This window comes from Pristiophorus japonicus, chromosome 19 (genome assembly GCF_044704955.1).
Source record: "Pristiophorus japonicus isolate sPriJap1 chromosome 19, sPriJap1.hap1, whole genome shotgun sequence".
In the NCBI taxonomy this organism is placed as follows: Eukaryota; Metazoa; Chordata; class Chondrichthyes; family Pristiophoridae; genus Pristiophorus; species Pristiophorus japonicus.
Window position 1 is genome coordinate 19,410,052 of NC_091995.1, and position 71,538 is coordinate 19,481,589.

Consider the following 71,538-nt stretch of genomic DNA (forward strand, 5'->3'; position numbering starts at 1 on the left):
TTCTGACGTCACCCGCCGTTACGTGACAAGCCGAGAGAGAAATGTCTTTAATCACAAGCGCTCATTTTTTCCCCAGTCGTCTCCGACGGTTCGTTTGGGACAATTGCGCCGGGAAAAAAAATAAAGCAACAGAAGTCGGCGTCGAAAAAGAAAATGAGGGAAAATAGTTGGCCAGGGGGGGTTGCTAAGTAGCCAATCGGGTTCAAACCCTTAACGGCCTGGGCCCCCACGTGACGCCCCGCCCCTCTGTGACGTCCGCATCCTGAGTATAAAAGCCAAGACGCAGGCAATCGTGTCATTCCAGCGTTTGGTTTGAGGTATGTGCGGGTAGCAGTGCCGGTTGGTGAAAGATCCGGACTTTTCGGGAAAAAATTATTAAAAAGAGGTTTTTTTTAAAAAAAATTGCTGTACAGTTTATAATTACTTTCATCCATGTTTGTTTTCTTAAACGTGTCTCTCTTGTTCTTTTCCTCCAGGTATTTTTTTTCGGTGAAGACGACGGGGAAGAAAGCCTCGTTTTTGTGTGTGTGAGGATAACAAAAAACCAGCCGCACCTCCAACAAAAAAAAAATCTTCCTTTTTTCATGTGGTTTTGATCAACTTTGGGACACTTGATTTTTTTTCTGTTTCTCATAATTTTTTTTCCAAAAAGAATTTTTTGCGAAAAGGAGAAAAAAAAATCAGCAAAAAAAAATGCTTTTTAAAAAAACTACTTGCCCATATCAGCTCCTAATTTTTTTTTAAAAAGCGAGTTCTTTACTACAACAAAAAAAGTCATGCAAGTCTCTTTAACAAAAAAATTGTCAACATTGTGTTGTGTTTGCACATAAGCTCGAGGCGCTGAAGGAGAGTTTGATAGTAAGTTTCGCTTTTTGGCACAAAAAAAAGGAAAATTACTTGGTGCGGGAGGGCAATGGGAAATTATTTTTAAATTATATAACCTCTTTTTATAGGGGGGGGTGGAGAGAAAAAATGTTTTTTTTCTATTTCTGTTAGCGAGAGAAGGTGGGCAAAAGTAGAATTGCAAACCATGAGCTCACACACACGTATGCAAGTTTTTTTAAAGCAAGTGGTAATAAAAGCTTTTATTCGTGCTATATATTTATATAATTAATGTGTGTGAGACCAGACAAATTGTGTTTTTTAAAAAAAGCGAATAAAAGGAGGACGTGCAATCTGTAAATAAAGATTGCTGGAAATAATTCTCCTAGGAAAGAAACTGAGGGAGAGGGGAAAAAAGGGCGAGTTGCAGCAGGCTGTTTGGTTTTTTAAGGATATCTTTTTGGGTGCGCCTCCTTTAAAATGGCGGCCGTTCGTCGTCCTGTTTGGTTGTAAAATGGCGGCGGCGGCTGTTGCTGATCGTCTGCGCTTGTTTTTTAAAAAACGCTGTTTCCTCCTTCATTCGAAACGGCACAAGGACCGAGCCAGAGCGAGGCTGGATGACATCAGCGCTGATTCCACCGAGGTGACGTAACCTTCAGCACCCAGCCCACCCCCCTCCCATCCTCTTCTCTCTCTCTCTCTCTCCAGCCACTTTTTAAAATGGACTCTCAATGGCGGAGAGATGGGGGTGCAAAGCTTACCCCGCTCCAATCCAAAATAACTGCTCTCCCCATCTGGATGGGGTGAAGTAGGGTTTTATTTTAATAGTTTGGGAAGAATATTTATTTCATCCCAAAAGACTGAAAACATTTTTTTGTTGGAAGAATATTTATCTTCTCTTCCCTCCCCAACAAATAACTGGAAACTGCTTGCCCCATCTGAAGATAAGATGTGTAGATTTACTTTTTCAATATTGGAAGAATATCTTAATTTCCCCCCCCCCCCCCCCCAAAGTTATTTGTATCCTCTTTCCCTTCCCCGCCTCTTAACTGGAAACTGCTTGCCCCATCTGGAGATCGGATGTGTAGACTTATATTTTCAATATTGGAAAAAAAAGCTTTTTGTCCCAACGTTGAAAGAATATTTTTATCTCTTCACTCTCCCGCCCCTTAAGTGGAAAATGCCTGCCCCATCTGGAGATCGGATTCTGCAGGCTTTTAATGTGTTGGAAGAATCTTTTTTCTCCTCCCACCGCCAAACGACGTTTATTTTGTTGGGAGAATATTCTTTTCATCTCCCCGCTCCCCCCTCTTCCCAAGAATAACCTTTCCTACCCCCAAAAGACACATGCTGTTTTTTTTTTGATGCAAGAATATTCTCTTATCTCTCCCACCCCCAAGGATAACTGGAAACTGCTTGCCCCATGTGGAGATCAGATGCTGTCAAGTGTGTTGGAGAAATAATTATTTTTTCTTTCCCTCCCCAATGCTCAAGGAATCCTGGACGACTTTGTATTGTCCAGTTCATTATATGTGCTTTAAGGGCTTGATTGATACCTGTTTGGGGGGAGGGACGAGGGAATGTCTCCTTTTTTTATGGGGTTAATTTTAAAGATACCCGATTGAATTAAAACGGGTTTATTCGCATTAAGGGAGTAATTTTAAGAGGTATCAATCAACTTCTTAGTTGTAATCAACTTGATTTATGAATTTGTCATGGAAAAATTACCTGTAACCATGTTACCACTGGGCCGTAGGTAAATGGATTGCAGGCCATAACTTAATGATCTCTTCCGTAATAGGTGCATAATTCTTTGCAGACAGCATCTTCATATGGAAAGCGATTAACTTTTCATATAGGAGTTCAGTGCCATGCCCTGCACGGTTTTGTACTGTTTAGTTCCCAGCACAATAGGGCTGATGAATAGGGGGAGGTGAAGCTAAAACATCCTGCACTTTAAAAAAAACTCATCACAGGGACAGCCACATGCAAACTGGTAAGCAAACCTTTCTGACCTTAATTACATTTCACGACTTCATTGCTGTCTTGAACGAGTATAATGTTTGCCATTCTGCAAAAAAAATCCATAGTGGAGTATTCGATACATGCATGCAAAAAGGCTTGTCGACATTGTTCCAGTGAGATACACTTGTTTCACGGTCAATTTTCATGCCTAAATTAATCCATTGGTCGCCACATTTCCATATGGCGGTATAATAATTTAGGACGTAGAATTACGGATTAACTTTTTAAAAAATTGCATTTTATTAATTTAACCCGGCGATTTTTCTCCACCTTGAATAGCGGCTGAATTTTGTAGCAATTGTAAATTACTTTTGGGGTGGCGGAATTCTAACTTGAAATTGATCTGAAATGCCGTAAGAGCCCTGCGGTCGCCGCCAACGTGCTGCGCTACACTTGCCTGACGTTTGCAATGTAAACTCTACACGGTTAGTCGACGTTCAGTTCAATTTTTAACTCGGACTTGTTTTTTTCTCTTCCCCCTTAGCGTATTAAGGAATGACGCCAGTGTCCCTTGGCCGTGGGGCAAATTCCCTCCGCTCCCTTTTCCCCCTTTTCCCACTGATTTCTGAAAGCGGTCAGGGGTACAGCAGATTCAGTTGGAAGGGCAGTGTAAACAGTTTTGATTTCTAAGGCGAAGATGGTATTCGTAGCCGGGATTAGCTCTGGGTAGAGTAGCAATCAAGTGCTATTGCTTTATATAAAGGGAAGTAGGTCGAGCACACAGAATTTAATGCGTTTTTGGAGGTAAGAATTTGAGACTAAAATCCCAACAGCTCAGACAACTTCTGTAAGTATCTTACTGACATCTTGAGCTCTGCACATACAACCATCCGTATTTAGTTGAATTAACCTCTACCTTGTTCTCCGTCTGGCCCAGTGGTAACATGTTCAGTGATTCTTGCACATAATACATTTAAGTGAGAATTTATCGAGTTAATCTCAATGTTAAATTAGACCTTTTGTGTACATAGGATTCCACTGTACTGATGTACTATAATGCATTATACTGGGGGAAAATGGGATGGAAATGTTTGTACCAATATATAAACTGGTTTCTTGCACCACTGGCCATGTACAGAGCCATTTTCAGGGTCCCTCTCTGCCCACTGGCTGCTTTACTTGATCTGTCTGTGCAGTATGTTACAGGAAACCAGTGTTTGATCTTCACAATGAATGTGATGTTGAAATCATAAACTGGTCCCTGCACAGTGTTTCTGCATTTGGGTGGTGTGCTCATTTTGAAGGATTTGGGGTTGTGCTCTGTAGGAGCTAGAGTTTAGTACTGCTAGGGTAATGGAATCCAATGTAATTCAGCACTAAAACACATCCTATAATAAAACCAACAGTAGGTGGCATGTGACCCATGTAGCCATTTGAGCACAAGCATTTGTCCATGTATGAACAGTAACTCCCTTGTGAATTAGCCACTCGACCTGCAACTCACCATCTTGTCTGAACAAATCGATGAATTCAGTTTGCCAACACTGGCGCTAACCGCAGTAGCATGAGCGAGGATTGTATCTAGCTAGCCTGACTACGCTATCGATTTTGATGCTCCAAATAAATACTTCCTATTCAACTATTTGTAGTATGAAATATCCATGAAATGGTGTCTTGCTATTTGCCAGTTTCCCTGCAGGAACACTTATTCATACAATCTGCTGTGCACTGAAACAAGTGTTCTTGCCTGTGACTAGCCAAGCAGGTTACTGCAGGAACTGGCCAGCTTTTGGGGTAACCTAAATGCCAGGGAGCAGTGACTGACATAAGTATCAGGATCTTCTCTACCTTGGGTCTTTGTACTGTGGGCTCCAATAATCTGCTTTTAAACGTCAGCCTAAAATAACGTACTAATGTACTGGATTGTAAAGCTTATAGCCTTAATGCTGAGGCGCTTCACTGCTTTCCTTGTTCAAGGCAGTCTTAAAAGAAAGTCTGCTGCTTCAGGTTGCCAGGCTTTAGACAATTCAGGCTGAAAGCTTGAGGCAATTAACAGGAGGGCAAGTTTTCTGCCTTAGCAAGAATGGAGCAAAAAAATTAGGAATGGATTTTATAGATCTAGGCTTGTAACATTCATGTAAATTAATTTAATGAACAATTGTTAAAAATGTACCCTACGTTGTACAAAAATTAACAATTGCAGTTTGCTTTGTTTTAACTTGGGATAATTAACCTTGTCTTTTCTGGATTTAGCTATTCTGCCTAATTAAGATTTAGCAGCATGTTGCCATTCACCACCCCCCCATTCTCTGACAGATGTACTGTATCTTTCAATATAAGTATGCATTTCAATTTGTCTTTAAACTGCACCATCGAATAACTGCAGAGGAAGCTTTAACTCTTTCAGTACTGATGCTTGCAGCTTTAGAAACATTCATGTCTTTCATAACACTCAACCACCATATCCTTCTGCACACTTGCTGGATTAGTGGAACTAATTTATGGTGATGGGTTAAGTCAATGAATTCAGGATTATATAATAGCAAAGAAATTCTACACGCGAGTGGCCATAACACTTAAAGTAGACTTGTTTCTGACCAGCAAGTAAAAGTAATATGTAAAAGTTTTTGAATTAGTTGCCTAAAATGGCTTAATAGAGCTCAGTATAGTAGTTGGAGACCTGTTTAGTGTGCCAGGAGTGCCCAAAATAAACCTACAACTCTGCAGGTTATTTCTGGTCCTTTTGCTCCAATAATTTAGACAGGCCTCTGCTTTTTAACTCTCAATTTGAATTGAGTCTGTAGTTCTGGAAAAGTTCATCATGCCTTTTTCTGAGAACATGTCTCAATCTGTGTACAAATATTAATGACAACTTTGCCTACAAAGTTCCACGGTACCCATCAAGGCCCACAAAGATGAAGCTCAGATACTTGGGAGATTTAGATCAGTACCATACAAAACTCTGAACTGTTCTAAGTACTCCGGAGCTGACGATGGTACTAGCAGGCCAGTATTAGTGCCGGATGTTTCCACAATTCATTGGGGTTACTGGTATGTATACTCAAAACGGGCAACATTCATGCAAATAAATCTGCATTGTTACCACTTATGCATGTTGCCATTTCCAGTTATGCTAGCATATCACTAAACTTGGCATCCCCACACTCCTCTGTCTCAATTGGTGACTCTTAATACTATGCTATTCCCAGTGAAATTCATTCTATTCCCAGTGAGTTATCTTTGCTGCTTATTAGAATCATTGCTCTGGACTCTTGCAGATACAGAGCAGTATTATCTTTAAGTTGCACAATAAAATTGGGAGGCAGCAGCTGTCAATGCAGCAGAGTTTCAGAATCTCTGGCATCAAGGCTAAAAATGCATTTTGAACAAGGTTTCTTTGACAGGCACATTAAATGGAAAATATTAACCATTAGTTAATTTGAAACCAATTAATGTGGGTCATTAGGTGTTGTAGCAGTCAGGGTGTTCATTGCATTTTTTGAGTGCTCCCAATAGTATTTGGGCAGGGGCCAGTGGGATAGATGTCTAGAGCCTGTCTCTAAGGAGTATTTAATATCAACTCCAACTCCCATAGGACTGGCTTCAGATTTTCCTGTGCTAAATATAATTTTTCACAGCCGAAGGGTATTGCATTTGAAGCTCATTTTTGTACACCATGTTGTGGCTTCTCCATGCAAATCCAAAGTTGGTATAAGCTGCAGGTCTTAAATGTCTTGGATCGTCTGCCCACATTTGGGCAGGGTGGTTGAAAGGTAGTTGCGCTGCTTTGCTCTTGGCATATCAGCATATGGGTCTCCAAATGAATTAACATTGAAGCCAATCTCTGCCTGGTCCCAGGAGGGTTTGGGCTTCGCACTTGCACAGGATGATTTTATAAAATGATCAGCTGTTCTGTTTGACTCTCTGAGCACTTTATAAACTTACTGTGTGTTCTGAGAAAGCAAACTCTGCCAATGTGACTGGCTGAACATCAGATCTTTGTAAGCAAAAGTGCAGAGCTTTCCTTGGGTGGGGGTGTGGGAGGGAGAGGAGGTGGGTGCACAATGCAGTTTGTAGAATAGCAAAGCTCTTGTATGTGCTGAACACAAGTTGCAGCTCTGACCTGTGCTACAAGTGCTGTGCAACTTTTGGGGGCGCATGCAGTTTGTAGTATAGCAATAGCAGCTCTGACCTGTGCTACAATATTTTAGTGCTGCGTTACTTGCACGTGATGCTTTTCTAATCAAATTATCAATGCAGTGCCACAAAACAGAAGCTGCCTTATTAAGGAACTGCTTCATTCTTCCAACGATAAAGCACATTTCATGCCATGAGCAGATTTTTAAACTTGTAGATACATGTTGGTGTTTAATACATCGGTATAGACCAATATTCCGTAAAAACACCGAGCACAGGCTTCCCCTCAGACATGATTCAACCAAAAATTTCAAATCTTTCAAAAATTTAATTACCATCTTTTTTTCCCTCCTTTCCCCCCCCCCCCCTCCCCCTCCCCCCTTTTTGTAGTCTCCCAGACCATGGACCTTGGCTGAGCAGGCGGATAGAGATCTGCACAACTTGACTCCTGTATACTCAGCTGGTAGCAGATGCTGAATTGCGGACCGTCACTGCTTTGCCTCTTCCCATTCCCTTGCTCTCTGTTCTTGCTCGGGAGAGGGTCGAGGAGGCGCCAAGATCTGCAAAAGTCTGCAGGGAGCCAGGACACCTGCAGAGCCTGACATCACGGGGCGGTGGAGGGGGGCTGTGGCATAGTGCGGCGGCAGCAGGCCCGCCACCCCACTACATTTCCTTCAATAGCTTTTCACAGCTGCTTTTTAGTTGGGAAGATGACCAATATCTACTCAACCACTTGTTTAAAGTGTGCTCTAACCACCTGGCCATTGCACCACATAACATTGTCCATGGGTGATCACAGGAGAACATAAAACTTGTCATCCTCTTCCTCTGATAGAGCTACTGAATTTCAATAGTTTTCGCCCTCCATGGCACTGACTGAATTTTCTGTTCCATGTGAATAGACACACAAATTGCAGTGCACGTTACTGTAACTGGCCTATGATTATTGCCGCTGGGTTAAATGGCCCTCATTGTGGAAGTTTCTATGGCTAGTGTACACTACGGCTAGCTGTTGCCCTGATTCGGCTAAGTTGGGGTTTCCTTCGGGGTGGACAGGGAAGGTTAATGCATGCTCACGTCTCTTTCTAAGCTTGTCCCTTACTCAAATTAAAAATCAATTAAGGAGAAGTACTTTGAACACAATGCTCTAGCTGCCTAGTAAGCTCTTTCATGTTCACACACATATATAACTGACTACAGTGCAGGCTTATCAGCACTGTTGCAATTTTGCAGTTTTGAAACTGTTAATATCTTTGAAAAACGGTAGGGTTAGTGTTGTAAAGTTCTATTTCACTGACAATGCGCTACTTGCTGAAGTTTTATCAACACAGGAAAGGCTTGTGGTTTTTTTAAAATATTAAAACTGCCTTCTAATCCAAGAGCACTTCACTCCTAACTGGAAACTGCATTAATTGTAAGAGCAATGTTACGCAAGGCCTGCTTGAAGCCATCTTAACAATTTTACATAGTGGCAACATATGAGTGCCGACTGACACAAAACACATTCACATTTCTTTACTACTGTGACCATTTTTTAAATTATAACTGCTCCCGCCCTCTAGTCAAAGTCAAGATTTACATTTCTTGTTTTGCAGGACAGTTTTGTAGCAACATTAGTTATAATTTTTTATGTAGCCTATCTACCTGCTTTTTTAAAATTTCATTGAAACTAGTCCGTTGTTAGACACCAGGCATACATAATTGAATGAAGGCAGTAGCTTTCAAATGGAATCTTGGCCTAAACCGCTGAATATGCAATATCAAAGTAGTTGAGATGTGATGGGATGTGGCATAATATGTACACACCTATATCCTGGAAGTTGCTGTTCAATCTTCCATTTGTTCTTAAATGGAGTGTTGTACTTTTGAGTGGGGAAGGAAAGAGGAGGTGCTTCATGTGATAACAGCTGGATGGTGTGCCTCCAATATGCTATATGAGCAGTTTAACTCAACTAGCCAAATAGAAATAGTGAGAGTATTAGACCAGCTCAATGTACATGGCAGTATGATGTTGAACATGTCAAGTCAAGCTATAGAGCACTTGCAGAAAGATTGTGTTCCTTGTGGGTTTTTTTAATGCTTTTCTCAAGTCAGTTTGAGATGCAAGGACCCCACTTTATTCTAGTCACATTAGTTTTGGCCCAGTAAACCAAACTGGGTGACACCTGAACTCTGGAATTTGAAATGTGTAGACAAGTCTGCTCAAAACAGGGAAATACCTTTTATGTTGCAAAATTTTATGGCGTATACTGGACAAATGAATGCAAGTTTTAATTTTACACTGGGTCATGTAGGAGAACTGGTGACCTGGGCAGGAATTTTGAGTGTTAGTGACCTGACTTTTTAGTGCGTTTTATAAAGACAAATGGTACCAATCAATTTATCAACAATATAATTGTTGCATTTTCAGAACTAGTTCAGTGACATTATAACATTTGATTTTTTTTATGGTGGGGGGGGCGGTGGAGGGAGAGGAGGAGAGGGAGATGTAGGAACAGATCTGGCAAAACCAGCTCAGGAAGCTCCATTCTTTCCCTTGCCAATTTAAATGGCTACAAGTGAGTAATGCAGAAAGATCACTGTGCAGGAACACATTTATGAAACCTAACTCTAAATATAGACAAGAGCCAAATATTGCTCTATAACTGCATTTTTGGCCAGAGGGGGAATCAAAAAAACTGACATCTTTTCTATTTTTTGTTTTTTAAAGGTAATTGATACAATGGGTTCGGGGCCTGTAGATCCAAAAGAACTCCTAATAGGGTTGGACTGCCTCCTTGGTATGGATGGGGAAATTAAAAGTGGCGATGGTGTCGTTAGAATTTACAGGTAATCCTTCGCTCTGTTCCATGCAATTATACATACGCAAGCGACACGTACCTTCCCCACCCTCTTGAGAAGTTCATTAAGTTTGAAAAATGAGCAACATGTGCCATACGGTTTGCTGTGCACGATTTATTCATTAAGCAAATGTTCATTTAGCTGTGGCACTTGCCACTTTCAGCCTTTTGTGTGGTAACGTGTTCAGGTGCCCTACCTGCTCTCTACTCTTTCTGTGGAAGGTCATTGCCCTGCCAGCTTTTTATAATTTCATTAATGGTATTTCTGCACATGGGACACCCTTGCTGCAGTATGTGTTGCATAGGGGTGTGGGCTTGTTGCGTTCCACGGGCTATTCAGTTGGGGCTGATGCTGTTAGAGCTGGTTTTGTACATACCCAACATGCACACTGGGTACTATCCAGTGATTCTGGCTGGATAGCAGCCAAGAGCAGGGGCTCTAGCTGACTTACTTTAACCACCTTCAGCCTGAAGCTAATTGTAGGGCCTATACTACCATCTTGGCTATATGACGTAAACGTTTAGCCCAGGAATTGTAGCTAGCTTTACTTTATTTTAATCAAACATTGCATTTATATAGGGCATGTGAGTTTATTTTTCATGCAATTCTTTCGAAGCCCTCATCCCCTTACTCCTCCACCCCCCCCATTTGAAATATTCTTTCCATCCTGCATGTCATGAAATCACAAGAGCTCTACCCACCTACTATTCGCTATTACAATTTTCTTGGTCTGCATTGTTCAGCCATATCAAAGGGCATGGGAGTCATTTTAACCTAACTCGCCAAGTGGGAATCCCACGGGATCAAGTGGAATGCCGGTTTTTACAGCCCCGCCCGGTACTGGTCTAAGTCAACCTCAATAGAGAATAAAATTGGGCGGTGTGTAAAGCTGCCGTTCTGTCCAATCTCATCAGTTTCCCCACGGGCGGGTTGAGTTAAAATGGCCCCCATGTGTCCACGTTGATTCGCTAGCAGTCTAGCTGCTATATTTAATTCAAACTTGAGGCTCTATTTTGATTCCATTTGCCTGTACCAAAGATGTGCATTATGTTTGAGTTGTGTTTCACAGTAAACCTCTCCAGTCTGTCTTATCTCTTAAACAAACCTTCATGCTTGAACAGTGCTTTTCCAGAGTATATCTGGACACATGGCCTCCACTTCCAGTCCGAAGGGCACTGTTAATTCCCTTTACTGTTTTTTATTTTCAGGTTGATGAAGGATTCAAAAAAGCTAGTAAGCCGATGTATGTACTTGAACATCCTGCTGCAGACCAGATCGGAGGAAATCCTGAATCAGTAAGGCCGATAGTTTCTAACATACCATCAGTGTCCTTGATTTAACTTTCTGTCACTGGGCTTACTTTGTTTATGCCAAGAGCTGCACTCGTAATATTGTGCCCGTAAGCTTTTTGTGCAACTCTGTTCATTCTCTGACCAATCTGCCCTCCATTAGTACTTACCGTGCTGCCGTATGGCTCCAAATTGGCCCGTTGGCTTATTGTGCAAGTTATCATCCAAATCTTTTAGGAACCTGCACGTTCACCATTTTATTCAGAATTGTGGCTCAGTGGGTAGCACCCTCACCTCGGAGTCAAAAGGTTGTGGGTTCGATTCCCATTCCAAAGACTTGGAACACATTATCTAGGCTGCCACTCCAATGCAGGACTGAGGGATTGCTGCACTGTCGGTGGTGCCGTCTTTCGGATGAGACATTAAATCGAGGCCCCATCTGCCCTCGGGTGGAGGTAAAAGATCCCATGGCACTATTTCGAAAACGAGCAAGGGAGTTCTCCCCGGTGCCCTGAACCAATATTTATGCCTCAATCAACATCGCTAAAACAGATTATCTGGTCATTATCACATTGCTGTTTGTGGAAGCTTGCTGACTGCAAATTGGCTGCTGCGTTTCCCACATTACAACAGTGACTACACTCCAAAAGTACTTCATTGGCTGTAAAGCGCTTTAGGATGTCCTGAAGGTGCTATATAAATGCAGGTCTTTTGTAATACATGATGGGCAAATTGCACTTAAGTAAGTACAGAAAGTCATAGGATTTGTTCTGGGTTTCAGCTCTGCCAAATCCATTCTGCTTACTACAGGTGCGACCCCCCCAAGTTTGGATCCAGAGTTCCAATTGCTGTCTGTTCCCTGTTCATGCATAGTTGGACACGTCAGATCAGTCATGTGCTTCTGAAATCCCAGTGATTGCACTGAGATTTGAATAGATGGTGCCTGGTGTGTGTAGGTTGCTGATATTTCATAAAAGTAACCATGGCTTACTGCCCAAGAACTGATCTGACGTGTCCAACTATGCGGGCACAGTCGAAGAACATAAATAGGAGTAGGCCATACGGCCCCTCGAGTCTGCTCCACCATTCAATAACATCATGGCCGATCTTCGGCTATAACTCCACATTCCCGGCCTATCCCTTAGTGTCCAAAAATCTATTGCTCTTAGTCTTGAATATACTCAACGCATAAGCATCCTCAGCCCTATGAAAGTCACTATGAAATTCCTATGTAGGGCAAGCGGTCGGTCACTCGTGTACACATGGGTGGTCTCAAAATGGGTCTCGGTACTGGACTGTTGGGGAATAGCAGTTCCTGCCTGGATAAAACTTTTTACTCTGAATAGTTAAAAAGAAAATCAATAAATGAAAATATTTCAAGGATGGAAAATGCTGAAAATACATAGCCAGGTCAAATCAAAATAATTTTCTCTGTGTTTTCAGCTTTGCCTAGTTTCTGCCGCAGTCGCCTCTGGGTCAACAGGTTGTGGGTAGAGGACCCGAGTGTGTAGTCTAGACCAACACCACCCCAATGTATTACTGAGAAAAAGTGCTATATGATAGGAAGCGCTGTGTTTTGGGTGACATATTGAATGCGAGTCCCGTTGTCCAGTTCAAATGGTTGTTAAACCCTAATTAGAAAGTTACATAGGATATACAACACAGAAACAGGCCATTTGGCCCAACCAGTCCATGCCGGTGTTTATGCTCTACTCAAGCCTCCTCCAGTCATTCCTTATTTGAATCGATCAGCATAACCCTCTATTCCCTTCTCCCTCAGATGCTTGTCTAGCCTCCTCTTAAATGCATCTATATTATTCGCATCAACCGCTCCCTGTGGTAGCGAGTTCCACATTCTTACCACTCTGGGTATAGAAGTTTCTTCTGAATTCCCTATTGGATTTCTTGGTGACTATCTTATATTGATGGCCTCTAGTTATGCTCTTGCCCATAAGTGGAAACATCCTCTCTGTATCCCTTTTCCTCTACACGCTCCATGTAATAAGTTCTGCTCTGAAAGGATGAGATCAAATCGGGTGAAGGGCATTGTTCCCTTTAATCCTTTTGGCGCGCGTGGCTCGTTTAAGAGGCTGCGGGGCCCATTCAAAATACGGTGTGTACACTGTTTTTGTATTGAAAAGCCAGCCTTTTTCATCATGGCATTCCGATCTTGGAAAGGTACCACCTCAGCTGTTCTTTGACTTATTGTGTATTGCCATTACTTTTCCATTTCAGCTGCCATTCTGAATTTTAGGGCGTGGAATGTATTACGGGCATGTGCATTGTTCAGAGTTTGGCGCCTTATGTGTTTATTTCTCTCTCGAAGGTTCATCAAAGTTGGCGGTTACAAGCTGCTGAATAGCTGGCTGGCCTATTCTAAAACTACCAGCAACGTGCCATTGTTACAGCAGATTCTGCTGGCATTGCAGCTGCTGCCGCTCACTGTGGACCACCTGAAACAAGTAAGTAAAACGCTGAACAAATGAACCACTGTCTATCGTTAAGTGCTTGACAACTGTGTGGACAGAAGTTGTCTTCAGTGGTGGAGGACATTAGATTAAGATCTGTGCAACAACAAAGCTGGGGACCGATAGTGTGAAAAATATTCAAGCCATGTGTGAATATTGAGGGATTTTGATAGATTGGGAGAAATTCCACTGGCAGGAGGTGGTCAGTAACCAGAGGACACCAATTTAACGTGATTGGCAAAGGAACCAGATGGGAGGGAGAATTTTCTTTATGCTGAAAGGGCAGTTGCAAGCAGATTCAATAGTAACTTTCAACAGGAGAATTGGATATATACGTGAAATTGAAAAAAATTGCAAGGCTATAGAGAATGAGCAGTGGGGGCAGGGCGGGACGAATCAGATAGCTCTTTCAAAGAGCTGGCACAGACACGATGGGCCAAGTGACCACCTCCTGTGCTGTATCATTCTAAGCACGAGATTCGTGGCCATTTTATTGCCCACCTGCCCATACTTCGTCATAATTTGTGTCATGAGAGCCATGATTTGATGCTTTTGCTGCACTTGCTAGTGCTTGTAACGTTGTATTGTTAATAAGCTTGGGTATCTACTGGTACACAAGCTTATTTGCTAAATATTATTTCATTCAATATCTATCTTGGCCCCAGTGTATATAATTGACCTATTGTAAAATATATTTTGTTGGGGTGCAATGATTTTTATTTCCTGTCTCCCCCCACCCCCAAAAAACCCACTCTTTTTTCTTTTCTCTGTTGAGAGCCGTCACCCTTGCTTGGGGTTCTACCAATCTCCCTTGCGTTGTCGTCTGGTGTAAGTCTAGCAGACTATTTGGTCATAAAGGGCATCACGGCTGTGCCAGCTTTTGTCCTCACTTCAGATTCATGCTTATACTGAATCACTATCTATAGCAGCAGCTGTGGATGACTTTTTTTGTGGGGTGGGGAAGAAGGGTGCATTTTTTTTTTTACATAGATGTTTGTGGGAGAGAGGGTTCCAGAAAGCAGAGTGAATATTAAATCCGACTGGCAGGTTGGCCTGTTTAACTGTAATACAGAGCTCCGCCTAGTGGACTACTGTGGTAATGCAAATGTTGGTGTATAATAAACGGGTCATGTGACCAAATCAATGACAAGTTTTTCAGTGGAGCCATCTTGTGTGTTTATGATGTAAAGAATATATCGCATTAACTTGGCCTCTTTTCTATTCCAGAATAACACGGCCAAGATAGTGAAACAGCTAAGCAAGACCTTTGATGATGAAGGTAAGATATAATGCGTACTTACTATTGGCAGCAAGTTTAGACAGCCAATAATCCTGGCTTCTAATAACGAGAGCGCACACGGGGTTCGGCCAGTGTGAGGTTTCTTTAACACCGCTGCCAAAGAAATAGCTAATGGTTCTGCTATTTTATTTAGCTGCTGCCTTGAGTCATTTCAATGTGTCTTTTGCTGCCCAGTCCTTGTCTGAATTTTGAGTCAAAATAGTGTAATTTATATACTTCTGATTTTAATACGTCTCTTCATAATAAGTCACCGTTCCACAGGTGCCAAAAAAAACCTGGCATCTTCCACAAATGGCCATTTTCCACTTGTGATCTTTGAACAGCGGGTGTCTATGGACTGACCATCCAGGACATCACAGGCAAACTGATTCAGCGCTCAGCTGACCACTATACCTGCACTTTCCAAAGGGAGCAGTAGATAGTGGATGGAAGTGGAACCCTGACTAATTTTCCATTCTCCTGCTCAATTTTTAGTGTCCCAACCAGTTACTTTTGAAAGAAAACTTTTTATTTTTCTTTCAAGTGTACATTTGTAGCGGGATGGCTATTGGCTGCCATTAGATTTAAATAGTGTCGGTCAGTGTTGCTTGTCCTGGAAGTGACGGTGCGGTGTTCATTATGATATTTCATTATTCCTTATGATTTCCGTTTCAGAGCTCCGGAAGCTGGCGCAAGTGTTGGTCAACCACTGGATGACTGTAATTCGTTCTCAGAGTACAGGTCCTGGCATGCAAGGTACCATTCGACTATTTAGTTTGTTTGATCTGTATCAGTTGCTAGAAATCCAAAATCTGATGCATGCCTTCTTTGATAAAACTGGAGCAGTCACTGCAATGCTGATATCAATAGTCAAACTATCTTCACCGTTCGGAATCCCCCAATAATCACTTATCCCCAACCCTTAAAGGCATTGCCTTGTTTCTTGGTACAGTTCTGCAGGTTCAAGCTACCTTCCAGTGCCTTGTAACCCTGTTTTACTGTAGGGGTATCGCAGCCAGTCTTTGCCTCATCAGTTGTCCCCACGTCCATTGGTGACTATCAGGAGTAAGATTTTTTAATGTTGAATGGTAATAAAATGTGCTTCCTCAGCCCAGAAAAACAGAAGAAATAGGAGCAGGCGTAGGCCATTTAGCCCCTTGAGCCTGCTCCACCACTTAATAAGATCACAGGGAAGTGGAGCTGAGTCCATGATCAGATCAGCCATGATCTTATTAAATGGCGGAGCAGGCTCGAGGGGCCAAATGGCCGCCTTCTGCTCCTATTTCTTATGTTCTTATGCACTGCCTGAAAGGGTGGTGGATGCAGATTCAATCGTAGCCTTCTAAAGGGAATTGGATAAATATTAGGAGAAAAACATTGCAGGGATATGGAGAAAGAGCAGGGACTAACTGGATTGCTCTTTGAAAGAGCTGGTGCAGGCTCAATGAGCCGAATGACCACCTATGCTGTATATCCTATGAAGTGAACTTAAGTTCATAAATGCAAAACTGCTCCTTTTTCACACTGCAGTTACTTCTGTAAATTGCTATGGTTTCTTGTGACTAAAAGGGAAGATTGATTTGGGTAGTGGAAATATTTTTTCTAATGGTAAAATCCTCTGGCTCTTGCAAGTAAATAACTTGACAGATCAACTTTTTTTTTTTTGCCTTTTTTCTTTAAAACCTGAAGATAAACAGCCAGAGAAGAAGCGGAAAGACGAAAAGCGGGATGAAGGCAAGGTTCGAGCACCAGTCTCTGAACGGGTCCCAGAGCCCAAGTCGGACCTCCGAGCGGAGGCGAAGGAGGGGGAAACATTGGAGAAGAAACGAGAGAAGCCCAAATCTTTACGGACAACGGCTCCCAGTCACGCCAAGTTCAGGTCAACAGGTGAGTATCCCCGTGGTGGTGTTTGCACTTGCGATGAACGAATCTCCCCTAAAACAGTATCTCTGTCCTTGCCTGGAGAAACTTGCTGCAGATATGGATCTTCTACCTCCTTTGAGAATCTTGTTTTTTTTTTTGCCTCTTCTACTGTTTTGCTTGATTCTTCACTCTCTGGCTCAGTCCCATGCCAGCCGATCGGTGTACTTGGTTACTGAGCAGTTGGGGTGGCCGAAAAATCTCGAGAGTGATTGGTTCCAATACAAACGATTTATTTTAAAAAACCCAATGTTCCCTTTAATTTTGGGGGGGTGCATGGCCCCTTTAAGGAGCTGCGCGGCCCTTTCAAAATGCCGCACATGCACGTTTTTTCCCTGTTTTTTAAATCTGGTGAGCCAGCTGCACAGGAGCTGCAGAATGCTGTATGGCTGCGCAGCCTGAAGGGAACGTTGCTCAGAGCATCAACGTGCTTAATCTAATGAAAGAAATGCTGCTGGCTGTTCCCTGATGTATTGCCGATTCAGCCTTTCGTGAGTTGGCCTGCTTTATAGAGGGTTACTGCTGCCAGTTGGTAACTCCTCACTTCTGTCCACAGTAAGGTGACTTTGACGTTCTTTCTAACTCTTGTTTGCAGGCCTGGAGATGGAAATGTCAGTTCCCGTTCTACCAAAAAAGCTTACCCCTGCCCCGGTTATCTCCGACAAGTACAACATCAAGCCAGCGCCTCTGAAGAGACCGAGGTAAGATCACTACGTAATGAGTAGCCTCATCTCGCGTATCACTAGAGGCCGCAGAGTAATGGGATATAGTACAGTAACCGTAGTACCCTCTATACATAACAAATAGGAGCCAGAAGTAGGACATTTGGCCCCTCGAGCCTGCTCCACCATTCAATAAGATCATGGCCTCAACTCCATTTTCCTGCCCGCTCCCTTTACTTCCTTATCGTTCAAAAATCTGTCTTGCCTCTCTACCATAAATATATTCAATGACCCAGCCTCCGCAGTTCTCTGGGGCAGAGAATTCAAAGATTCATGACCCTCTGAGAGAAGAAATTACTCCTCTAATTTCCATTTTAAACGGGCGACCCCTTATTCTAAAATTATGCAATCAGATCCTGTTCAGGAAGGAAGATTTGCATTTATATAGCGCCTTTCATACCCACTGGACGTCCCAAAGATAACCACTCTGCTTGACTTCGAAATAGTGCCATTTGATCTTTTGCGTCCACCTGCGTGGGCAGCTCGATCGGGCCTCGGTTTAACATCTCATCCAAAAGACGACACCTCCAACAGTGCAGCTCTCCTTCAGTACTGCTTGGGAGTGTCAGCCTAGATTTCTGTGCTCAAATCTCTGAAATGGGACTTGAACCCACAACCTTCTGACTCCGAGGCGAGGGTGCTACCCACTGAGACACGGGCTAAAATAGTTGTACGTGCATGCGAGTGAAAGATGCAGCAACGACTGATGCTGAAGTGCTGTCTCTCGCCTACTGTTCTCCTTTTACTAGTAAACCACAACTCTCTCCGTGACTGACGATGAATTACTTGTTTTGTTTCCTAGCCCATCTCTACCAAGTAGCGCAGCACCACAACTGGAGAAGAAGTACAAACCGCTAAATGTGACTCCCAATACTGCCAAGGAAATCAAAGTCAAAATCATTCCTCCCCAGCGTGAGTACAATTAGATTGGAAGTCTTCACCTTCAATTGTTAAAAATTTGCATCTCATCTGAAAGATGTGAGCTGCTTGTTGATACAATTCCACGGGTGCTGAGCATCCGCTCCTAACTTGCCCGAGTGTTGATTTGGTCGGCAGGGCACCTTGCGATCTTATTCCCTCTCTGCTGCTTCATGTGCACATCTTTGCCAGCACAAGAACAGGAGCTTTGGTTAACTTCTCGTTCCCGTCTTCTCTTTTTCCCCTCCCCCCACCCTCCTCCAGTAGGTCGTGGGTGGGTGGGGGGCGGTGCTCGCGAAGCCTCGCCTGGGAATAGTAAACTGCACGGACAAGAGGCAGATCCTGGGGCCTGCTCCACACTGTTAATTTACCCAAGGAGGCATCCAGGGGAATCTCCCATGGTCCCTCTGCCAGGCTTTGATGGAACAAACCTGAAGGGGAGTGTTCCACTCCAAGCGGCACAGGCTCAAGGGGCTGAATGGCCGCCTCCTATTCCTATGTTCACTATTAAACGTGGCACCCACTAGTTTATTTAAGCAGCAATCTGGTCTCAACCCCGGGCAGCCTCACACTATTTAAGCCCATGGTACGTGTGTACATCGAGTAAACCGTGAAGACGGTTGTATTTGCCTGAAAGTGTTTGGTGAGAGTTGGCCGTCTTGTTGAGGAATTAATAACTTGTGTGGCTGCTGCCATTGGGGCCTCAGCTGGATCATGACCTCTCGCTCCTATTTCTGCAGCTATTGAAAGCACCGGCTTTCTGGAGGCGCTCAACTCTGCCCCGGTACATGGCCTAAAAATTAAGAAGAAGAAGAAGATCACGTCCCCGACCAGTAACAAGGTAATGAGTGACAGGAGGGCGGGCTCTGCCTATTAACCTGCTTTTTGAACTAATGAAGGGAGGAGGTTGTCTTTAAGGCCGCACAGGGGATCAGTAAAGAGCTCTTGGTTGTACTTGCAGAAATTATCTTTTTGAGGGATTGGGCGGTTTTTTAAAAAAAAAATTGGGGATGAGGGAGGTTATTTTTTTTAAAGGTCCAGCACTGATGTAGGATTTCTTTAATGGAGATTATCGTGCTTTGAAATTGCCTGGTAAATGGGAGAAATGCCAATAATGTTGAGCTTCTAAAATTGGCCTCGTGCTTTTTCTTAAAGGATGTCTTGTAATAAATTCAGCGTTTGTGTGCGTGGGTACAGCTAGATTGTAAGTTACCTTGGGGGCTGGGTTTTAGTCTTTTCAAATTAACTCTGCAAACCGTGGTTGTTAAGAACATAAGAAATCGGAGCGGGAGTTGGCCATTTGGCCCCTCGAGCCTGCTTAAGGAAGGTGGCCGTGTTCTCTTTTAGAAAAGAGGAGACTTTAAGGTGATCTAACTGAAGCTTCGGATTGTGAAAGTAAACTTGCACAGATATACTAGACAGCTTATTCACTGGTGAAGGATTAGAGTACTGGAGCTTGTTAGAAGTAAGAGAAGTCAGCAGCAATATTGCTACTCAAATGGGTTAAAAACAGAATAAGTTACCAGGAGCACAGTATAAATGGGTAATGCGGCATTTGGATGAGGGATATGTAGTGTGTCGGTCCGGTTGATTTGTCTTAAAAGGATGGGCTTGTTGGACTTGATCTTTTTCTGTTCCCCTTTTTTTTAAAAAAAAATCCAACCTGGGGGCTTTTAAAGTAGTAACTGGAAATAGCCAGTGAGTGCACAAAGCAGTGTTGGCAGAAAGATGTTGATTGAACAACTGCATCCCCAACTGGGATTGTGTGTTGATATGGGCAGGCGGCTGTGCATTACCAATCCCGGCTCTATGGTGTACCTGCAGCACTTGTGTCACCAATTGATGTGAATGTTATTACTATGCGCTCTGAAATCTTGTCTTTTCTTTTTAACATTCCCCTCTCCCTCAGTCCAATCCTTTCGATCCAAAAAGCAGCCCCGAGCAGAACAGCACCAAGCCGGCTTCTCCAGAGGTCGCTGTCGCTGAGCCCATGGAAGTGGAGAGACCCGGCACGCCTGTGCCACTGGAAGAAGTGTCCGAGCCCATGGAGATCAGTAAGTCCAGTTGCACAGTATTTGAAATATTTTCACCGCGTGATTTTGGATGTCGACGGTCCAGTTAGTGAACTGTGCAGTACTTTGGGTCAGCTCTGTGAGCTGTTCTGCCTTCCCGTGCACAGCTGCATTTTGCCATGGCCCTTGGCAGGAATGTGCTTCTGTTGACATTTTTCCCTTTGTATCGGTACCCTCGCTGCCATCCAGTGACGGCAGGAACAGCAGATCTATTTTCAGTGTGTCGGTTACCTCATAAGGACATCTTCACCACCAAGATATTATGTAGAATATACAGCACAGAAACCGAGCATTCGGCCCAACTGGTCCAAACACGAGCCACCTCCCCCACCCACTTCATCTCGTCCTATTAGCAAATCCTATTCATTTCTCCCTCCCGTACTTACCCAGCTTCCCCTTAAAGGCATCTGTGCTGTTCACCTCAACCGCTCCCTGTGGTAGCGAGCGCCACTCTCTGGATAAAGGAGTTCACCTGAATTCCTTACTGGATTTATTAGAGTCTTTCTTTTATATTGACGACTTCTAATTTTGAGCATGGTTTCAGATGCGAGGTGTGACTATCGATGCCATTCTCGCTGCACAAGCAGTTGGATTAGGAATAGTGGCACCTCGGGCTGTCTGTTCACTTTATTTCCCCCGAACCCCCCCTCCCCACCTGTCTGTACCAGAGTCTATCTGAGAACATGGCCTAGGGAAAGCTGACATCTCCCAACATGTAGAAGGGGCATTTTTGCTCTGTCTATATTCCCAAGACCCATTCTTTATTTGCCTTCCCCACCTGCAGCTGAGGAGTTCAAAGTGTTGTTTAATCATTGCCATAAGCACGCAAGGTGTCTGTTTCCAGTCTGGATAACGTCGGTGCGTTTCTCTTCCACCTCGCAGCTGTTGAAGAGGATACGACGACGGCGGCTGTCGCTGTGACGGTGGCAGTGGCGGAGCCCTCTCCCCTTGAGGTCGTGCCAGACGCATCCAAGGTGACTAAAAAAGGCAAGAAAAGGAAAACCGTGTCTTGGCGCGAGGAGTCCAAGCTACGAGAGTATTACTACTTCGAACTGGATGAAACGGAGAGAGGTGAGACACTGGCTTTCAACCAGTGGGGGGGGGGGACACTTTCCCTTAAAATAATGAGGCTTGTACCGTCAGTCCAATCACTCCCAGCTTGAGCATGGCAATGCTTAGGTGTGCTGTAAAGTTTTCCCTTCTGTTACTATAAGTATCTTAAGAGTGTATTCTGTAGTAGGGGCTTTGCTTTGAAGTTAGTTTTCCACTATTTGTGGACTGATGATCTGGATTTAATACTCCATCCCTGTTCATTTAAATTCCTCACACTATTATTTGGTACAGTTAATCTTCCTTTGACCTGCTCCTCCTCTTTCCCCTCGCCCCCATTCATAACTATTGCAAAAATATGCACAGATTATGGAGACACTTTGACATCTAGCTCATTTATCCATAGGAAACTCCAATATTCCCGAGTCCCATGCTCCAACACTGCAAATAAACTGACTCTTCAATGGCTTGAATCTTTGCCTTCATTGCCCGACCTTTCCATGTATTAAATCACTCTTTTGAGTGAACAAGTGCTTCTTGCACGGCCTTGCTCCAGTCTGCCCCCCTCTCCAGCATTTGAATCCCAAGTTCCGGTTTACTCTTCACTTCTCCCATTCCAGAGGTTAAACTGATCGCGTCGAATAGGAACCTTTCTGGCACGTCCCGGTCTTGGTCAGTTCGCTGTGTTTTTGTGCTCGTGACCGAAACTGTGTTTCCCTTTCAGTCAACGTTAACAAGATCAAAGACTTCGGGGAAGCGGCCAAGCGAGAAATGATGATGGATCGGCAGGCATTCGAGAACGCTCGCAGGCTGAGCCACGACACAATGGAGGAGAAGGTTCCCTGGACGTGCCCAATTTTGATTGATTTGGGCCCTCAGCTGGCGGAGCGGGGGAGCAGCAGTCAGGAGAAGTTGATTCAGGAGGAGCGAGAGAAAGGGATCCTACAGGAAATCTTCCTCTCCAAAGACTGGTACGTTCTTGCTGTGTAACCCCTTCCCCACTCCCTAGAAACCTCTTGACTGATGGGAAAGCGAAGATTACAGTGTGGGTGGGTGTGCGCACACTTTATGGGGAGAAAGAAAGACTTGCATTTCTATACAGTTGAACCCCTCTCATCCAGAACCACCCCTTGCTCAGAACCATTCCCAGCCACCGGGTGGCGCATGCGGAGAACTCCGACATGATCTCTCTGCCGCACTCCCAGCCCCAAGCCAGCCAGCCCCGATATGCCCATGCTCAGTACCTGTACCATCCAATTTAACGTGACCACCCCTCGTCCGGAAAAATCCCTTATCCCGAACAGGCCAGGTCCCGAGGGTTCCGGATAAGGGAGGTTCAACCTGTATTGCTTTTCATGAACATCAGACACCCCAAAGTGCTTTACAGCCAATGAAGTACTTTTTGAAGTGTTGTAATGTAATGTAGTCTACGCAGCAGCCAATTTGCGCACAGCAAGGTCCCACAAACAGCAATGTGATGACCGGATAATCTATTTTTAGTGGATGTTGATTGAGGGATAAACATCGACCTAGGACACTGGGGATAACTCCCCTGCTCTTCGAAAAAGTGCCATGGGATCTTTTACGTCCACCTGAGAGCAGACAGGGCCTCGGTTTAACGCCTCATCTTTAATAATACTTATTTAAAAATGGATTCCACACTAAATGAGGTGCTTAAGAAGACCCCTTGTTAGAAGGGGCAGAAGCACATTATGCCATTTTGAACACCTGCTCAGATCACACAACACAGAAGGAGGCCATTCAGCCCACCGTGCCAATACCAGCTCTTTGAAAGAGCTGTTCAATTAGTCCCACTCTCCTGCTCTTTCCCTGTAAATCTTTCCTTTCAAGTATCTATCCAATTCCCTTTTGGAAGTTACTATTGAATCTGCTTCCACACCCTTTTGGGCAATGCATTCCAGTTCAGAACTTGCTGCATTAAAAATAAATTTCCTCCTCTCCCCTCTGGTTTGTTTGCCAATTACCTTCAATCTGTGTCCTCTGGTTACCGACCCTCCTGCCAGTTGAAACAGTCTTTTTTTTTTTTACTAGCCCCATATAATTTTGAACACCTATTAAATTTTCCCTTGACCTTCTCTGCTGTAAGGAGAACAGCTTCTCTAGTCTCTGCATTACTCGACTCCCTCATCCCCATTTTAGTAAATCTCCTCTAATATGCATGAAATGGGAAGGAAAATTGCATCATTTCTGGGAGGGCGTGTAGCAACTAAAAATTTATTTTTAAAATTTCAATTCTGTGCCTACAGCAAAGACAAAATGTGCTTAAAGTACAGTGTGCAGGTGTAAATGTCACCTTGCTTTTTCAGAAATATGTAGTGTCGAGCAAATGGCAGTATCTGCACCTCAATCCTGATCAGAACTTGAGCACTGTGCAAATTTAACCTCATTCATTACTTAGCTTGTCCTCCATTACAGAACTAAAATTAAAATGGATACTTGAAGTTGGGTCATTCGAACACACAATGCAGATTTTTTAATAAAGTTTGCGGTGTATTTATTAACCTGTGCTGTTGGTTGCTGATGTTCTGCTTGTATTTGAATTTTCAGCGTTCCGGAGACTCCCCACGAGCCAGACGCAGAATCCTACGAAACTATTCCACCCAAGATCATTCCACTGGATGATGTAAGTCTGGATCCTAGTTCAGTTAAAGCAGCTTGTACTCACTGCTGAGGAGCGTAGTATACAGAGAGAATTTGCTCTCGCGGTGTGTAGATTAAATTTTTTGGAGTCCCGTCCACCGTCCTGTGGATTTCTCAATCAGTACGAAACCTGTGCATCTCGTGGTTTCTTTTTCTAACCTTGTGTCTGTCGTCTTAAATTAAATCATACAGCACTAGAGGCAGCTGTTCAGCCCATCGTGCCTGTGCCGGCTCTTTTAAAGATCTGTCCGATTAGTCCCTCTCGGCCCTGCTCGTTCCCCATAGTCCTGCAGATTTCGTTCCTTCAAGTTTATATCCAATTCCCTTTTGAAAGTTACTATTGAATCAGCTTCCCTGTTAATAATAATATTTATTTCAGTCTCATGTACGCATTTTTATTTAAAATCATTTAAGAAAATGAGCCATATTAAACCAGGTTCCATCTCTGCTGAGCTCTGGGCCAATTGCCTTCACTATCCTTAGTATAAGAGGAAGCTGAGTTTGGGTATAAATTAGATTAGGTTCGCCTGGGTACTCTCTCACCTCCACCTTAATGGCTAAGTAGGAGACTAAATCAAAGAATGCTCACTTGGGTGAGTTATGGTAGGGACACCATGGCACTGTGCCCAGCAAGAGTGCCCACCTACAGGCAGTGATGGGGAGGGCCAAGGGGGTGTAAGAAGAAATAAATCCTTGTCAGGAGAGGATTATTATTGAGTCATTGTGATTCTGCAGCTGTTGAAACCTTCCCTTCAATTTGTTACTTGCTTTTCTCCCCAGGAGAATGGCATGGAGGAGCCCTCATTTGAGGAGCCGTTGCAGGCGGTCGCTGCCTCTCAGTCCCCGGACGGTTCAGGAAGCTCCAAGCTGCCTCCAGTGCTCGCCAACCTGATGGGCAGCATGGGCATAGTGAAGACCCAGCAGCCTGGCTCAAATGCCAACTCCATCAATGTGCAGGAACTGCTCACCTCCATCATGGTAAGTCGGGAGACTAGTCCAACTCGATTTTTATATAAAACGCTAGTTTTATTTGATTGGGTGGGATTTATCAGATGCGAGTTTTGAACCCATGTGGCTCCTTTATTGAAATGTTTGACTTGGTCATCTGAAAGGATGGTGGATCGAAGCTTCAGCTGGCACTCTTCAGACTGCTTCTGATCAAGTGTCAGCTTGGCTCAGCTGGTAACATTCTTGCCTCTGGGTAACAGGAAGTGGGTTCAAGCCCTGCTCCAGCTCTTTACCTCTCAGTTGACACTGCATTGTCAGTGATCCAGATGTTTTGGATACGCTGTACTGTCCGCGATCAGATGTTTCGGGTGCGCGCTGCATTCTGTGATCCAGATGTTTCGGGCGCGCTGTCCGCGGTCCAGATGTTTCGGGCATGCGCAAGATTCCGCAACATAATTTGGGTAATAGTTAGTGTCTTGACCAACATTCCTCCCTCGATCCGAGTTACCCAGTCGGTTATTCAGATGGCTGTTTGTGGGCGATTGTTGGTGGTGTGGCTCCTGAGTTTACTATCTGTGGAAAGTAACTTATTTTGTGAAACCGAGGTTGTGACACAAGATGCCGTGTGAGATGTGTGACCTCGGCTGAAATAATGGTGATTGTTTACTGATTGGATTTGTGGATTAACCTATTCTCTCTCTGCATATTCCAGAGCAATCAAAGGCCTATCGAGGAGTTAGTCAAACAGCCAGAGTTCTCTGATAAAATCAAAAAACTACTTGCACCACTGCAGAATCAGTCCCCTCCAGGTATGTCCAATATTGAAGGCCATCCATAAAGTGACATTGCATCCCTATCCGTGCCACATGTATTTCTAACCTCAAGGTTGCCACAGAGTGATAGGGGAGCGAGGTATTTTCAATAGCTAAGAGTCAGGTACCAACCGACTCTTGTATCCCAAAGCCCAGGATTCAATCCCTAGTCTCTGCTGAGCTGGTTAATGTCAGTGGGGATGCTCGAATTGTTGCCTCTGGGTCAGAGGAGGAAATGACACTGCGTTTCTGATCGTTGCCCAGTGATTCCTGCTACAAAGTACGTGGGCGAGGACAAAAACGGGCTTGCCTATGATGGCTTTGGTAGTTCAATAGCTAGCTGACACTCGCTGTCTCTGCTCACAATGGATGAATGGGCCTTTGGGCTAGGTGGTGGAGGGTGGCTGGTGCCTGTCAACCAAACTCCAGAGGCAGCGTCTTCAGATGGGGTGGAAAGAAAGAAAGAACATATTTCATTGGGGATAGTACAATGGGAGTACAATTGCAACACACACAATTTTCTTTGGTGATGCATGGCCGAGTGTTTTATGACCAGTGTGGGCAATACTTGAAGGGTGGGGGGTGCGTGCATGTCTGTTCCATTGTTCAGGAGGAGGGTTCAGGGTGCTGGATGGAGGGTCTGAGGGATTTTGCCACCCGTTCCACCAGGTTTGCCCCGAGCACCCTGCACCGGCACGAGCGGTGATTTTATCCTTTTACCAACTGCACTCAGCAAAACTACACATTTAATCAACTCTCAGGAAGTTGAATTAACTTTCCAAGGGGATTCATCGTCTGGTTACTCAGTGTATGAATGCAGCTCCTTTGCATCATTGGAGCAGGAGGGCCATTCAGCCCCTCTAGCCTGTTCCACCATGGCTGATGCGTATCTTGACTCCATTTAAGGGATTCTTACCACAGGCTGAGTAACTCCGAGCTTGTTCCTACAACTCCTCGCTCAACATTAAACCGAGCAAAATCCCGATTTATGAAAGTAAGTTTCCCCCTCTCCACACCTTTGCTTACACAGAATGTACAGCACAGAAACAGGCCATTCAGCACAACTGGTCCATCCCGGTGTTTGTGCTCCCCACCAGCCTCCTCTCTTCAGCATATCCTTCTATTCCTTTCTCCCTCATGAGTTTATCTAGCTTTCCCTTAAATGCATCTGTGCTATTCGCCTCCACTACTCCTTGTGCAACATTTCCCCTAAGTTGCATGGCCACACAGTGATCGGGTGATCCCGCGCAGGCTCACCAAGTTATACCGGTGGAAAAGATACCTCACAATAACACATTTAAAGGGACCGTGCGCATAAAATAAAAATGAAAGGAACATTGTCCATGTGGTAGTGAGTTCCACATTCTCGCCACACTCAAAGAAAAACTTGCATTTATATAGCGTCTTTCATGACTACCGGACGTCTCAAAGCACTTTTCAGCCAATGAAGTATTTTGAGTGTAGTCACTGTTGTAATGTGGGTAAAGACATTTCTCCTGACTTCTCTATTGGATTAGTGACTGTCTTGTATTTATGACCTCCAGTTCTGATCTCCCCCACAAGTGGCAACATTGTTTTCTACGTCTGCCATATCAAACCCTGTCATAATCTTAAAGACCTCAACAGGTCACCCCTCAGCCTTCTCTCTCCTAGAGAAACATTTACACTGCAATGGGAACCCGGGTTACTCGCGAGGGAGGAGCGCATTCTACCACTGAGCCTCCAATACACCATGCTGGGCTGATCACCTGGAACACAGGATAATGATTCCACTGGTGGGGTTGCGGTCCAGCACATTGTCCCAAGTGGCCACTTTTCATGTGAATCCAGACAGTGGATTGTCAGAAGGCGATATAACTGAGGGAGGAGCATTGGAGCAGATCCTCACCACCGCCTTGACATCCACTTCACAACAGAGGTTTCCCACATGGTGACGAACAGGAATCCTTCCGTAGAGTTTCCAGGGTTTTCTTCCCATCTCAGCATCTAACTCCTGGAATGACTCCACAGTTTTTGCTTGTATTCCTACCTGGAAGACCACTGGTGATTCTGGTGCGAAGTACTTCCAAATATCGGTGCTTATCTTTTTAAACTGTTAGTGCCTATGTCAACCTTTCCTGGTTTAATATTTATCCCTCAATCAATATAACACAAAAAATCAGCTTATCTGGTCATTATCACATTGCTGCTTTTGGGGGCTTGCTGTGAGCAAATTGGCTGCAAAGTGCTTTGAGACGTCCAGTGGTCATGAAAGGCACTATATAAATCCAAGTCTTTCTTTACTGTGCTCAGGATCATATTTTTAGTTCCACGCAGTATCGATAGCTGTCAAGGAAGAGTCTGCCTAACTTCACTGCTTGTCACCCTTCATTTTACCCTGTCTCAGCAAGGTCAGCATTTCTTGCCCATCCCTAATTGCTCTTGAAGGTGGTGAGAGGCTCACTGGGTCATTTCAGAGGGCAGTGAAGAGTCAGCCACATTCCCACAGCTGCCGTGGTGGGATTTGAACTTGTGTCTCTGATTCATTAGTCCTGGCCTCTGGTTTGTTAGTCCAGTAACATAACTATGCTACCGTTCCCAGTATGAAGCACGATCTGGTGGTTTTTCGTTCAAAAGCCTCTCTAAATAAGCTGCTTTTAAAGACAGAATGATCAAATCGAGTGTCTACCCCTTCCATGTGTACTAATACACTCTGTCTCTCCACAGTCCAGAGAATGGTCGGCCCCCCACCAGCAGTCAATGGCTTCCCTCCCGGCCCGAATAACGTGCCTCACTTCCCCCCCAGTGGCCCCGCTGGACCAGGAGGACCATTCCCAGGTACAGTCACAGCTCTCATTGCAGGCACACACTCGATGGTGCCAATAGTTTCATTATCGAAAAGCGTGTCCTTGTTTCAGCGGGTCTAACGGTGAGGCTTTTATGTTTGTTTCCACTCAGGTCCCCACAGTCATGGTGGCCCTAGGATGATGGGCCCCCCTCAGCAGCGGGACGGTTACTGGGACCAGCCGAACGAGAACATGCGGGGCAACCAGCACGGCATGCGCGGAGGCTCCTACCAGCGGGGCCGGGGCCGCAGCGGTGACCAGAACTACCGGGGACGAAGCGGGCGAGGCCACCCCCACGGGGGAGGAAGGGGAGGACACGGCAATGGAATGGGTGGCAACCACGGTGGAGGTAGGTGAACAGGCGCTGATCCGTGGAGCTGGCATGGAAGATGCTGATGGACCCGTTTGTCACTCCCCACGCGGCACTTAGTAATTGCGGTGTTCGTTCTTTCTGGAACGGAGACCAGGAAAGTCTCAGCTTTGACTACTGATCCCTGAGCTGAGTTTTAGGATAAGAAGTCGCCCATTTAAGATGGAAATTAGGAGGAATTTCTTCCCTCAGAGGGTCATAAATCTGTGGAATTCTCTGCCCCAGAGAGCTGTGGAGGCTGGGTCATTGAATGTATTTAAGGTGGAGATAGACAGATTATTGAGCAATAAGGAAGTCTAGGGTTATGGGGAGCGGACGGGGAAGTGGAGTTGGGTCCATGATCAGATCAGCCATGATCTTATTAAATGGCGGAGCAGACTCGAGGGGCCGTATGGCCTACTCTTATTTCTTATGAAACAGCCCTACTGCCACAAGTTCAGTTTGATGCAATCTCCCTCCCTTCTCTGTACGACCTGCCAGGGTTGTGCTGTTGGTCACTGACCTGTTACCTGCTTTTTGTGGACATTTGGGTGATGGTGGGATCTGACCGGGAAGCGACTCCCACATTTGAATGTCCTGCCAGTGTCGTCAATGGTGACTGAATAATGTACAAATGGCCATTCAAGTGCAGGAGTACATCGGTAATCCGTGACACTGAGCCCAGCAAGAGTGCACACATTGGGCGGAGGGGTGAGGGTGAGAGATTGCTACAAACTGTCGCTCAATTGGTTTGGATCTTGCTCTGGGGGTTTGGGAACAGAATATAGTGTTTTATCATTTAGAGGAAACGTTGGCGTTGGGTGTAGCACTTGTACCTTGGGTTGGGTTGGCATCATTTCTCAAGCACAGTTTTTTAACCGTCTTCTCTTTTTTCCCACACCCAACAGACATGTCGAACAGACCCATGTGTCGGCATTTCATGATGAAAGGCAGTTGCCGCTACGAGAGCAACTGTGCCTTCTACCACCCTGGCGTCAATGGCCCCCCGTTGCCCTGAGGTCTGACACGATCCGCTTTACGAAGTAATGGAGCAAAACTAAACGTCGGCTGAAGAGAGCGGAAGCGTGGTCTGGCTGAGCCAGACACTCTGGTTCCTGTGGAGACTCCTGACATCCCAGAGTGAGCGGGCCTCCCTCTATATCCTGTGGAAAGTTTGAACAGTTCACTACTGTGTTACAGACGAGCAGGACCCTGCCTGGGTCTCCCATCACGGTCTACGTAGGCTTCTGAATAATGGAACTGAAAGGACATAAGGCTTGGGATTTAGACCACTACAATGTTGTCGCTGTTGCTCAGACACTGGACCCAACTCCTGGTTTCCCCCACCCCACCCCTTCTCCCATTTTGTTTGCCTCTGTGAGGCTCATTAAGGCAGCTTGAGATGCAGATGAACTCTGAAGGGGATAAAGGACCTGCTGTTCTCAGCAAGGCTGCACTATATATACTTTTGCCAGTACAAAAAAATAAACAAGGACTCCCCTTTTCCCATTTAGTCATTGCAACACATGGTGGAGATTAGGAAAAGCCCCTCCCTCCGTTAACCTGCTGGGCTGCTGTACTGGAAACAAATGGCGCAGAGGTACATCCCAACCTCGGACAAGGCAACTACTGAACGATTCTACCTCTGCACAAAAAAAAGATGGCGGTTCAACTATTTCAACACTGCATTCAACACCCAGCTTGAAAAATCTCTCCCTGTATCATGTCGAGACTTTTGCTTTCCAATGAATGAGAAAATGCACACAATTTGGAGCTTGCTTCAACCAGTGTTCTCCGGTGATTTCTTGTGGAAGTTCCCCTGATTGCTTTCTCTCTTAACTCCCACTTTCCTTTTCCTTTCTCTCCCCGCCCCTTTTTCGTAACAGAAGTGCTGATACCCTTTCAGTCGCCCTTTTGGTGTGCAGTAGCTGAAATATTTTCAAACTATTTTTGTAAATATCTATTTTGTAATAAATGGCGCCGCGTTTAGCTGGTGGGCTACAGGGGGGGATCGGTATTGTACTTCGAGCAGGTGATGTGTCTGACTCTTCCTCTGGCCATGCGTGTAGTTTACATCAGCAAGTAACTGCTTACAGCATTCTTCCTGCCACCCCCCCCCCCCCGGCCCCTCCATCGTTGCAGTAACTTGCCCAACCCGGGGAACATTTTCCATCAAACTATCAACGTAAAGCCTCCTGGTACGGTTGTTTTCCGCTGTGACGGGACCGTTTGCCAAACTATGTCTATACACCGGAGTGGGCATTTTTTCCTCCTTGAGCCTAGCATTGTCCAAACTGAAGCTGCTGGCTAAATCTGCAGCGGCCAGGGTGCAAATGCTTCTTGGCAGTTCTGAAGATGATAATGTTAACGTGTTCCCGAGAAGTTTGACGGGTGTTCAGAAACCACTATCGCCCCCAGCAGCAAAATTATCCCACAGATATTTGAAATATTAAACCTGGCCAGACGTAATAATCTTTACGAACTCTTAAAAGCCGTATCTGGAGGACCAGAGTTGAGGCTGAATTCTTGAGGGAGAGAGAAAAGGATGACACGAGGTAGGTGAGAGCTTGTATAAGCAGTCGGTAGCTTAACCCTGAAATAATGCACCCTGACTTCTATCAAAAGGCTTTCCCTCAACCTAGTAACTTCTGTCTAGTCATTCCTGTTCCCCGTAGACGAGTTGATTTCTCTAATTTTGCACTTTTCCTTTTAAAACGTTGGAAGGTTACACTTCCATTTCCTACTTTTGAGGGCCACACAGTGAACATCGGTCCATGCTGATGGGTGTGGTTAAAATCGAACCTGGTGCTAAGTTTCATTCCAGGCCCGGACTTCTGATAGTTTAGTGTGGGGGGGGTTAGGGAGGGAGGAGCTAATATCTTGGCTTGCTGAAAATGCTTGTGTTCCTGTGAAGATTAATTTAATTTTTTTTAATGTATAGTTTGAGCTAGGGCTGGGATTGTACGGCCATGTTTTCGTTTAACTCAAAGCCCACTGCACTTTGGGTCTGATTTAAAAGGGGCAACCAATTAATCATTTTTTCCCGGCTTTAACAGACTTTTGTGAATCGAAGCCCTGGCCTGAGATGAAAAGGACGCATTGGTGCCTGTATATATTTTTTTGAAATCAAGCGTACCCACTGGGCAATTGAATAATTCACAACTGTCATCACCAGTGTCAACGTTTGGAAGTGGCATTTTAATAAAGCTTCCAACGCAAGACCTAAATTGATGAATGACATCCAGGCTTTGTGTTGCAGCCCTTGGGGAGGGGACAAGGAGTAGGAGGAGGGGGCGGGGTAGAGAAATGTGAAGCGTTACTTGGGAATCAGTATTGTTGTCGAGGGTCAACCACTAGGACCTTTTCTAGGAGGGGGGGGTGATATTGTAAGAATGCATTGGATCCGCTGAGTTTCCCCAGCTCTACGTTGCACTAACAGTACTGTTTGTACGCAAACAAACGATGGCGGCTTAATGATCTCTAGAACAGGGCAGTTACTTTATATTAGTTTCCTTCCGAACATTTTGTTTAATTTTACAGATGTATATGTTCAATGTTTGTCCAGTTTGTTCCTTTTTTATATTATATATATATAAATATATAAAAAGAAACCCCATCGGAATCGATGTGGTGACAATGGCTGCTACTGATCATTATACAGCTCACAAAACCTTTCTTTTTGAACAAATGGATATTGTACAGTTGTGTCCTTGTGCTTATTAAGAGAAATTATAAGTAACTGGGACATATTTTTTAAAATAAACCAATAAAAGTATTTTGAAAATGGCTTTGCGCCTGTGTGCACCTCTCCAGGCGCGTGACTGCTCAGGGAACCTTGCTGCCCAGCAGCATGCCGAACCAATATGTAATTCTTGTTTTCTGTGAAAACCTTTTGCTCGTCTCTTATTTTTGGAGACACATTATTGTTGGGATAGTTTTCCCTGAAATCCTGTCCTATCTTTTGTACGATATTTACTTTTTTTATACATATTTTGCTAATAAAACATTGTGAAACAACAGAGCTGTTCCTTGATGTTAATTTGTGAAACTGCACCACACTGACTGAGTGAGTGAATGAATGAATGAACTGCTGACTGATGGCAGGAAATGGAGGGAGGGTGGTGATGGGAATCACAGTCAACATAAAACAATTAAAAATAAATATATATACATATACTGCAGCTTTCAATACTAGATCCTCACGTCCACTTGCATCTCTACAAGGAGGATGTATATAAACTGGAGGCCATTGCTGAGCTCCTTGAAGTAATTCCCTGTTAATTGAGCAGTAAGGGGTTAATACAGCTTTGGCCTAGATCCATAGACAATTTTAAAACTTAACTTTAATTCACGGAAAAGAAAAATTGCTACGGATCTTTCTGGGAATCTTGTATTACGTATGTAGTGCTGTACACATAACAAACCTACCTTAATTACTTGTTTTGTCCATCTGGTGGACATACATTATTATAATCCAAGCTCCCTTGATTAAAGTTTTTAAAAATCGGCTCTTGTGCATTTCACCTGCAAGTCAATACGTTCATTTAAGAGGTGGAATAAGCGATCTCATGGATTTATTCTGCAGTAGTAAAGTTCTACGGCCATAATATTAAAAGAAAGTGTTAATTCAAATTATTTGGTATATCTAATGTAGCCAGAAGGTGGTCAGATGTATGTTGACCTAATCTACGGAACCCTAGATATAGTCAGCCTGTTATTTCTCCCTTTTCCACCCTCCATCCCCAGTTTAAAATTACTGCAGTAGTTGAAACTGGAAAAAAGCACATTCATTAAAAACGAGTCAGTGCATTGATGTACTACAGCCTTTGAACCCGTCCTGTGCACTAGTGGTTGTGAAGCTGTCAAACTGAATTGGGAGTGTGTGTATGTGTGTTTTGTGTGGTGCAGTTTACAAATTAACCTCTGATTTTCTCCAAGATGTGAGACAGTTCCTGGTGTTTATGCCATTTTGAGGATCATTTATCATGCAGAGAACTGGTTTGGGAATCTGTTGGGAAAGGGGGGTCGGGGGAGAATTAGATCCAGATGTACGATCTATTTATAATGCTTCAATCAAGCACTGATGAATTCACTTAAATGGTTAACTAGTTTCTTGCACAGTGAAAGGAATTTTATTTTGCGCCACTTAAGTGCAATTTTGTATTTCGAGCCTTGGTAGTGCTGGTGTTATTCAATGCCCTTCAGTATTCCAGCTTTCTCTAATAGGCAAGTTTGATTGATGTATCTTTGAAAACATCTGTATTTATATTGCAAACTTGATGTCTTGTGGAGTGTGAGAAGTATAGTTGGTGGATGAGCTGCGCAGAAGATAGATGGAATGGGTTCGAGAAGGTGTGCATCCAGATATATATATATATACATAAAAAGAAATAGTAAGCCATTTGGCCCCTCGAGCCTGCTCCGCCATGCAATAAGATCCAGCTCCACTTCCGTGCCTGCTCCCCATAACCCTTTACTCCCTTATCGCTCAAAAATCTCTATCTCCACCTTAAATATATTCAGTAACACAGTCTCATCTCAGTTTTAAATGGGCGGCCGCTTATACTGAGATCCTGTCCCCTAGTTTTAGTTTCTTCAATGAGTGGACATAGCCTTTCTGCATCCACCTTGTTGAGCCCCTCATTATACATGTTTCAATAAATTCATATCTCATTCTTCTGAACTCCAATAAGTATAGGCCTACTCAACCTATCTTCATAAGTCAACCCCCTCATCTCCTGAATCAACCTAGTGAACCTTCTCTGAACAGCCTCCAATGCAAGTATATCCTTCCTTAAATACGGAGACCAAAACTGTGCAGTACTCCAAGCGTGGCCTTACCAATACCCTGTATGGTTGTAGCAGGACTTCACTGCTTTTATACTCTGTCCCCCTTGCAATAAAGGCCTTCCTGCTTACTTGCTGTACCTGCATACTCACTTTTTGTGTCTGAGCCCTGCCTAATATCTCCAGTGGGGAATATGTCCCATTGTTCATGGGTTTGGGGCCCAGGGGAGGCGTGAGTTAGAGGCCCAGGGGCAGCACGGGCCAGCCCACACTGCGATATGTGTGTGCTCTAGGTCCATGCAGCAGAGCTGGTCTCCAGTCGTCTTGGGTAATCCTTGCCACTGGACCAAGACCTAGCTCTGTCAAGCCCGTGTGGTGGCTGGTGTGCAACGGCCACCCCACGTTTTTTTTTAAATCCAAGCACAGGCATCTTCCACCCTTGAGGATGTAATTCAGGTCCTTTTTTCGAAACACCTGTGAACTCATCCTTTTTTGGTGTGGAAGCAAGTCATCCTTGTTCGAGGGACCGCCTATGATGATGATAGTTTCATGCACAAGGACCCCCAGGTCCCTCTGTACTGCAACACTGCAATTTTTCTTTATTTAAATTATAACTTGCTTTTGTATTTCTGCCAAAGTGGATAATCTCACATTTTCCTACATTATACGCCATCTTCCAAATTCTAGCCTTAATCTTAATCCCTTTGGAGATTTTTTGTGTCCTCCTCACAATTTGCTTTCCCACCCATCTTTGTATCATCAGCAAACTTGGCTACATTACACTTGGTCCCTTCATCCAAGTCATTAATATAGATTGTAAATAGTTAAGGACCAAGGACCCAGCACCAATCCCTGCGGCACCCCACTAGTCACTGTTTGCCAACCGGAAAATGACCCATTTATCCCGACTGTCGGTTTTCTGTTAGTTAGCCAATCCTCTATCCATGCTAATATATTATCCCCAACCCCGTGAACTTTTATCTTGTGCAGCAACCTTTTGTGTGGCACCTTATCGAATGCCTTCTGGAAATCCAAATACACTACATCCACTGGTTCCCCCTTATCCAGCCTACTCATTACATCCTCAAAAGAACTCCAGCAAATTTGTCAAACACTATTTTCTTTTCATAAAACCATGCTGACTCTGCTTGATTGAATCATGCTTTTCCAAATGTCCCGCTACTGCTTCTTTAATAATGGACTCCAACATTTTCCCAACCACAGATGTTAGGCTAACTGGTCTATAGTTTCCTGCTTTTTGTCTGCCTCCTTTTTTAAATAGGGGCGTTACATTTGCGGTTTTCCAATCCGCTGGGACCACCCCAGAATCCAGGGAATTTTGGTAGATTACAACCAATGCATCCACTATCTCTGCAGCCACTTCTCTTAAGACCTGAGGATGTAAGGCATCAGGGCCAGGGGACTTGTCTGCCTTTAGTCCCATTATTTCACTGAGTACTACTTCATTAGTGATAGTGATAGTGATTGTTCCTCCCTCCCTATAGTCCTTTGATTATCCACTATTGGGATGTTTTTAATGTCTTCTACTGTGAAGACCGATACAAAATATTTGTTCAACGTCTGCCATTTCCCTGTTCTCCATTATTAATTCCCCAGTCTCATCCTCTAGGGGACCAACATTTACTTTAGCCACTCTTTTTTTTTTCCTTTTTATGTACCTGTAGAAACTCTTACTGTCTGTTTTTATATTTTGTGTTAGTTTGATTTCATAATCTATCTTCCCTCTATCATTTTATTTAGTCGTTCTTTGCTGGCTTAAAAAAATTCCCAATCCTCTAGCCTCCCACTAGTCTTGGAGGATTGAGGAGCTGTGCAGATATGTCAAGGTGGATACACGTGAAGAAGCAATAGATAAAGCAGCTACACATTGACACAATCCGTTATGAAAGGAACAAAGCACAAGGGAGTTTCTATCAGAAGACCAATACACTGAAACCTGCACAATTTTGCATGCCATGAATGGAGTAGCGTGCCATAGGAATAATGACTATACTCTACTGAAGACCAAATGGATTGTCTACCACACTTATGTCTGCCCACAATAGTGAGAAATGCCACACTGTCAGCCCACTATATTCAGGCTAAAACTGATGGTGAGATTTATTTACAAGGTAATTATACAGAGTCAGAAATACACCACAAAGGTCAAATCAGGCTGTGTGGTTCAAATATCTTCTAAGTATTTCTTTCACAGTGCCATAATTTGCAAGTTGCAGCAATTTGGTGTGGGAAATGCAGGTAAATGTTTCTGGTTATAGCACGAATTGGACATGTAGAGACTCTTGACAGATGATTGGTCCTTGTAATTATCATCTCCACTTTATGGTTGTTGTGGTCTCATGCATTATTTGACATGGGATGTCGGGGTTACTTGAATGTTGCTTGCGTTTGCTCTTCAGCCAAGTAATCTCGCATGGCCAGGTTTGCCTGGTGCCAGTGACAGAAAGATGTGTAAGTATTCTGCTCTGTGTAGTGGCAGTCTCACCAGCAGAAATCTTCTCATCCAGTAAGTCCTTCGGCTCCCAACTAATACAGCAATGCCCTGACCTCCCTGTATCCTACTTCTTGAACAGACAAGAAACACAGGTTGTCCTTGTTGGGGACAAGGTGTAGTGCCGACCCATATGCCTTTGCTAAACCGATAACATAGCCTGTAAGTAAAATGAGTGCAGATTATGTTTCATGGTCAATGCATTCAACTGCCTAGGCCCTAAGCCCTGGAATTCCCTCCCTCTCCGCCTCTCCACCTCTCCTCATTTAAGACGCTACTTAAAACCTAGCCTTTGGACCAAGCTTTTGGTCACCTGCTCTAATTTCTTATTATGTGGCTCGGTGACATATTTTTGTCTTATAACACTCCTTTGAAGCGCCTTGGGATGTTTTACTGTGTTAAAGGTACTATATAAATACAGGTTGTTGTTGTTGCATTCTCCCTATCTCCACTTGGGCTCTTGTAGGGACAGCATGCTGCCTTCTCCGTCGTCTTATTCAGCTTCTACTACCCAGACTGCCTGAACAGCTTATAGCCCAGGTGACCTTTCTAAGAACATAAGAAATAGGAGCAGGAGTAGGCCCTATGGCCCCTCGAGCCTGCTGCGCCATTTAATAAGATTATGGCTGATCATTGATCTCAACTCCACTTTCCCGCCCCCATCTCCATATCCATTGATTCCCCTAGACTCCAAAATCTATCTATCTCAGCCTTGAATGTAGTCAGAGACTCAGCACCCACAGCCCTCTGGGGCAGAGAATTCCAAAGATTCACAACCCTCTGAGTGAAGAAATTGCTTCTTATCTCTGTCTTAAATGGCCAACCCCTTATCCTGAGACTGTGCCCCCGAGTTCTAGACTCCCCAGCCAGAGGAAACATCCTCTCAGCATCTACCCTGTCAATCCCCTTCAGAATCTTGTATATTTCAATGAGATCACCTCTCATTCTTCCAAACTCCAGAGTGTATGTTCTAGTTCTACTTCTAATTCTCTGCAGACTTCTGTATACCCAAAACTAAGGCAACAGGCCCACTGCCACCATAAAGCCATTAATCCTGAACAATGTCACCAATGTCCACTAACAAGTACTCCGATCCTGCATTGGAAGGGATCTGTTTCCCAGCCACCGTTTATGTTTACCCCTCTTAATTCCACAAGCCGCTGATACACCAATATTTGAATGATGCCAAAAATCACCTTCATTACCTATCTACTCCTGTCTAGGCATAAATTGGCCAAGATACATATCCCCACACACCACCCCCTCCCCCGGCTCCCCAACGCACACACACACTCACCAATATACCACAAATGCAAGACCTCTGGAATCTGATTGACCTGCACCAGCAGCAATACCAGCATTTCATCATCATCGAAGATAGAATGACTTGCTTGCACTCTAAAAGTGAGTTCTCATGTGACTGATGAGTCCAATGTGGGACCTCCAGTCTCTGTCACAGGTGGGGCAGACAGTGGTTGAAGGAAAGGGTGGGTGGGAAGCCAGGGTTGACGCATGCTCCTTCCGCTGTCTACACTTGGTTTCTGCTTGTTCTCGGCGATCGGACTCAAGGTGCTCAGCGCCCTCCCGGATGCCCTTCCTCCATTTTGGGCAGTCATGGGCCAGGGATTCCCAGGAGTCGGTGGGGATGTTACACTTTATCAAGGAGGCTTTGAGGGTGTCCTTGAAGCATTTCCTCTGCCCACCTGGGGCTCGCTTGCCGTGTCGAAGCTCCGTGTAGAGCGCTTGCTTTGGGAGTCTCGTGTTGGGCATGCGGACGATGTGGCCCATCCACCAGAGCTGATCGCGTGTGGTCGGTGCTTCGATGCTCTGGATGTTGGCCTGAGCGAGAACACTGACGGTGCGTCTATCCTGCCAGTGGATTTATAGGATCATGCGGAGGCAGCGCTGGTGGTACTTCTCCAGCCTTTTGAGGTGTCTACTGTATATGGTCCACGTCTCTGAGCCATACAGGAGGGCATCCAGCATCTGACTATACACCAAATCACTCAAAGCCTTCTGTTGGGCATTGGTTCACAATAAATGTATATATGTACTGTGCCAAACTTCATGAATTTGAAACCATCACAAAGCTTGTGCTGATCTCACGTCATGTAACCGCACCGGACACCCTTTAGACCAGAAATTGTTTCCTTTGTATCCTGTCTAGAATTAGATTTCCCTCTATGATACTTGCGATCACCTCCACTTCCAAGTTCCCCTACAAGTCACACATTATCCTGACTTGGATATGTATCACCGTTCCTTCATGGTTGCTGGGTCCAAACAGCACTGTGGGAGCACCTGCACCACACGGGACTGCAACAGTTCAAGAAGGCGGCTCACCACCACCTTCTCAAGGGTAATTAGGGATGGGCAGTAAATGCTGGCCTTGCCAGGGATGCCCACATCCTGTGAATGATTGATTAAATAAATGAGATTTGCTGGTCCACACTGTCACAAGTTCGCAGGATGCTGGCTGTTGGCCAAATGGTGTGGGGCCTCTGCCTTTGCACCTGCGTTTCATGAAACTGCACAATAGTTGGCTCACTCGACCATTTGACTTGAGGTCCTTGGCCAAACGATTGTCACCTTTAAATTGTCTGGAACCACTTCCAGAAAATATGTCTCAAAACTAATTCAACCACATCAAATCCTCACTGGACATTGCAGTTTCCCTCCTCCGTTTATAAATTCAGAACATCTTTGCCCTCGGTTTTCTTGAACTACAGCCGTGAGGATTCCATGCCAGTTCAATTTTCCACTCATGGTCTCCTGCTCATATCACATTACGTGCATCACAGCACATTAATCTGTGCATTGAGTCTACTCACGTAAACCAAGTGGATAACAGACTTTCCCCCTCCAGTACTCTCCTGTGAACTCATCGTTTCGAGGGACTGCTTATGATGTCGACTCTCTCTCACCTAAAGTGGTTGTGCAGCAATTCAAAAGTCCTGCAGAAAGTGTTACTTTGAAAGTTTGAACTGCTAATATTTTGTCTGGAGTTATGGGCTAGATTAACTGGACCCTCACTCACAGATCTCTTACTCATTACACCTCTTCTCTGCTAGTTTGAGTCCACATCAGTGTACACTATTCTGAGCTCTTGTAGCAACATAGGAACAGGAAGAGGCCATTCAGTCCCATCGAACTGTTCTGCCATTCAATTAGATCACAGCTAATTCCATCTATCCGCCTTGGTTCCGTACCCTTAAATACCCTTGTCCACCAAAAGCATATCAATCTCAGTTGTGCAATTTCCGATACTTCAAGAGGCTGAACCAAACTATTCGCAACCTTGGTGTCATATTTGACCCTGAAATGAGCTTTCGACCACATATCCACAGTATAACTAAGACCGCCTCTTCCCACCTCCGTAACATCGCCCGCCTCCGCTCTTGCCTCAACTCATCTGTTGCTGAAACCCTCATCCATGCCTTTGTTACCTCCAGATGTGACTATTCAAATGCACTCCTGGCTGGCCACCCACATTCTACCCTACATAAACTAGAGGTGATCCAAAACTCGGCTGCCCGTGTCCTAACATGCACCAAGTCCCACTCACCCATCACCCCTGTGCTCACTGACCTACATTAGCTTCTGGTTAAAGCAACGCCTCGATTTCAAAATTCTCATCCTTATTTTCAAAACCCTCCATGGCCTTGCCCCTCCCTATCTCTGTAATCTCCTCCACCACCCCCCGCCCCCCCCACGAGATGTCTGCACTCCTCTAATTCTGCCTTCCTGAGTATCCTTGATTAGAATTGCTCAACCAATGTTGGCCGTGCCTTCTGTTGCCTAGGCCCCAACCTCTTTCCTCCTTAAAACCTACCTTTGACCAAACTTTTTGTCACCTGCGCCAGTTTCTACTTATGCGGCTCGGTGTCCAATTTTTATTGCATAATACTCCTGTGAAGCACCTTGGGATGTTTCACTACATTAAAGGCGCTATACAAATACAAGTTGTTGTTGTATTCGATTCACCCCGCCTTAACCTGGTATCATTCCGTTGAATCTGAGCTGCTGTTTAACCAGATCCCATCCATTTCCCACCTGGCACATTAGGTTAAATTAACTCCTCCACCCCCCCCCCCCCCCCCCCACGCATAAATCTTTTGTAGACTTCCCCATGGGATGAATGCATGGTGCATGAGTATATACCCTTGCCCTTCAAGGAGTTAAAAACCTACATTTTCCAAGTACACGATGCTGGTGAGGAACTTTCCCCACTGCCAGCATCTACCTTTACATCGCAGGAGTCCTGGTCACAATTTTCCTTCTGCAGTGGATGGGAATTTATGGGCAAGTACCCATGATTTTCTGCTCCCTGCCAACTGTGGGCAAGGTCCCTTGCCAATTCCAGGGATTGAAATTAAACTGAATCAGTGCAGCATTTTCCAGCTACAGGAGTCTGAAACCAATTTTGAATTTACATCACTCTATTTACATCAGTCATATAAAATATCTAATACAGAAATGTTCCCTATTTGACACAGGACAAGAGCTTTGCTTTTTTCACACTTAGCTGGTCAAAGACACAGATAAAACAAAGATAAAACATGTGCATACAAAAATATTTTTATTACAGACTTTTTGTTCTCAGTGTGAACACACCAAAGCATTCGGTGTTACATTTACTGAGTCCATTAATAATTTAATAGGCAAAAGTTAGTTACCACATTTTACTGTCGGAACTACCTGGACTATAAAGAGATGGGGCCGGGGATTGCATGTAGTGTAATCCCAGCCCCAAGGCACTGAAGGTAGAACTACATTTCCATGCCTCATGCACATGCAGAAAATACTCATGAGCAGGATCATCCAAATTGAATGGCAAATGTCCCATTTCCACTCCATTTTCAAAGCACAGAATGAGAACTTAATAGTTAGTGCAGCTTCCTTATGTGCATTAATTACATAAATAGGCTTCGTTATAAGGCTGGGGGAACCATAATGAGAGCAGGTTTTCGGTGGTGGGGTGATTTATATGGATCTTGCTTAATGAGGTAGCCATCATTAATGCCCACTATCAGATCTCCCCTGCCATTGCTTGCCATGTGGGAGGATACAATATTTTATAATAGGAATATTTTCCAACACAATCTGATGGGTGTTATATAAAGTGTGTCACAAGTAGTGTATGTATATGCAAGACTTCTAATATATTAAAGATTGTACGCGAGATCAGTCTCGTAAGGGCAGCGTGACCACGCGGGTTATAGCCAAAGGGGTGATGAGAGGATAAATTATGTCGGGGAGCCCTTTTGAATATCAGTTGAACTGACCATGGCTTAAAGAGGGACCAATTTACAAGCACAAAATAAGAGTGCTCAGTGAAACAGCCCAGGATATGCTGCAACCATCTTTATTGCTTTGCAATCTTTACTGGCCTATTTCGCAGCCTCAAAATCATCAGCCTTTGGTAAGAATTAATTATTTAAATTCCCACGGTTAATCAGTGATTACGTAATTAATTCCAACAGGGAATTTAGGAGAACCATCTTTACCCAGCGCGTGGAGAATGTGGAACTCGGTACCACATGGAAGTGGTTGAGGCGAAAGCTAAGCAAACACAAGGAAGAAAGGAATTGAAGGATATGGTGATAGGGGTGAGATGATTGGAGGAGGCATGTGTGGAGCAGTTAGGCCAAAGGGCCTGTTTCTGTGCTGTACATTCGATACAGCAAACAGAAGCCAAATGGAATTTTGAGGAGGCGAACTAAGATGAAATTTCCAAAGACGGAATGATGCAAAAGGTCAGAACCGTGGGTGCTACTGGCGTGGGAGAACTTTGCAGTTCTACAGCAGGGCGCAGCAGAACTTGACCTCATACTCTTAATCATCGTTTCCAAAACTTCTTTCCCTCCGCTGTCTCATTGCAACTCTTCCACCCACTGTGAATCTAATTCGATCAGAACCCAAACCCGACAGGGTGCATTAAATGGTGTCGTTACAGCAAGCAATTCCTTTACCCGTTTTCCCTCCATTACATTCATGGGACGTCGCAACCAGGTTTTTAAAAAAATGGGTTGCACTTTTCACGACCTCAGGCCACCCCAAAGTGCTTTACAACCAATGACGTACTTTTAAAATGTAACTGTTGTAACGTAGGAAACGTGACAGGCAGCAATGTGATGGTGAGAAGATAAACTGTTTTTAGTGAGTTGGTTTTTGGGATAGTGGCCAGGACACCGGGAATGGCACCCATGCTCTTCTTCAAAATAGTGCCATGGGATCGTTCACATCCACCCGAGAGCAGATGTTGGTTTATTATATCCGAAAGACGGCACCTCCGACAGTATAGCGCTCCCTCAGCACTGTATTGCGAGCGTCAGCCTGTAATTTTGTGCTCAAGTCTGCCTTATGGGGCCTGAACACATGACCTTCTGACGCAGAGGGGGGAGTGCTACCCACCGAGTGTAGGCTGACACAATTGACAATAATCAAAAGTAATGCAATCTTTCAGCAATCAAGGCAGCATGATGGTACATTCCATTGAGTAGATAGTTACACGTTTTTAAAAACACAAGAGTTTTAGTACAGGAGCATTTTAAATTATTCACACGGCGACGAGATTGCAGCGGTATCCTTCATTTTAGTAGCAGACCAGGAATTGTTTGAGGTTTCTGTGCAAAAAGCGCTGTGTTATAGCATGACTACACAGGTTGAAGTAGTTCCTGCAGGCTCCTCTCTGCTGGCTTGTACAGCGTCCTCCTTCCTTATTTAACAAGGCATCATTGCGAAGCAATACAATCCCAATTATCGAGCCTCTCGATTTCCAAAAGACCTTCTTCACCCAATAAATTAAAGCATTCTGCTGGAGGGCAAGCGAACTTCGGGGGAAATGTTATGGCTGCGTCGATACCTGGCCCCGTTACTATGAAGGGTTGGGGTTTACAAGCAGCTGTACTCGTGGAACTGAGAACTCTCACCCTCGTCTGGTCACACAAGACACTACAAGCACAGAAAGGCAATCTTTGGTTGAGCACCTTGGTCAGATTTGGCATGAAACAAGGCCATTGATCAGCAGCTCCAGAGACCCAGTGTACGGCGGGGCAGGGCAGGGCGGGCACCAACAGCAGGTGCACTAAACTCAGTGCCAAACTTTGCTAAGGCCATTGGGTTAAAGCACAGAAAGACCTTCATTTGTATGTCATTGATACAGTTCAAAGCTCTTCACAGAGGTGAATTACTTTGAAGCACGTTCGACCGCTGTAATGCAGGCTAATGAGTCAGCCAGTATAAAACACTGGTTAGGCCGCAGCTGGAGTACTGTGTGCAGTTCTGGTCACCACATTACAGAAAAGATGCAATTACAGGTAATTGCACTGGAGAGGGTGCAGAGGAGATTTACGAGGATATTGCCTGGACTGGAGAATTTTGGCTATGAGGAAAGATTGGAGATGCTGGGTCAGTTTTCTTTGGAACAGAGGAGGCTGAGGGGAGACCTGATTGAAGTGTATAAAATTATGAGACGCCTGGATAGGAAGGACCCGTTTCCCTTGGTACAGGGGTCAACAAACAGGGGCATAGGTTTAGAGTAATTGGAGAGAGGTTTAGAGGAGATGTGGGGAAATTTCTTTAACCAGGTGTGGGGGTCTGGAACTCACTGCCTGAAAGGGTGGTAGAGGCAGAAACCCTCATCACATTTAAAAAATATTTGGATATGCACTTGAAGTGCCGTAACCTACAGGGCTACGGCCACTGGAAGGTGGGATTCGGCTGGGTGGCTCTTTTTCAACCGGCACAGACACAATGGTCACCTTCTGTGTCGTTATTTTTCTGTGATTCCATCAACCTGTTCAAAAGATCCCGAGATGTCCCCTTTACTATCTCAGCTTTCCCCAGTCGGTAACTCTCATGGCTGCCTCGGAAAATTGGGGATTCATGCCCCACTCCAATGCCAGCCTTCAGATGATAGGTTGCACTCGGCGACCACACTCTGCCTTTACATCCATGGGTTCCATCCGTTCAGGGTTAAACCTGCGAGTTACCCCCAGAACAGGGTAGATAAAACCTAGCAACACCAACATGTGGCATGATTGGTGCAAGGACTGCTTTGAGTGACCCTGTTGATCAAGTTGTGCCAATAAACTTGATGCCATCATACATTCCTTATACGAACGTGACCAAGGCGATAATATGCCCCTCTTTCCACGGTGACTGCCATTTCCTGACATTCTATCATTGGGTTGATGGCCACTTTCTGGTGACCTTCCGACTTTGCCCTACTGTTTGCTCGCACCGTGATCTCCTCAGAAGAGGTTTTTTTTTTTTAAAAAGGCCACACTCTTGAACTAAGTGTACAACCAACTAGTGCCGATCCTTCTTGGGAAGGACGACAAGTGAGGTCCTATTTGGGCTCATGCGATTGCCAATGGGACACAGCTTCAGCAGCATCTCACAAACCCGCGACCTCTGCCACCTAGAAGGACAAGGGCAGCAGGCGCATGGGAACACCACCACCTCCACGTTCCCCTCCCTCCACCCCCTCCCCGCCAAGTCACATACCATCCTGACTTGGAAATATATCACCGTCCCTTCATCGTCTCCCTCCCTAACAGCACTGTGGGACCACCTTCACCACACGGGACTGCAACGGTTCAAGAAGGCAGCTCACCACCACCTTCTCAAGGGCAGTGAGGGATGGGCAATAAATGCCGGCCTTGCCTGCGATGCCCACATCCCGAGAATTAATTTTTTTTAAAAGGGCACCAGTGGATCGTCTGTGGCAGACTTGACAATCCACTACCCAAGCCAGTCAGGGTTGCAATGCTCTGTTGATGATTGTCCAGCCTACCCTGGCTCAATGACGGACCCTGGAGGGGAGGTGGGGGGGGGGGGGAGGTTTAGGCCCATCGTTGGAAGCGGACATTCCTCCCCCACTCGGCTACAGATAATCTCTTTGCCAACCAATGCCCCGACAATTGTGGGGGTGGGGGTGGGGGCTGGGTGTTAGTGGGGCAAGCGGTGGGAGGTTTAATTAGTGCTGTGCGCCGGTAAATGTGTTGTATATTTTAGCCGATTAAACTCCGACAGTCAGTGCCACAGGGGCCGTGGCCCTTGCCGGAGCCCCGAGAGTTTAGGGGGAGGGTGGCGGGGTCCTGAGGGGGGTGGGGGGAGGATGCTCGCCACGTCAGGCAAACAGAAACTCTACTTGTTGCGTGGCTCTCAGTTCTTTGGTATGGAGACTCGAACATAGCTAGGGGTTTATGTGCACGTCACATGCATGACGGAACCCCCTGCCATTACCCCATTCGAGCAATAGCCCTCAAACAATTTTGAGACACGGGGGTGGGGGGGTGGTGAGGGAAGGCGATGGCGATAATCCATGTTCCCTGAGGAAGGCGAAGAGGCTGGTTAGTTAAAGGCAGTGGCCAATTCCCGAGCGGACCACTCCTCCGATTGGCAAGACCACGGTTTTTCGGGTTCCCTTCCGGGGTTCTGGGAGTATTGGAGCGGACAGAGCACTGGCAGATCTCCCGTGGCATTGCTCACAGTGCTGAGCGGGAGGGCACGCTGTTTGGGCACCGACACCGGTGTTACCCCACACAACGCAGAGTGTGTATTACATTGTGCTCCGAAAGCGGGAGCTGGGATGAATCCCCTTTCGAGGCCGCAAGGTGCGCGCTGCCAATAGGCACATCCTGAGCTCAGTTGCCGTCGGTGAGGGGTGCGGGGCCGGGTCAGAAGAAAGCAAGGTGGAACAATTGCCTTTCCTTGGTTACCGGGAAGGGGAAGGGAGGGGGGTGTTATTACTGGTGGGAACAGGTTGCCACAACGAGGTTTCAGGCAACTTAGGGTCCTCCCCCAGTGACTCTCTCATGGTTCACCAGGGTCTAGTGTTCCTGAACTCCTGCTTGTGTCGTATCCACTGGGCGTTGATGGGAACGCCCAGCTCCGCCCACGAGATGCCGCCGCCTCGCTCCTTCCCGCCGTACGAGCCGGAAGACCAGGCCGTCGCTTGGTCACGCCGGGGCCGCTGGTCGGGATCCTGCTCCTCACTGTCCCCCGACCCTCCTTCGACCGGGGGCCCCTCCGCGGAGCCTCCGCCCGCCTTCCCCAACCAGGGGGCTGCGTCCGGAGGGTTGCCACCTCCAGACAGCTGACCCTTGGCAAGCGGGGCCTCCTCTGGCCAGGCTCGCTCTCCCGGGAGGGGCTTCTCCGGTGGCCTGGGTGCCGGGGGGGGCTCACAGTCTCCCGCGGATGGCAGCGGCGCCTGGCTCCGTTGAGAGGGCGAATCGCAGGGGAGGCTCTCCAGGTCCAAAGGGGGCACGCATCGAATCAGCTGGTCCGGTCCTCTGGCCGGGGAATCCGTTGCTCTGAAATGAAGAACACAAAATTAACCAGTAGACCAGGCGATGGAGAATGTATTATTCCGCTGCTACACTTTGCCACATTACAACAGTGACTGCACGCCAAAAAGTACTTCATTGGTTGTAAAGTGCTTTGAGACGTCCGATGGTCGTGAAAGGCGCTATATAAATGCAAGTCTTTCTTTCTTTTTACAGTATAAGTGCATGTGTGTCCCTTCAAGACTACAGGGCACCACTGTTCCACATTCATCTAATTACATCAAATGCACAGCACAGAAACAGGCTCTACGGCCCAACTATTCCATGCTGGTGTTTCATAGAATAGTACAGTATGAGGGGCCATTCGGCCCATCGAGTTGCCGCCAGCTCTTTCGAAGAGCAATTCAATTAGTCCCACTCCCCCCCACTCCTTCCCCATAACCCTGCAATTTTTTCTCCTTCAGATATTTATCCACTTCTCTTTAGAAGGCTACCATTGAATCTGCCTCCACCACCCTATCAGGCAGCGCGCTCCAGATCCTAACCACTCGTTGCGTAAAACAAATGTCCCCTCGTGTTGCCTTTGGTTCTTGTGCCAATCACCTCAAGTCTGTGCCCTCTGGTTATCGACTACAGCCATTGGAAATAGCTTCTCCATTTACTGTCATGATTTTAAACACCTCGAATAAATGTCCTTAACCTACTCTGCTCCAAGGGGGAACAACCCCAGCTTCTCCAGTCTCTCCATGTAACTGTATTCCCACATCGCTGAAACCATTCCAAGTCTCTTCTGCACCCTCTCCAAACCTTTCACGTCCTTCCTAAAGTGTGGTGCCCATAGGATTATATCGGATACACGGCACAGAAACAGGCCATTCGGCCCAACCAGTCCATGCCGGTGTTTATGCTCCACTCGAGCCTCCTCCCGTCTTTCCTCATCTAACTCTATCAGCATTACCCTCTATTCCCTTCTCCCTCATATGTTGTTCCAGACGCCCCTTAAATACATCTATACTATTCGCTTCAACCACTCCCTGTGGTGGTGAGTTCCACATTCTCACCACTCTCTGGGTATAGAAGTTTCCTCTGAATTCCCGATTGGATTTCTTGGTGACTATCTTGTACTGATGGCCTCTAGTTATGCTCTACCCCACAAGTGAAACATTCTCCACAATACTCCAGCTGGGGTGGAATTAGTTTATGCTGCACACCAGCCTTCTCCCCACATCGACTGCATCCCACCCTGTCAGCATAACCTTCCATTTCTTTCGCCCTCATGCAATTATCTAGGTTTCCCTTAGAAGCATTCCACCATGGGTCAGTGGGGGGCGGGGGGGAAAGGCATTTTAACATGCCTTCCATAACATGCTGAGGCTAACTGTAGACTCCTTTTTTCTCGTCCTTGACTGTGATCAGGCAACTCGGCACACAATCAGGAGTTGCACATCGTGGGATCCCCGCCTGGGATCAAAAACGACTCAACTGCTCACTGAGCAAGCCCTTGGGGGAGCTACAAGGTCATGATCCACTAGTGAAGCACTTTGGCTTCCACACCTGCTCCGGGGTAGCTCGGGGGGGGTTCCTGTCGGCCAGAGAGAGCTGACGGAGACTCTGGCCGCTCGATACAGGCAGGCTGAGCAGCTCACACCGACCAACACCCATAGAACACGACCCCCCCACCAAACCTTTTACCCTTTTTCTCCTCTCTGAAAGGCACTGTGGGGGCAATTTTAACTGAATTCAGGGAACAGAGGGATCGGGTGCAACCCTGGTTTTACCCCCTCGCCCCGGATTATATTCTCCGTTAAAGTGACATCAGAGCAATTCGTGGGATCCCCGCCCGGCGAGTTGGGTTAAAATGAACCCCTCCGACTCATAGGAGCAGGAGTCGGCCATTCGGCCCCTCAAGCCTGCTCCGCCATTCAATAAGAATCTTCAACCTCAACTCTACTTTACTGCACTATCCCCATATCCCTTGATTTCCTTAATATTCAAAAATCTATTGATCTCGGACTTGAATATACTCAACGACTGAGCATCCAGAGCCCTCTGGGGTAGAGAATCCCAAAGATTCACCACCCACTGCGTGAAGGAGTTTCTCCTCAGCTTAGTCCTAAATGGCCAACCCCTTATTCTGAGACGGTGACCCCTGGTTCTAGCCAGAGGAAACATCCTCCCTGCATCTACCCCGTCAGGCCCAGTAAGAATTTTGTATGTTAGTCCATTGTTGGGCTAAGGTTGCAAGGATATCCAAGCTCCCACGGCCACACTTGCCCCATTCTTCCTAGTCAGGCTGTCTGACTGCGAACGAGACCGCCGCAGGTCTGACTGACCGGAGACCCACATGCTCGCACACTTCCAGGCGGTTGGGCCACCGATCGCCACCCGATCTGCGAACTCAACACTGACCAAGGACCAAACCAAGGCTCTTCCTGGCCTGTGTGGCCACGAGAAGCAGGAGCTTACCACGGGATTGCTGGTCAAGTGAGTGGTGGAGGGGGGGGGGGGGGGGGGGGGGTGGGGGTGGTTCGCGCGTGGAAACCACTACTTAATGGTGGCTAGTGAGCGGGGGGACATGAGGGGATTAACTAACGGACATCTGGCAGCAGATGGCTGAGGCAGGTCGGAGGCAGATGTTCGTTGCTCACCCGTCTCAAACCAAGGTGGCCATTTTCGGATTGGTGGGCCATTTTGGGACCATTGCTGAAGCCCTTCAGCGATCGCCCCTCGGCCTTGATGACCGATGACTAAATGCTTGGAAGAACTATGACATATGGAATGGATTCCTTATAGAGGACCCCACAGTACAACCTGTAGGAACAAACCTTCCTCGCAAACAGTGGACAACCATCAACCGCCTCAGAACCGGCCATGGTAGATGCTGCCACCGTCTCCATAGGTGGAAGATTAAAGCAGCCCCATCATGCGACTGTGGAGCTCCTGATCAGACCCTGAGCACTGCCCTCCAGAGGGAAATTCGCAGGCACCGTACAATTTATCCACGCGGTTATACGGGAAGCTTTGGCCTGGATATCCAACCTAGATATTGTCATTTCATTTGCTTTGTTACTACCATAGAAAGGAGAAGAAGTTGCTCACCCAAGATCCAGCTGCTCGGTCTGTCCTGGCGAGTTCTGGTCAGAACCTGGAGAAAGAAGCTTCCATTACACTTGGGTCTAAAAGTTCCTGCCCCCCCCCCTCCCCCGAATTCCCCTCTCCACAAGACTTCCCAAAAGAAAAGGGATTTGCACTTGTAGCAAACCTCGCCACAGCTCTCACACACACTGCTTGGCACACAATGAATAGCTTCCAATTGTGGTTGGTGTTGTTACGGCAGCGAGGTGTATGACCACTTTTAATCAGTTTTTTGGTGGTATTGGTTATAGACGGTTTTATACCACAGTCGCAACTGCAAAAAAAATTAGTTAAAAAAAAAAAATTATTGGATAAAAATGCCCAAAAATAATTTAGCCCACGCTGAACAAGTTGCATGAATCAGACACCAGCATGGTTAAAGGAGGCAGCAATAATGGAGTAAATAGAACTAATACAACAGCAAAATACTGTGTTCTGACGAAGGGTCGTCGACCTGAAACGTTAACTCTGTTTCTCTCTCCACAGATTCTGCCTGACCCGCTGAGTATTTCCAGCACTTTCAATCTATATTGGTTTCTCTTTAAAAGGGAAAAAAAAATAGCAACTTTAAACCTGTTAAAGCTACCGAGAGCCTGCTGTGCTGCCCAGAGTTTCAGAACCTCGAGGAAGACACTCGTTTATGAACCATTTATAAATTACTGAGGGTGATCAATATTGTCACCTTAAACTTAAAAAAAAAAGTATCAGGATGTAGGTGACACTGGTAAGGCCGGCATTTATTGCCCCTAAGGGTATTAAGGGTCAACCACGTTGGTGTGGAACTGGAGTCACATCTAGCTTACCTTCCCGAAAAGGACACGAGTGAATCAGATGGGTTTTTGTCTCAGCTCATAAATGACCAGAATTAATTAATTAAATTTGCCACAGTGGGCTGTGAACTCAACCTCTGGATCGCTGGTCCAGAACCAGAACCAATAAGCTACCTACTGAACTTTTAACAGCCCTCTTAAACTGCCTGTCTTCAAAACCTCCATTTACACTAAGCTGGGTGGCGGTGTGAGCTGTGAGGAGGATGCTAAGAGACTGCAGGGTGATTTGAACAGGTTAGGTGAGTGGGCAAATGGATGGCAGATGCAGTATAATCTGGATAAATGTGAGGTTATCCACTTTGGGGGCAAAAGCACGAAGACAGAATATGATCTGAATGGTGACAGATTAGGAAAAGGGGAGGTGCAACGAGACCTGGGTGTCATGGTACATCAGTCATTGAAAGTTGGCATGCAGGTACAGCAGGCGGTGAAGAAGGCAAATGGTATGTTGGCCTTCATAACGAGAGGATTTGAGTATAGGAGCAGGGAGGTGTTACTGCAGTTGTACAGGGCCTTGGTGAGGCCACACCGTGAATATTGTGTACAGTTTTGGTTTCCTAATCTGAGGAAGGACATTCTTGCTATTGAGGGAATGCAGCGAAGGTTCACCAGACGGATTCCCAGGATGGCAGGACTGACATATGAGGAGAGACTGGATCGACTGGGCCTGTATCCACTGGAGTTTAGAAGGATGAGAGGGGATCTCATAGAAACGTATAAAATTCTGATGGGTTTAGACAGGTTAGATGCAGGAAGAATGTTCCCGATGTTGGAGAAGTCCAGAACCAAGGGTTACTGTCTAAGGATAAGGGGTAAGCCATTTAGGACCGAGATGAGGAGAAACTTCTTCACTCAGAGTGTTGTTAACCTGTGGAATTCCCTACCGCAGAGAGTTGTTGAGGCCAATTCGTTAGATATATTCAAAAGGGAGTTAGATATGGCCTTTACGGCTAAAGGGATCAAGGGGTATGGAGAGAAAGCAGGAATAGGGTACTGACGTTGAATGATCAGCCATGATCATACTGAATGGCGGTGCAGGCTCGAAGGGCCGAATGGCCTACTCCTGCACCTATTTTCTACGTTTCTCTCTTTTCCTCAGATTCATCCGTGCTACTTAATTGCCAGTTGGGTTTACAATCTCCAGGGGCCTTGGACTTTCCCACACAGCCACATACCTCAGAGCCCCCTCCCTCGCCAAGTGGCTCCGGGTCCCACCGCTTCCTCTGGTCCCCCCAAAAAATAGGTCTGCTCCCTCTCTGAAGGTACTACTGTTTCTTAAGGGCCGTACTCTCGCCCGAGTCAGAAGGTTGTGGGTTCAAGTCCCACTCCAGGGCACAAAAATCCAGGCTGACACTCCCAGTGCAATGCTGAGGGAGTGCTGCACTGTCAGAGGTGCCGTCTTTCGGAGGAGACGTTAAACCGATGCCCCATTTGCTCTCTCAAGTGGATCCCATGGCACTATTTCGAAGAAAAGCAGGGGAGTTATCTCCAGTGACACTATTAATCCCTCAATCAACACAACAAAAGCAGATTATCTGCTCATTATCGCGTTGCTGTTTGTGGGAGCTTGCTTGTGCACAAATTGCCTGCCGCGTTTTCACATTACAACAGTGACTACACTCCAAAAAAGTACTTCATCGGATGTAGAGCGCTTTGAGACGTCCGGTGGTCGTGAAAGGCGCTATATAACTCCAAGTCTTTCTTTTTTTCTTCTTCAGAACATCATCCAGAGTGAAAAAAATAGGCCATTCAACTCTAACTCCTCTCCAAACAAATAATAATAATCATCCTACTTCGAACGCCTCTCTCTCCCCGCAAACAATCCCGCAACGCCCAGCGTCCATAATTGATTATTCTATTAATTACCCAATCCGCTCCACCCAGTCCTTGCATTCTATCAAACTCTTCCCCCGCCCCTCCCCGCATCAGCTGCTGCGTCCCTACTTTGCACAACACTAAAGAACGAGAATTAATAGTTCATAGCATGGAGGAAGGGGTGATAGTCCCAAGCTGTGTATGTGTGTCTCTCTCTCTTGCGCTGAAAGGGAGCAGGGACCCACTATGTCAAATAAAATCTCATGCCTAAAAGACATGCCAAGTACAAGAGGCCGCGTTAACTGGATGTCACGTCGAAAGCTAACTGCTTAAAAATGCAAGTAATATTGAAATGACTCACCTGCTGCCCTTGACTTCTCCGCCATTTGTTCTGGAGACTGAGAGCTGCTCTTGTTGTAGCGACTGTACATGTTCCCCATGGCAACCATTCCCTGCTGCTCAGGCGTGCTAATCCGAGGAAAGACAAGAACAAAAAATACAGGGGGGGGGGGGGGGGCAAAGGGAGGAGAGCGAGGGGGGGGGGGGGGGGGAGATTTGGGTTATAGTCAAGGAAAAGGGAAAGGAGTACAGAATTTGGGAAAGGAGTACGGAATTTGGGAAAGGAAGAAAAGCGAGGGTGGGGGAAGAGAGCGAAGAGAGATGGAATGTTGGGAGGAGAAAATAGCAAAGGAAATGTGGAAACCAAGTGGAGAAAAATGGGATGGGTGGAAACAAAACAATGAGAATGTCAAACTAATGAAGATATGGATGAGATAGAGCCAAAAATAATGATCCAAATCAACTCAAAGGCTGAATAAAATGGTTTCCCTTTGGAAGCGGAAGTGTAACAGCAAGATTTTTATTTCTTAAAAACTAACAGATCTGCCCTGGCACTGCTCATCGTAAGTTGGAGGATATGGCGTCCGTCCGTTCCACCCCCACCCCCCTCCCCCTCCAAAGGACGTGAATTCTCCACTATGTTATACGCAATGTGCTATTTGGCTGCTACAGATAGATGAGCTTAACTTGCCCTGTTCTGGTTCAATTGCTGCAAATAGGCAGAGACCAAAGTCAACTAGAGGCCAATTGTGATAAGGCGCACCAAGATCAATTAGAGGCCAATTGCGATAAAGCGCACCAAGGTCAACTAGAGGCCAATTGCGATAAAGCGCACCAAGGTCAATTAGAGGCCAATTGCGATAAATGGCACCAAGGTCAATTAGAGGCCAATTGCGATAAATGGCAGAGTTCAATTAGAGGCTAATTGCAATAAAGCACACTAAGATCAAATAGAGATTAACTGTTGGCATTCTCTCCCCTTTCTATTAACATTTATGCACGTTCTGGTACATTTCAATACTAAGTGTGATGCCTGAAGTGCGAAAGATCTCTAAACACCAGTGTTGTATTATACACACACTAGTGGATTTATGGAACGGCTGGTCACTACAAGTCAGAGGATGTCAGTTTTACAAAGACCATTAGACAAGTGATGCACAATATATTATTCCGCCGCTCCAGTGTAGGTGTGTATCTCTAAGGCTTCAACTACACTGCATTCTTCAAATTGATGGTTGGATTGGCATTCCACGCCTTCCTCTTTTTAAAAACCACAGCGCTTAAACCAACATCACTAAAAAAAAACACAATTATCCGGTCATTATCACATCGCTGTCTGTGTGCAAATTGGCTGCCACGCTTCCTACATTACAACAGTGACTACACTGCTAAAAGTACTTAAATCGGTGAAAATTCTTTCTTTAAGGTCTGAAAGGCTAATTAAAGAGAGGCCGAGGTGATTCGGAGGTTTGGTCGCATGCATGCGCACACTCTCCCACTCCGCATGCGCGCACTCTCACTGCGATCGCATCCCGCCTCCCCTCACACGCTCGTACCCTCCCCCACATTCTCGCAACATATCATCATCATAGGCAGTCCCTCGAAATCGGGGAAGACTTGCTGTCGCTCTAAAAATGAGTTCTTGGGTAAATGAACAGTCCAATACGGGAATTACAGACCTGGTCACAGGTGGGACAGACAGTGGTTGGAGGAAAGGGTGGGTGGGGAACCTGGTTTGCCGCACACTCCTTCCGCTTGGTTTCTGCAGGCTCTCGGCGCCCTCCCAGATACACTTCCTCCACCTAGGGCGGTCTTTGACCAGGTACTCCCAGGTGTTGGTGGGGATGTTGCATTTTATCAGGGAGGCTTTAAGGGTATCCTTGAAACGTTTCCTCTGCCCACCTTGGGCTCGCTTGCCGTGTAGGAGTTCCGAGTAGAGCGCTTGCTTTGGGAGTCTCGTGTCAGGCCCGTGAACAATGTGGCCCGCCCAGCGGAGCTGATCAAGTGTGGTCAGTGCTGCGATACTGGGGGACGTTGGCCCAGTCGAGGACGTTGACATTGGTGCGTCTGTCCTCCCAGGGGATTTGCAGGATCTTGCGGAGACATCGTTGGTGGTATTTCGCAGCGACTTGAGGTGTCTACTGTATTTGGTCCACGTCTCAGCCATACATAGCCCTGTAGACCATGAGCTTGGTGCCAGATTTGAGGGCCTGGTCTTCAAACACTCTTTTCCTCAGACAGCCGAAGGCTGAGCTAGCACACACTCGCAGCACACTCCCCTACATACTCGCACAAACGAGCTGAACTGTGCCAGACAGGGGTGAATATCTGCCTTCGCGCCTGGTACACATACAGGGAGTTTTACACAGACACGAGTGAGCTGTGCAACACCAGCGAGCTGTGCAACACCAGCCAGGAGTGAATTGTTCCCTTTTAACCGCAGAGGTACTAGCCATTCACAGGAGCCGACACCATGATGCACGACATCAGACAGTACACCGAGAACTGTTGGCCAAATTCACAGGTGAACGGGGTAGGAAAGAAAGGGAAGAAGTTAAAAAAAAAACACACACCAGTAAGTGGGAGGTCCAATCACCCAGGGCTTTATTGTAAACATAGAAACTACATCGCAGGGTCCTTCAGTCACTTATTTCTTTACAGACATGCAGGAACTAACACACACACACACACATCCACACAAGGGTTATTGGGAAAGACAAGGATATGCACCTTCGGGAGAAGGCCACACTGAAGGGACACCCAACAGCTACAATATTCCTAACCCCAACATCACAAGTCACATCCTGCCACGCCCCAGTGGAGCTCGAGGAAAATCCAAATGGGTAGTGAAACCTCGTCCAGCAGAATTCCCGAGATTTCCCTGCCCTGCCGAATACCTGGAAGATAAGCGAGCGTTCTTTACGTTGCTCCCTCTCTCCCCACACCCACCCCTTAACTAACACCTACGTCAAGTCTGCCCCAGGGGCTGCGATGGGGTCAGAGCAGCTTCACACTCACACTTTCCTGATGGCGCTGACTAACTGAAGCTGGGGTCCGGTTCATGGCCCTTAAACAGCGCCTAGTGCTGACGCGGCCATTCAGCATGCACAAGCCCCGCGAGCATCGGGCAGATGTTCGGCAGTGGAGGCATCACCAACCGAGCTCGAATAGCCCTGAGAGTAGTAGGTGGATATCCTGCAGTGAAGGGATCACCAACCGTGCCTGAGCGGACCCCCACACTCACTTTTTAACCGGGGAGGGTTATATTCACTGCAATTTAGATGAATGAGAGGGGATCTCATAGAAACATATAAAATTCTGACGGGATTGGACAGGTTAGATGCAGGAAGAATGTTCCCGATGTTGGGGAAGTCCAGAACCAGGAGGTCACAGTCTAAGGATAAGGGGTAAGCCATTTAGGACCGAGATGAGGAGAAACTTTTTCACCCAGAGAGTGGTGAACCTGTGGAATTCTCTACCACAGAAAGTGGTTGAGGCCAGTTCGTTAGATATATTCAAAAGAGAGTTAGATGTGGCCCTTGTGGCTAAAGGGATCAAGGGGTATGGAGAGAAAGCAGGAATAGGGTACTGAAGTTGCAAGATCAGCCATCATCATATTGAATGGTGGTGCAGGCTCGAAGGGCCAAATGGCCTGCTCCTGCACCTATTTTCTATGTTTCTATGTCAGTGAATAATCAGTGTGAATGGTATCCAATTTCCACCCCCTCCCCGCCACACACCCCGACCCTCAGCCTCGAGGACTTATGTAGCTTCAACTGAGACCAGCTGACTCAGCAGAGGGGTGCTGGGATCTTTCTATGCTCAGTACACCACCAGGCCAACTGAAACGGTGTCGAGAAGTGCTTAGGACAGCCACTGATCCCCACCTAGAAGTGTAGACAACTCAGGCCTCGAACCACAGGACAATTCAGTCCACTGTGAATGCATACAGTACGGCAGTGTTGGGGTTGTGGTACCTGACTGGCGAATCTGGTAGTTCAATCCCCACCAGGGCAACTTGTGAAAATGAATTCAATGAATCTTGTCACTTCTGGGCTGGCACCGGAAACAATAGGGGGGCAGTATTAACGTAACCCGCCCGTTAGACGGGATCAGGTGCAACAGTGGTTTTACACACCGCCCGACATTAATCTCTGCTGAAGTCAATATTGGGCGGGATGCAAAAAAAATAAAAATCGGCATTCCACCCGAGCCCGGTGAGTTAGGTTAAAAATATCTCCCACTGACTCCATCATCAGGCTATTGATTCCAATGGTGTTAGACCTCCCAAGTCCCCTCTTCCCCATTCTTCCTAGTCAGGCTGCCGGACTGCGGATGACACCACTGCGGGTTTGACTGACTGGAGACCCACATACCCGTGGGATGTCCACTCCACAAGTTAGGTTAAAATGACCCTCCAATTACTACGGATTGCCATAGAAATCCAACTGGCTCACTGATGTCCTTCCAAGCCTCTGCCCCCACCACTGCATCTCTTTCCCACCCCTCCCCCCCCCCGCCTCCCGGCCCCATTACGTATCTAGTCTGGCCTACACGTGACTCCAGTCCCACACTAGGTGGTAGACGCATTGCCCAATAAAGTGGTCTCAGAAGCCAGTTAGTTGTAAAAAATTATCTCGGGCAATTAGGGACGAGCAATAAAATCGCCTGTACCAGTTCTACATCCTGAGGACAAACAAATATAAAATCCCACTGGGTGCCTGGCTCCTCTGATACAATGAAACAGTTCCCAAATTGTAAATGGCCGACTCGCACATTCTTGCCCCCACGAACCTACGCAGAAGATGACTACAGGTTTTTAAAAATTCGTTCTCAGGTTGTGGGCGTCCCTGGCATTTATTGCCCATCCCCAATTGCCCTGAGAAGGTGGTGGTGAGCCACCTTCTTGAACCGCTGCAGTCCCGTGTGGTGAAGGTGCTCAGACCGTGCTGTTAGGGAGGGAGTTCCAGGATTGTGACCCAGCGACGATGAAGGAACGGCCGATATATTTCCAAGTTGGAGGGGAACGTAGGTGGTGGTCTTCCCATGCGCCTGCTGCCCTTGTCCTTCTAGGTGGTAGAGGTCGCGGGTTTGGGAGGTGCTGTTGATGAAGCCTTGGCGAGTTGCTGCAGTGCATCTTGTAGATGGTACACACTGCAGCCACAGTGCGCCGGTGGTGGAGGGAGTGAATGTTTAAGGTTGGTGGATGGGGTGCCAATCAAGGGGGCTACTTTGTCCTGGATGGTGTTGAGTTTCTTGAGTGTTGTTGGAACTGCACTCATCCAGGCAAGTGGAGAGTGTTCCATCACACTCCTGACTTGTGCCTTGTTGGTACTAATTACTCTGTGGAGAGGGGCTTCCTGACATCAGTCGTGAGCTTACCCTTTATTTCTACCTATAACCCCCTTGTCCTGCAGCCATCGAGCCTAAAAAAGGTGCTCCAGACTTGCCTTTTCTATTCCATTTTATATCTTGCAAACTGCATTAAAAAAAAGTCCCCTCATTTTAAGCCGAAAAGGCCTCCAGCCACAATGACAAATGGCTCAACTCTTGATTCAGCTGAACCACGTGGAGAAGAAGAGTGTTTTTTTTTTAAGTTTCTAAAGCCAAAATAAACGGGAGTAAGCCAAACTCATGCCAGTCAATCCCCAAAGTTACTGTAATTCCAGTTCCTGCCCTCCACCTTACAAAGCAGCACGTCCGTCAAAACCACGGCAGTCAAAAGCACCACCCATCGTAAGCAGAGTGTCAATTGACACCACTGCGTCAGCCAATGATTTGGAGGTGGGACATGGCTTGCGGCAGGACTCAGCAACAGTCTATTTACAGCAAACAAAGTCTATTTACTCAGCAGACGTGAACAGCGCACTACAGCAAACAGTCTACAGAGTCTATTTAAACAGAGCCTCTACTCACTACAGCAAACAGAAATCACAACCAAAATAAATTGCAGCAAGGTCTCCCGACAAGAGCGGGGTTATTTCTCCAGCCAAACGCAATGAGTGAAGGGTAGTTACATAACACGAATGATGTGTATGAAGTCAATCCCAGTCACTTACAGCCATGTGGTCGCCAGGCCTGATTGACGGGGGAATTACCCAACAGTCTCCACAATCTGGCCAGGAAACAATAGTGTCACTTGTTATGTATGCATCTGTGAGTATGCTCACAGGTTTGTAGAGCTGTGGCTCAGTGGGTAGCACACTTGCCCCGGTTGTGGGTTCAAGTCCCACAACTGACTTGAGCACAAAATCAAATCTAGGCTGACACTCCCAGTGCAATACTGAGGGAGTGCTGCACTGACGGTGGTTACGTCTTTCAGATGAGACGTTAAACTGAGGCCCCGTCTACTCTTTCAGGTAGACCTAAAAGATCCCATGACATTGTATTTTTACAAAAATAGTTGTCGAGCTGTTGGGGTCATTCAGCCCGACTACCTGCCTCTCTTCCGTGGCTACGTTCACACCAGGGTGTCCCTGGAGATGCAGCACGCGGTGTCCACTGGTACGCTCGCGCCAGGGTGCCCCTGGAGATGAAGCACGCGGTGCCCACACGTGAGGTGGTCGCCGGAGGGACTGGAGTGATCATCACCCCCGGCAACCAAATTTTAATTTGATTTAAGTTTCCTTTAAAGTTTTATTTGGGGGTTCTAGTGCCCTGACCAAAAGGGAGCACTTGATTTAAAGTTATACACAAAATAGTTGTAGAGCTGTTGAGTTGTGAGTTGCTTAGCCAGTCACGTGATGTTCACAAGACTCAATAAAACCCCAGCCAGTTGGGTTCGGGGGATCCACAATCAGGTAGATGGTTCAGAGTCTGGTGGATGAACAGATAATGTGTACTGTGATTGTTAAACCTTTTGCTAATTAAGCAACTCGTTCTCAACAGCAATGCGTTGCTATGAATTCTTCAGCGAAGAACCCATGAAGCAAATACATTACAGTGTTGCTAAATCTAGCCCATGGAGACAGGGTCAGCAACTCTGGTTGGACGTATTCCTGGAGGTGCCGTTACATCGCTTTCTGCTTCCAACTGCCCCATCGCCCACGCTCCCCACATTGGTCGCCCGACACGTCCATACGGGCGGCGCCCTGCCTTCCCACAACCAATCAGTTACCCAATTGGCCGATTTTTGACCGTCAGCCAAACACCCCACCCCAAATCGCCAATAAAAAAGCTTTCAAAAGAAATAAAAAGAGACGTAAAACACAATTTTGTAATGGCCTCTATGGTTTTTTTCCTCCTGGGTGTTGCTCAGTGTCCTGGGGATTCGTCTGTAATTCCCGGAGACTCCAGGGCGATCCAGGAGGATTGGCATTCCAGGTGGGAGGGGTTTGGATTTTCAACTTGCCTTCAAGGTGTAAAGCTGGTGTGAATCGGTCGACCATTATACAAACCGACCGATTTTCTTATCCACCGAAAATCAATGGCAATGAAAGAACTAGTTGTGTCACGCAAGTCCCAACTCAACAGCTCTACAACTATTTTCTATATCGTTCTGTATTGGGTGGACAACTCACAAGACCCGATTTTCAGCCTGCGTGGCAAGTTGAATACACGCCCAACTTGGACATCTCCTTGGAGCCAAACTGCAGGTGGGCTGCAAGCACTACACAGAGCTCCATTTTCCACCTCCCCCTCCCTCCCTCCCAGGTATTGGGTCTCCAATCGGCAGGTGGCAAGAACCCAGAATTGAAGGGTTCTTCAAAGTCAGGCTAAAACCGTATCCGAGAGAGAAAGATGGGTTAGTTTTGGAAGGGACTCTTTAGCAGAACCACCTTCCTCCTTTAGACCCTGACTGACCTGCATGTCCCAGCGTCTTCCTAGTTTTATTTCAGGTCCCCAGATTTTTTTATTTTGTTTAAATCTCAAGTACAAGTACACAGAGCACCTAAAGCTGGTGTATTCTCCAGAGACCTCACCTGTGAGAAGTCTCTGGACATTCATATCCTCGAGCGCGCACGCTAAGCAAAGATCGGCTTCCTCAGCGAAAAACAGATTACGCAGGAACCGCACGACATGCCAGCTTCAAAACTAAACGGGACGGCAACAATATCATGTATCCAGGGGCTTCGATAAAAACGTGGCATGTCAAGCTCCTCTTTTTGTCAGAGGGCGCAGTGGATTGTAGTTACTATCCAACACAAATTAAACATCTCTTTAGGCGTTAGCCTTGGCTCAGTGGGTAGCACCCTCACCTGTGAGTCAGAAGGTCCTGGGTTCAAGTCCCACTCCAGAGACTTGAGCGGATAATGCAGGCTGACACTCCCAGTACTGAGGGAGCCCACTGCACTGTCAGAGGTGCCGTCTTTCCGTCTCTAGGGGGACGTAAAAGATCCCACGGCCACTATTTTGCAGAAGAGCAGGGGAGTTATCCCCCGTGTCCCGGCCAATATTTATCCCTCAAATCAACATCAAAACGGATTTATCATTTATCACACTGCTGTTTGTGGCAGCTTGCTGTGCGCAAATTGGCTGCTGCGTTTCCTACATTACAACAGTGACTACACTTCCAAAACACCTACTTGATTGGTTGTAAAGCGCTTTGCGAAGTCCTGAGGTTGTGATAGGCGCTATATAAATGAAAGTTTGTTCTTTCTTTATCTCTATAAAGACCATTTGAATGAACGGGAAACTTTGTAAGTATTGAATACTAGGTTCCATACGTCATCCCCTTGCACACACAATACTGAGTCAAAATAGGGAGATATCAGATAAGCTGCTGATGTCCCCCATCAGTGATATTGAAGGAAAAACTTCAGCACGTGCACATTAACTGAACACCTGTCATCAACTTTCCCGCTTACCCCCAACAACTGAACCTGGGTGGTCTGTCTGTGCGCTGCCACTGTTTTTTGATGTTCTGCATAATGAGCCCCCCCTCCCCCCAAAAAAACCCTGATAATACAGTTATTGTGTTTCCACTGAAAGTGTGACATTGCAAGTGTTTTTTTTGTATAAAACAAAACAGTGCAATAATGTACAATGGTGGGAGGGGGGGAGGGGTGGATTCCACGCTCATTCATTCACAAAAACTGCTTTGCCCCTTAACCAAGTTGTCTTCCATTTTAAAAGTCATAATTTCGATCGAGTTGCTCGCCAATAGTGGCCGAACTGCCGCACTCCCGGTTTAGGAGCCCGCATTCTACAACTCTCTGGACCCAAGTTCACAAGAGGCCAGCTAGCGTGCAACAACTCCTCCATTTTGGGAACTACCTGTTGCAAACCTGATTTCTCCGTGGAAACTATATGAAATAAGTTACCTTTCTTTAAAAAAAAAAGCAAAACTTTCACCCAATTTCTCCCCAACCACTGCCCAGAAGATGTCGACTCTCTGAGTACAGTTACGTGGGGGAGTTGCCCCCCCCCAACCCCGCCTCCAGTAGCCATTCCACGTGTGTGAGCCAAAGACGGTGAGTGGCGGCAGGCTATTCGACTGCAGAGTCATCAGAGGAGCCCAATTCTCTCCCCTCTCTCACACACAGATACACACAGCAGGTGTGTACTTTTGCAGCCAGAGTCACTGAGTGGTGATCGGGGGGGAGCGCAAACCGTGACTGATTTACAACACCCTCCCCCACCCCCAACCCCCACACACACACCCTTTATCTAAGAACGCTGAGGCATATTGTAATATCCCCTGGCTGCTGTCCCAATCAAGATCAACTAACGCAGCACAGGGACTGCACGTGGGGCATTGCCCGATGTGTGTGGTTAACAGGCCTCCGAGTCACTGGGACAGCTGTGGGCTGCTGGGTTACAAAATTATGAACTTTAAAACGGGCAAAGCGATATTGGGGAAGCAGCGATTTTCAGCATTTATCTGCAGAGAGGTGTACTAGAGTACGTCGACAACACAGCTTTAAAAAAAAATCAGTCAAGTAAAAAAAAAATCCAAGAGATCTGTAAAAAATAAATTAAACACAATTGCCGTTCTTACAAGTAAAAAAAGGATTCAATCAAATTCATTTAATAAATGGAAGAGTTGAACGTCGCTGGGAGACTATGGGAAGAGGAGGGGGGTGGGGGTCTACGTCAGCGGAATGTCATTTAAAGGAAAGCTGGGAACGGGGGAGGGAGCTGGGAAGGAAGAAAAGGAAGGAAGGAGAGACAGACAGAAAACCAGAGAACACATGAACTTAAACAGCAGGGTTTCTAACAGAGGTCTAGATTCCGATACAGATATATATATATATCTATCAGAATGATATCAACAAACAATAAAAGACACAGGGCAATCAAGAAACAGGAAAACAATCAGGTTCGGATAATTGCATCCTGGTCCACTACAATGGACCAACCTTTACCTCAGTCACAATGCACGGGAACAAAGCAATTCAAATCCCTCATGTGTTCACATTGGTCATAACCCAACAGGCCCAGGCACTTCCCTTCCAATTCACACATTGAACAGACACCACCCCCCTCAAACCTTTTCTCACTCATTCCCACTGCATAGAATCCCAACAGACCTTCCAGGGACTTGAGCACATAAAGCTAAGCTGACACTCAGAGAGGGTTGGGGGTGGGGGGAGGAAAAAGAGTATGTGGGGGTGGGGAAAAAAGAGAGCGAGAGAGGATGGGGGGGGGTGGCGGGGAAGGGGAGGAGGAGAGAGAGAGGATGGGGGGGGGTGGGGAAGGAGAGAGGGTGTGGGGGGAGGGGGTAAGGAGGAGCAAGGGTGTGTGGGGGAAGGAGAGAGAGAGAGAGAGAGAGAGAGAGAGAGATAAGGGAAAGGGAGAAAGGGAGGGAAGGGAGAGGAAAGAGAGAAAAGAGAAAGGGAGAAAGGGAGAGAAGGGAGAAGAGAGAGGAAAGGGAGAAAGGGAGAGAAGGGATGGAGGGAAGGGAGGGAGGGAGAGGAAAGAGAGAAAAGGGAAAGGGAGAAAGGGAGAAAGGGAGAAGGGAGGGAGAGAGTTCCAGAGTTTAGGGACCAGGTAGCTGAAGGCTCGGCCACCAAACGTGGAGTGATGGAAATTGGGGGGGGTGCTCAAAAAGGCCAGAATTCAAGCAGCAGTTTACAACTGATGCCCAAATCAATTTAACTTTGTTTTAGGGGAGCACTCCAAGTTCATGTTCTCTTTCGAGGGTGTATTAAAATTGTACGAACGACCTGTTTAACCAATTGGTATTTACTGCGCATGTTCTTTTGGAAGATTCCTACATTGTGAATAGATTTCAAAAATCCCTATTCTGTTCCAATTGCAACAGAAACGGAGTGGGGCCGAGGGCAGGGGGGAGGGAAGCATGAGGCAGCCCCCCCCCTCGAACACGTCAGCCCAAATGTGCTCAAACCTCTCCCGACCCGTGTACACTTGCCCTCCCCTGCCACACACAGGTCCCGCTATGCAAACAGAGTCCAAATCACTGGTGCATCCAAACGGTTTTCAACACTGTCCCTCACCTGGTTCTACTCCTTTGGGCCGTGGGCCCGTCGGTCTCCCTCGCGCCGTTCATTGCCTGGGGGTGCACCACCCGGACATGCCGCAGCACCTCCTGTTGGCCGAGCAGGGATCGGCCCGGTTGCCGATGGGGGCTGCAACCCAGGCTGTTTGAGCGAGTCAGGGAGGGCGACTGGTTGAAGGGCCAGGGCAGCTCCTGATCTTCCGGGACGCCTGTTACAGACAGCAAAAGTGCAGCAAGTCAACGAAACTGCTGATCCTAGAAACGTTACGACACAGGAGGCCCATCGTGTCCGTGCCAGGCGGAAAAGAAATACCCAGCCTAACACCCCACCTTCCAGCTCGAGGTCCGAAGCCCTGCAGGTTACGGCACTTTAAGAGCACATCCAAGTAGCTTTTAAATGTGGTGAGGGTTTCTGCCTCTACCACCCTTTCAGGCAGTGAGTTCCAGACCCTCACCACCCTCTGGGTGAAGAAATGGTTCCTCATCTCCCCTCTAATCCTTCTACCAACTACATTCAATCTATGTCCCCTGGTTATTGACCCCTCTGCTGAGGGAAATAGGTCTTTCCCATCCACTCTATCTCGGGCCCCTCAGAATTTTATACACCTCAATTAAATCTCCCCTCAGCCTCCTCTGTTGATACGAATAGATGGGGAGAAACGGTTTCCACTGGAGGAATAACCAGAGATCACAGATTTAAGATAATGGGCAAATGAACCAGAGGGGGAGTTTAAAAAAAAAAATGCAACGAACGATGATAATCTGGAAAGCGCTGCCTGAAAGGGTGGTGGAAGCAGATTCAATCATAACTTTTAGAAGGGAATCAGATATATACTTGAAAAGGAAAACATTTCAGGGTTATGGGGAAAGAGCAGGGGGGAGTGGGACTAATTGGAGAGCTCTTTCAAAGAGCCAGCACAGGCACGATTGGCTGAACGGCTCCCTTCTGTGCTGACAGATTCTAAAATCTATTTCATATTTGTGTTAGGCCGGTAACATTCACAACTGCTCACAGCCACGATCTCACAGATTGGCAGAACAGGCTCGAGGGGCTGAATGACCTACTCCTGCTCCGATGTTTTTTTGAAGAAACCCCCCCCACCTCCATTCAGGATTACTGCACCGTTGAGTGATGGGACAGAGCTCTTCACCTTCGATGTCCTGTACAGCGGGGGCTCCCCTTCCACCAGTGAGATGGACAGCGTCATCCTTCATAACATCTCACAGAAGTTGTTATACAGACAAAACGTGGCACGGCAATGAATAAAAAGACCCGGTAATCGGTGTTGCGAGGTGCTGCCTGCGAGAGGAGGTGATTAAACCAGACGAGGTGTCGCGGTGAGACACGAGTGGTAACACAGCACTTCACCGCCACCAATGGGACTCTGATTCAAACAGGACAACTAACCGAGCAACAGGACAGTGACCATCACACACAGTAACACAGTGAGCGATTACTCACCCTCCCGCACTGTAATGGAGTAAGGCTTAATATCCTGTTCCACCTTTTTTGGGATGCTCCGATGAATCAGTCTCTCCCCACGCACTACATCACAGAGAGAGAGAGAGAGAGAGAAAAAGAGAGCAGTGAGTGTACAAAACTACAAAAAATTCAGAAAACTAAAAACGTTTTACTTTTTGCTACCTAGGGGCCTAGATAGAGTGGATAGGAAGGACCTATTTCTCTCAGCAGAGTGGACAATAACCAGGGGGCGTAGGTTTAAAGTAACTGGTGGAAGGATGAGAGAGGAGTTGAGGAGGAAGTTTTTCACCCAGGTCGGTGGGGGTCTGGAACTCAATGCCTGAAAAGGGTGATAGAGGCAGAAACATTCACTAGATTTAAAGAGCACTTGGATGTGCATTTGATGTGCCGTAATCTACAAGGTTACGGACCAAGAGATGGAAACTGGGATTAGGCTGGATAGCTCTTGGTCAGCCGGCGCAGACTCGATGGGCCGAATGGCCTCCTTCCATGCTGTAAATTTCTATCATTCTGCATGCCTTCACATCGTTTCAGACCACTTCACGTAGAATTATTTGGAACTACTCAGATATGTTCAGTCACTGCTACGTAACATTTTGTACAGAACAGTATCCTCATTATAGGGTTTGGGATGAAGGAGGAGCTGATCGGTTTTGATTGGTGCCAGGAGTGAGAGGAATGGACACCGGGGGAGGGAGGATGCCTGGCCTGCACTCCTTTGAACCAATGTCATGGGACCTTCAGCATCTAACCTGGATTAGTGGAGCAGGCAGACAGCAGCTGGGTTTAAAGAATCGACAACAGAGCACTCCTTCAGAGCCGTACTGCAGCGCTGGCCTCGAGTATACACTGGACTCCTGGAGTGGGTCTTAAACCCACAACCTTCTGACTGGAGGTGGGAACGCGACCAACTGATCCAAAATGCCACACTCAGCAGACTCACGGGACTTGAAGTCAACATTACTCCACTCAAGCATTTGCTCCTTTTCGCCCTGTTCGACTGCCCCCTGCATCGCATACTGTTGTGTATCTGTAAAGCATGCACTCCCATGTTCCACCACCAGGGAGCGCAACCCCTGAAGTCCCAAGGGATCCCAGCATCCCTTGGGAGCACTGTATATAAGCCGGCCCCCCCCAAGGCCTGGTCCTCACTCTGGAGTGTCTTAATAAAGACCGAGGTCACTGTTACTTTAACCTCCCTGTGTGCAGTCTCTCATCTGTATTAGGAACACATTACATACCACCCTGAACAACATGGTGCGCTCCTGCTCGGCCTCGCCACAAATTCTTCTGTAGATCCACTCCTACTTGTGGAATAATACAGTACAGAGCAGGCCATTCGGCCCATCGTGCCTTTGCCACCTCTTTGAAAGAGCTGTCCAATTAGTCCCGCACCCCTGCCCTTTCTCCATAGCCCTGCAGTTTTTTTTCCTTTTGAAATATTTATCCTTTCGAACATTACTATTGAATCTGCTCTACCGCTCTTCCAGATCGTAATCTATAGGGCTATGGACCAAGAGCTGGAAAGTGGGACTCGCTGCGTAAAACAATTTCTCATCTCGCCTGTTTTTTTTGCCAAATACCTTAATTTTGTGTCCCCTGGTTACCGACCCTCCTGCCGCTGGAAACAGTTTTTCCCTATTTACTCTATCAAAACCCTCCCATCATTATCATCAGGTAGCTCCTCTCCTCATTTTTCCTCCTATGGGAACTGCAGGGTCTCTGCCCCATGTGTGGAGGCTTACAGACACAACCCGACCATTCCACGACACAGCGCGTACACCCCGTGAAGCACTGCCATGCAACATAGCATCTACAGCACAGAAACAGGCCATTCAGCCTGACTGGTCCATGCCGCTGTTTCTTTTTTCCCTTAGGCAGTGCCTCAAATCGAGGATGACTTGCTTCCACGCCAAAATGGGATGAGTTCACAGGTGTTTCAATGAAGGACCTAATATTCCAGGTCCTGAACTACATATTGAAGGGTGGAAGATGCCTGTGCGTGGATTTTTTTTAACGTGTGGTGGCCGTTGCACACCAGCCACCCCACGGGCTCGACAGAGCTAGGTCTTGGTCCCGTGGCAAGGGTTATCCAAGACGACTACAGACCAGCTCTGCTGCACGGACCTAGTGTACACACATATCGCAGTGTGGGCTGGTCCGTGCTGCCCCTGGGCCCTCGCCTCTTCTGGGCCCTGAACTCACGCCTCTCCTGGGTCCCCATCACATCGCTCTGCAATCTCTCGCCGTTCCTGCTGTACCTGTCCCGGCTCCAATCACCGACCTGCGTGATGCTGACATCCAATGCCGGTGTTTATGCCCCACACCATCTTCCTCCCACCTCACTTCATCTTGCCCTAATCAGCATATCCTTCGATTCCTTTCTCCTGGTGTGCTTATCGAGCTTCCCCATAAAAGGTGCCGATGCTTTTCGTCTCAACTACTCCCTGTGGCAGTGAGTTCCGCGTTCTCACCACTCTTTGGGTTTCTCCTGAATTCCCGACTGGATCGATTAGTGACCATCTGCTAAAGTAATTTCAGAACAGACGGCCGCTGTCGATATGAGTGATCACTTTTGCTAACATTAAGTGGCTTACCCATTCGACGAGGCTCGAAGAAACCAGGAATATTAACAGGGGGATCAGAGAGCGGGTGGCTCAGGGGAGTGCTCACTGTGGCATTTGAGATTCTAACCATGGGATAAACTGAACCCTGTTAGGACTTTTGACGTGATTACAAAGGAGAACGTGGATTCAAACTTGATAAAGGGAAAACTAACAGAAGGTTCAGATGTAGCCACTTTACATAAAGTATGGTGTATAAAGAAACAAACTGCCCAGGAAAGCAATGGAGACAAATATCAGCAAATTGAACAGGAAGCTAGGTATACAGCTGTCCCACTTTACAACAGTGACTGCATTCCTAAAGTACTTCATTGGCTGTAAAGTGCTTTGAGACATCAGGTGGTCGTGAAAAGGCGCTATATAAATGCAAGACTTTCTTTTTTCAAAATCTCAGGATGTTCCAAAGCGATTTACAGCCAATGAAGTGCTTTGAGTGTAGGCACTGTTGTAATGTAGGAAACGCAGCAGCCAATTGCACACAGCAAGCTCCCACAAACTGCAATGTGATAATGACCAGATAATCTGTTTTAGTGGTGCTGGTTGAGGGATAAATATTGGCCCAAGACACCAGGAAGAACTCCTCTGCTTTTCTTCAAAGTAGTGCCATGGGATCTTTTATGTCTACCCAAGGGCAGACGGGGCCTCAGTTTAACATCTGACACATCAGACAGTGCAGCGCTCCCTCAGCATTGCACTGGAGTGTCAGCCTAGATTTTGTGCTCAAGTTCCTGGAACGGGACTTGAACCCACAACCTTCTGACTCAGACACGAGGGTGCTTCGCACTGAGCCACGGCCGGAGAATGGGACCGAGAAGCGTGACAGTGCTGTGTATGCAATAACTGTTAGACGGAGTACTGTTTAACTCCAAGAGGTATGACCTTGTCTCTGCTTTATTAAAGTGACTAATATACAAAATGGCTGGCCTTTTATACGTGCGTGCAGCCCAATGGCCTCCAACAGTGATGCCATCTAGTGGCTAGTGATCTCAAAAGCACATACATGACAATACCCCCTCCCCCCGAGATATTAACACAGTCTTCTACAAATTGAGACGGTCCGGTGTTTTACGCTCCCGGGTTGACCATCTCAGTTCAACTCCAGCCTTGGGTGAGTGTTCAGAGTCTGTTGTGACTGGTGGCTGGGTGGCTGACCTGGTGGGAGTGGCAATGGCCATGTCAGGGACTGAAAGTTCATTTTCATTGAACATGTCAGTGATTGAAAGTCCCGATTCACTGATGACCAATGAGACCTCTGATGACTGGGGGGTGGTTGGTTGGTCATTAATTGTCTCTTCCTCCGACTGTTCCGGTTCGTCTGTGTGCCGCAGCTTTGTCTGATCCATGTTTCCTGCATGTTTGCCCATTTTTGAACTTGACAATAAATACTCTGTTGCCCTCCTTGGCCATGACAGTATCAGTGATCCACTTGGGACCCTGACCATAATTTAGAACATATAAAGGATCTTTTTCAGAAATCATCACCATAGGCAGTCCCTCGAAATCAAGGAAGACTTGCTTCCACTCCCAAAGTGAGTTCTTTGATGGCTGAACAGTCCAATACGAGAGCCACAGACCCTGTTACAGGTGGGACAGACATTTGTCGTGGGAAGGAGTCGGTGAGGCTGGTTTGCCGTGCGTTCCTTCCGCTGCCTGTGCTTGACCTCTTCACGCTCTTTGCGTTGAGATTCGAAGAGCTCAACACCCTCCCGGATGTACTTTCTCCACCTAGGGCGGTCTTCGGCCAGGGTCTCCCAGGTGTCAGTGGTGATGTCGCACTTTACCAGGGAGGTTGTGAGGGTGTCTTTATAACATTTCTGCTGTCCTCCTTTGGCTTGTTTACCATGAAGGAGCTCCGCATAAAGCATTTGCTTCGGGAGTCTCGTATCTGGCATGCGTACTATGTGGCCTGCCCAGTGAAGCTGATCGAGTGTGGTCAGTGCTTCAATACTGGGGATGTTAGCGTGCCTGTCCTCCCTGGGGATTTGCAGGATCTTGGGGAGACATCGTTGGTGATATATCTCCAGCGACTTGAGGTGCCTTCTCTATACATCATCCATGCCTCAGATCCATACAGGAGGACGGGTATTACAACAGCCCTGTAGACCATGAGTTTGATGGTAGATTTGAGGGCCTGGTCTTCAAACACTCTTTTCCTCAGACGGTGGAAGGCTGCGCTAGCGCACTGGAGGCGATGCTGAATCTCCGCATCAATATCTGCCTTTGTTAAGAGGCTCCCAAG

At 46.4% G+C, this 71,538-nt stretch overlaps 2 protein-coding genes across 7 annotated transcripts in view; one reads left to right on the forward strand and one right to left on the reverse strand.

The window, feature by feature from the left end:
- The first annotated feature begins 476 nt into the window (after positions 1 to 476).
- ppp1r10 (protein phosphatase 1, regulatory subunit 10) lies at positions 477 to 33,067 on the forward strand. Of its 5 annotated transcripts, XM_070861351.1 has the most exons (20): positions 477 to 858; positions 2,624 to 2,818; positions 9,635 to 9,753; positions 10,974 to 11,060; positions 13,381 to 13,516; positions 14,750 to 14,801; positions 15,477 to 15,557; positions 16,491 to 16,688; positions 17,317 to 17,422; positions 18,246 to 18,355; positions 19,102 to 19,202; positions 20,271 to 20,415; positions 21,316 to 21,504; positions 22,208 to 22,454; positions 24,052 to 24,127; positions 24,925 to 25,122; positions 25,805 to 25,901; positions 28,611 to 28,721; positions 28,842 to 29,078; positions 29,987 to 33,067. In XM_070861351.1, the coding sequence occupies exons 3-20, from the start codon at positions 9,647 to 9,649 to the stop codon at positions 30,094 to 30,096; spliced, it is 2,388 nt and encodes a 795-aa protein (XP_070717452.1). In that variant the 5' UTR covers positions 477 to 858; positions 2,624 to 2,818; positions 9,635 to 9,646; the 3' UTR covers positions 30,097 to 33,067. The 5 variants fall into 5 exon arrangements, with proteins under 5 accessions (XP_070717452.1, XP_070717449.1, XP_070717450.1 ...); XM_070861348.1 differs by lacking the exon at positions 2,624 to 2,818 and having other exon boundaries at positions 477 to 1,465; XM_070861349.1 differs by lacking the exon at positions 2,624 to 2,818.
- An 8,866-nt stretch (positions 33,068 to 41,933) lies between these two features.
- Positions 41,934 to 71,538, reverse strand: part of atat1 (alpha tubulin acetyltransferase 1) — a 70,123-nt gene continuing 40,518 nt past the window's right edge. Inside the window, exons 8-12 of one of the 2 annotated variants that reach the window (XM_070861353.1) lie at positions 66,655 to 66,738; positions 65,191 to 65,401; positions 53,814 to 53,920; positions 50,772 to 50,817; positions 41,934 to 47,699 (exon numbers count right to left, since the gene is read on the reverse strand). In XM_070861353.1, the coding sequence (XP_070717454.1) occupies positions 47,207 to 47,699; positions 50,772 to 50,817; positions 53,814 to 53,920; positions 65,191 to 65,401; positions 66,655 to 66,738 (941 nt within the window). In that variant the 3' untranslated portion in view covers positions 41,934 to 47,206. The remainder of the gene's footprint in view (positions 47,700 to 50,771; positions 50,818 to 53,813; positions 53,921 to 65,190; positions 65,402 to 66,654; positions 66,739 to 71,538) is intronic. The other variant, XM_070861354.1, reaches the window with a different exon arrangement.

Excerpts from the sequence above, each read along its gene's own strand:
- ppp1r10 (XM_070861348.1), top strand. The coding sequence starts at position 1,337 with ATGGCGGCGGCGGCTGTTGCTGATCGTCTGCGCTTGTTTTTTAAAAAA. Across the intron at positions 14,802-15,476 it reads CAAGACCTTTGATGATGAAG|AGCTCCGGAAGCTGGCGCAA; the intron begins GTAAGATATAAT and ends TTTCCGTTTCAG. Across the intron at positions 16,689-17,316 it reads CGCCAAGTTCAGGTCAACAG|GCCTGGAGATGGAAATGTCA; the intron begins GTGAGTATCCCC and ends TCTTGTTTGCAG.